This window comes from Balaenoptera acutorostrata, chromosome 9 (genome assembly GCF_949987535.1).
Source record: "Balaenoptera acutorostrata chromosome 9, mBalAcu1.1, whole genome shotgun sequence".
Classification (NCBI taxonomy): domain Eukaryota; kingdom Metazoa; phylum Chordata; class Mammalia; order Artiodactyla; family Balaenopteridae; genus Balaenoptera; species Balaenoptera acutorostrata.
In genome coordinates, this window is record NC_080072.1 from 54,291,970 (window position 1) to 54,356,310 (window position 64,341).

A 64,341-nucleotide genomic window follows, 5' to 3' on the forward strand; every position below is an offset into this window, starting at 1 on the left:
AAAACTATAAGACACTGATCAAAGAAATTAAAGATGATACCAACAGATGGAGAGATATACCATGTTCTTGGATTGGAAGAATCAACATTGTGAAAATGACTATACTACCCAAAGCAATCTACAGATTCAATGCAATCCCTATCAAATTACCAATGGCATTTTTTACAGAACTAGAACAAAAAATCTTAAAATTTGTGTGGAAACACAAAAGACCCCGAATAGCCAAAGCAGTCTTGAGGGAAAACAACAGAGCTGGAGGAATCAGACTCCCTGACTTCAGACTATACTACAAAGCTACAGTCATCAAGACAATATGGTACTGGCACAAAAACAGAAATATAGATCAATGGAACAGGATAGAAAGCCCAGAGATAAACCCACACACCTATGGTCAACTAATCTATGACAATGGAGGCAAGTATATACAATGGAGAAAAGACAGTCTCTTCAATAAGTGGTGCTGGGAAAACTGGACAGCAACATGTAAAAGAATGAAATTAGAGCACTCCCTAACACCATACACAAAAATAAACTCAAAATGGATTAGAGACCTAAATGTAAGACCAGACACTATAAAACTCTTAGAGGAAAACATAGGCAGAACACTCTTTGACATAAATCACAGCAAGATCTTTTCTGATCCACCTCCTAGAGTAATGGAAATAAAAACAAAAATAAACAAATGGGACCTAATGAAACTTAAAAGCTTTTGCAAAGCAAAGGAACTACAAACAAGATGAAAAGACAACCCTCAGAATGGGAGAAAATATTTGCAAACGAATCAACGGACAAGGATTAATCTCCAAAATCTATAAACAGCTCATGCAGCTCAATATTAAAAAAACAAACAACCCAATCTAAAAGTGGGCAGAAGACTTAAACAGACATTTCTCCAAAGAAGACATACAGATGGCCAAGAAGCACATGAAAAGCTGCTCAACATCACTAATTATTAGAGAAATGCAAATCAAAAGTACAATGAGGTATCACCTCACACCAGTTAGAATGGGCATCATCAGAAAATCTACAAACAACAAATGCTGGAGAGGGTGTGGAGAAAAGGGAACCCTCTTGCACTGTTGCTGGGAATGTAAATTGATACAGCCACTATGGAGAACAGTATGGAGGTTCCTTAAAAAACTAAAAATAGAATTACCATATGACCCAGCAATCCCACTACTGGGCATATACCCAGAGAAAACTATAATTCAAAAAGACACATGCACCCCAGTGTTCATTGCAGCACTATTTACAATAGCCAGGTCATGGAAGCAACCTAAATGCCCATCAACAGATGAACGGATAAAGATGTGTACATATATACAATGGAATATTACTCAGCCATAAAAAGGAACGAAGTTGGGTCCTTTGTAGAGACGTGGATGAATCTTGAGACTGTCATACAGAATGAAGTAAGTCAGAAAGAGAAAAACAGATATCATATATTAACGCATATATGTGGAACCTAGAAAAGTGGTACAGATGAACCGGTGTGCTGGGCAGAAATTGAGACACAGATGTAGAGGACAAACGTATGGACACCAAGGGGGGAAGCGGCGAGGGGGTGGTGGTGGTGATGTGATCAATTGGGAGATTGGGATTGACACATATACACTAATATGTATAAAATGGATAACTAATAAGAACCTGCTGTATAAAAAAATAAATAAAATTCAAAAAACAAAGAACTGACCAAATATGCAGAATGGAAGTGGGAAGGACATCTGGGCAGTGTGTGCTAGGTAACCCAAAGCTTAGAGATATCGCCATGGGTCTGATCCTGACAGGAGTCAATTAGCTTCACATGGGTTCACAGAGGCATGCCTCTCCTGCAAATGTGGATGCTTCAGAACAGCCCTGACATACAGCCTAATGGGCCTGGCTTGGGCTCCTACTCACCCACAAAGAGCCACATCTACAGGAATGACCAGAAAAGCTGAAGGCTCTTGCCCTCTGCAAGGAGGCTCCAGTGGGAATGGGCCTTGGGAACTACGCCAAGGACTCGTGCTGCCCAGAGAGACCCAGAATGGGCAAGGACCTGGCCTGAGGTCACACAGCATGACGGATGGCACCCAAGCTGGAATCTCATCCCCTGCTGGTCCCAGCTGCTTTCTCCTCCAGCCCCGGCACCTTGCCCAAACCTGCTGCCACCCACTCTGCTTTCCCACCCTCTCCTCCCCTCCTCTCTGGCTCTTGTTTAGGCCAGGAGCATGATTTCAGAATGATGAAACCCAGCTCCTGAGGTCACACCGGCTTCTTTGCAGTGGCTATAATTTTGCATGGCCCCATCCCCCTGGGGAAGCTGCCAGGCCTTTGGCACATGTCTGGGGGAAAGGCGAGGATGAGACAACCAGAAGGGATCACTTCAAGCCAGGTCAAGAGGAATTGTACATTACAAACCATCTCCTGACCCAGCACTGGTCTGGGGAACACACAGACCCATAATGCAACCTTATGCTCATGTCACGCCTTCGCCCATCATCCCACTTAATCCTTGTGGCATCCCGTTTACACTCAGGCTTTCCAAGTCACCACCACCAGGCTGTCTGTACCTCTGTCCCCCAGGCCGTGCTGATTCACATCGCTGGGGTCTTGCTTCTGCCGTTTTCTCTGTCTGGATTGTTCTTTTCCCCTTCTTCCCAATCTTCCTTGTCTCCTTTACTTGGCTAACTCCTACTCATCCTTTAAGGCCCAGCTCTGGTGTCACCTTTTCCAGGAAGCCTTCCCTGACCATCCTCCCGGCAGGTGGGTCTATATATGTCCTCTCTGCATGCTCATAACGATCTATCTTTGTGTTCATCGCATTGTATTTTAATTATCTGCTTACGTGTCTGTCTGTTCCTCCATCCAGAATGGGAGCTTCTCAAGAGCAGGGATGGGGTTGGGATTAGTGTGGTTCACCTAGGTGCCCTCCTCCCCAGCACAGAGCTGAGCCCCCAGCACAGAACTGAGCATAGCACGGATCACTGAATGTTCGACAACCCCACCTCCCCACCCCCCACAAAGAGAGATGAGGCAGGAGTGTTAACCCCCATTTTACAGAGAGAAAACGGAGGCCCAAGAGGAATTACCTGAGCTGTTCAAGGTCCCAGGGTGAGTTAGTATCAGAGCAGGGACTAGAATCCAGCTCTCCTGGAGCTTAGACTAGTTCTCTTACGGTCCAAGGACAGCACTGTTGGAACAGCCAGCCAAATGGACCCACTGAGCCATACTAGGCGTATTAGTTTCCTATTGCTGCTGTTACAAATCACCACAAACTTAGTGGCTTAAAACAATACATGTATTTTATCTTATAGTCCTGGAGGTCAGAAGTTCAAAATGGGTCTCACTGGGCTAAAATCAAGACATTGGCAGCTCTGAATTCCTTTCTAAAAGCTCTAGGGAGAATCCATGTTGTTACCTTTTCCAGCTTCTAGAGGCTTCCCATATTCCTTGGCTCACGGCCCTCTTCCTTCCTCAAGGCCAGCAATGGCTGGTCAAGCCTTTCTTGCACTGCGTCACTCTGTCACTTCCTCTTCTGCTTCCCTCTTCAATGTGTTAGAATCTCACGATTACACTAGGCTCACCCAGATAATTCAGGATAATCTCCCATCTCAAGCAGCTCATCTGCAACCTTAATTCTCTTTGCCATGTGATCTAACAAATCCTCAGGTTCCAGGGATTAGGAAGTGGCTGTTTGTGTGTGTATGTGGGGGGGGGGGCATTATTCTGCCTACCACACTGGTGGGCAAGGAGGTAATGGATCTGTCAAGGGTGGAGTGACTGGACTTGCCAATGTTCCCCGAACTGTCCTGGCTTAAACCTGTCATCCGAGGGTAATTACTGATAGCACCCCCTTTCACTCTCAGAAGTATCCTGGTTTGAAGGATAAACTGTATGGTTACCCCAGTCACAGACTATTAGAGCAGGAAGTCCAATCCTACCATTTTGTAGATGAGCAAACTAAGACACAGGGAAGAGAAGGAACTTGCCCTCCCTGTCACACAGTTAGTGACAGAGTTGAGACTAGAATCCAGATGTTTTGCCAGGAGGAGGAGGCCAGCTTGATGCCCAATTCAGACTGAAATCTCTCATCAAGTCAAGGTTTCCTAGAGGAAGCGGTAGACAGTCATCAATGATGATGGTAATGAAGATGATGACGATGACAATTTATTAAATACTTTCTATATTCCAGGCACTGCTAATTAGTGCTGAATATTTTATATGTATCATCTTTTTTTGCCACTCCGGCGGCTTGTAGGATCTTAGTTCCCCAACCAGGGATTGAACCTGGGCCCTCGGCAGTGAAAGCGTGGAGTCCCAACAACTGGACCACCAGGGAAGTCCCTATATCATCTCCTTTGATCCTCATGGAAATCTTCCATCATTTTACAAATAGGGAAATGAAATTTAGTTAAGTGACCAACCAGAAGCTACTGAAGCTAAGTTTCAAACGCATATCTTTCTTATTATAAACCTAATGTCTTCCCTCTCAACTTAGAGGGTTACTGGGCTTGGGGAACTAAGAGGACTGGAAGATTTACTTTGGAGAAACATCAGCTTTAGGGCAGAGATGGAGAGTGAAAGAGGACGCTTGTGACTTACTGAGCCTGGGAATCTGCGAGGGAAAGAACATGAGGATGAGGTGGCTCAAATAGCTGTGTTTAGTTTCCACTGAGGATTAAAATTATGGTCGTGGCAGGAGGAGTGTATCTATTTATTTTAAAAGGTTTAGCTATTTTTTCCATATCTGCTCAATGTAGAACATTTGGAAAATACCAAAAGCAAAAAGAAGATAATAACAATCATGATAATTCCATACTCCCAAAGAATCACTGTTAAAATTTTGGCAAATTTCCTTACAGGGAGCTTTTAAAAGTGAAATATTTTACATATGAAAAAGTATAAGAGTAATATTATTGACATCCATGTACCCACCCTCCAGCTTGAGAAATAAGCTGTCATGTATATAATCGAAGTCTGGTGCACCCATTTCCCATTGTATTCCTTCCTTCCCTGACAAGAGGTCCTTCCAGGCTTTTCTCTATGCATATTGCTTTTACTTAGTTGATGTCACTGTGATTTTACAATTCAGTTCCAGAAGAGTGCAGAATAAACATCAGAGGATCCCCAACCCTCCCTCAGTCAGCGGTTCTATTTTTTCTTTCTTATGGAAAATAGAAAGTGGCTTTGGACTGGCTCCGCCTCCACACGTCTGGCTCTTGGTGACCTAGCGATGTCACGCCACCCTTGGTGGTTCCTGCCCCAGGTGTGCAGTTGAGGACCTGGCTCAGTGCGACCCCTTCCCCACCCCCTCCCCACCTGTCTGACCTCTGTGCTCTCCATCCTCCTTCTCGGGCTCGACCTCTCTGTTTTCTCCCCTCTCAGCCTCACTGCCTTCTCCTGTCAGTCCCTTCCTTTGTCTTCCCACCTCCTGTCTCTGGCACCTCTCCTTATCTAGGCTGCTCCCCCTCCTCTACTGTGATGCTCAAGCAGACTATGCAGCTGCCCAGGTGCACAGAGCAGCTCTGCTTCCTGGTAAAAGCCCTGCTGCCCGAGGGTTATAAAGTCCCTCCTATCTTCCCCGCTGATGCCTGGAATTCCTCCACTTAAGCTAGCTCCTTGATTATCAGGGCTGGAAGTACACTTAGAGGCCATTTAGCATCCCCTCTTCCCCCCACTTTACAGCCAAGGAAATAGCCTGAGAGGGGAGAACTGATCGGCCCACATCGCTCTGCAGAGTGGACGACAGAGAAGAACCAGAACCGGGGGTTCCTGCCTCTTGTCCCAGTGCTCTTGAAAGCTTTCTTACTAAGTAGCACCCGCCAGGGCTGGACCACTCACTCCCCAAAGCCTGCTTGCAGGGAGCTGGTGTGTTGTGTGTTGGGGGTAGAGTGCTGGTGACTGCCACTGTTCCATCTGGAGTGACGGAGCACCTGCAGCAGGGGTGTGAGAGGGCTGGACCGAGACCTGGCACCTTCCCTTCTTCAGGGGAAGAGGGTCAGAGCTGGTGGGGTCTCAGATCATCCAGAGCCCACTCCTTCCAGACGGAAGGAAGCCGGAGCACAGAGGGACGCTGCTTTGCCCAGGGTAACGTGCAGTCTGTGGCGTTCCGTCGCCTGATTCCCGCTGACTGTCTGCCCAAACTGGCATGCAGTTAGAGAGAAAGAAACCCACAAGCCCCAAGGAGACATGGCCTCTCCTCCTGTGTTCACGTGTCCCCTCTGTCTTGTTTTCTGAGACATAGATGTGTGTTGGTGGGAATGAGCAGTTCTGCTTGAGTACAGTGAGGAGAGAGACCAGTCTGCTTGATGGTTTTGAGGTCATTCTGCAAAAAGTCTTGAACACCAGATGAATTTGATCTTTACCCAAAAGGATGCTGTGGGATGCAGGGAGTCAGGAGACAGAATGGAGGCCCAGCTCCATCGTTTACTAGTTGTGTGACCTTGGGCAAGTCACTAAATGTCCCTGAGCCTCCATGTCCTCATCTGTAAAATTGGATAACAATAACATTTAACGTGCAGGTTAAATAAGACAGTGCAGGGTGAGCACCCAGTGCAGAGCCTGGCCCACACACACTTGCCTACAGTAAGTGGCACCTGTGTGACTTCTGCAGATGGCCTGGGCTCCCACTGGCTGCTGCTGCCAAGACCCTGAGCTGCACCCGATTCCTTGGACCTTGCTAAGCGCTCCCCACCGAGGGCTTGACCCCATGGAGGGTCAAAGGTGAGGGGGATTCGTTCTCTCTAACCTGTCAAACACAGAGCTCAGTCTTTCTGAGGAGCTAGCTGCGTGCACACACAGGAGCTGCGATTCTTACCGGTGAGGGGTCAGATGTGCCAGAATGGGAGCAGATGTCCTGGGAGGGAACACCCGGAGATGCGGAGCTGAAAGGCAGTTCTGGCCACGCCACATGCTCTTCAGGGCTAATAGCTCAAGGTTCTGCTCTGGACACCAGTACCTGGCACAAGGCCCGGCCAGAGCAGACATCAGGGAGTGACAGGGGGCAGCCCCTCCTGCTGCATCCAGACCCCTCTCGATAACATCCACAGGCAGCCAGGGATGCTGCAAAGACCACACACTCAGAGGCAGCTCCTACTGGGCTCAGCCCAGTTTCTCTGCCACTAACAGTACGACATGGGACAAGCCTCCCAGCGGCCTCCCGGAATCTCAGTTTCTCATCTGTGGACTGAGGATAATACCAGCCACCTGAGGGGGTTGATTTATTCCATGAAATATCATGTATAGAGCCCACCGCACAGCGCCGGCATAGAGGAGGTGCTCCCCAAAACGGTGGTGATTATGTTCTGTGTGAATCCCATCTTCCCGGACAGACTATGAGCTCTTGGAGGGCTGTGCTGGGGTCTTTTTCTCTTGTGCCCCCTCAGACCCAAATGGTGCCAGGTACCCAAGGGTTTTTTTTTTTTTTTCTGTACCCACTGACCAAATGACGGAAGAATCTGCTAACCTGAGAGAGGGAAGAAGGCAAGGATTTGCCATTTGGTGTTTTCACGCGGGTGAGGTCATAAACGATGAATCACGTGTAATTGGATGCTGAGTCTCTGTGTGGTTTCCAATTTGTGATCTCATTTTATTCGCACAACCCCGCCCCCTGCCAACATCATGTTTTGCGGAAGGTTATGGAGAAACTGGGATTGGTCGCCCCAATTTCCAGATGGGAAAATTGAGCTTGGGAGAGGCTGAGTGACTTATCTGGGTCACCTGGCAGTTAATGCCATGGCTGGGGCTTGCTTCTCCCTTCCAGCCCGAGGGTTGGTGCAGGAGTCCAGGGCTAAGTTTGGGTTGCTCAGGTTGCAAGGAATAGAGAGCCACTGATTATTGTGGGTACACGTGGGGATGGTGAGGGAGCACAGGACTTCTCGGGAGGAATGGCCTTTTTGATATCGGCGTCTAAACTGCAGCTCTGCTGGCCGAGCAGCCCCTCCAGCTGATGTGCAGCCTCAGCTCCCATCTTAGCCTCTCCTGGTTCCATGACCCAGCCTCTCTCAGCCTCTGCTTCTCTTTCCTGCCTGCTCTCTGGGCCTCCCATTTAAACCCCCTAAATGACAGAATCTGTTAGCTAAACAAGCATTTTGGTTGCAAGGAGCACAGGCTCTCTCAAGCCATCTTAGGAATCCATTTCTGGGCGTGGGGTGGGCACACATGGTCTGGAAGTGGGAAGAGCTCAGACACCAAGGCAGCCCTCCGCCCTCTCCACTCTCACCTGCCACTGCTCTGACCAGCCCAGTCCAGACCCCTGGAGGGTGCATTCAGACAGGCTGAGCTATTCACCACTGGTGAGCTGATCACCTCACTGGTCAACCCTTCCCAGACACCACCTTGGGGCCCAGGGAACCCGTGAGCTGATGTTCTCCCCACCTCTGGATGGATCAGTGGCCTTCCCTGGGCAAACACCTGCCCAACCCCTGCTTCCTTGAAAGGACACAGGATAGCTGTTTCACCAGAAGAAAATGCTGGACAGGTAAGACTGTGAACATCCTTACTGCCTTCAGACTGGCTTTGCCTCTACTTATCCTGGAGTGCCCCTAGGGGGCAGGATTCCCAGGCCAGGGCACCTCAAAGAACACTAATCTCTCTGAGGTCCAGCTTAGGGATGGGTTTTTTTTAGCCTGAGATGTGGCTAGGGTAGAAGGGGCATATAACTCAAACCTGGCAATTTATGTGTCCACAGTAGCCATTTTCATCAGCAGGGGCTATGCAGGTAGCAGGCTCTCTGAGGCAGGAGCTGCCTCTCTATTGCAGATGAATCTGGAGCGTGAACGGGGTGAAACAGCCAGTGACTCCCAGGGTTCACAGTCAGAGCCCTGTCAGCCCACCAGGTGTGTGATAGCTGGGGACTCAAGGCAAGTGTTGCATCATGGTGTTCTGGAAAGTTCTAGGCAGCAAGTGGGGAGGTATAGATGTGGTGAGGCGCCCCTGTGGGTGTGGGGGAATGGCTGGAGTGATTGCACAGGCCCCAGATAAGCCCACCTGGAATGAGTCCTTTGCAGAGTAGAATTCACTGTGACGTCAAAAGAGGAAGTGGGAGGGGGAAGGGTAAGCTGGGACGGAGTGAGAGAGTGGCATGGACATATCTACACTACCAAATGTAAAATAGACAGCTACTGGGAAGCAGCCGTATAACACAAGGAGATCAGCTCTGTGCTTTGTGACCACCTAGAGGGGTGGGATAGGGAGGGTGGGAGGGAGATGCAAGAGGGAGGGGATATGGGGATATATGTATACGTATAGCTGATTCACTTTGTGATACAGCAGAAACTAACACACCATTGTAAAGCAATTATCCTCCAATAAAGATGTTAAAAAAAAAAAAGAGGAAGAAATGGTCCGCAGACCCCACCCCAGGTGAGCCTGGGGCTCTAGAGACCACAGGGGGCAACGCCCAGGGGCTGCTGTGAGGGAGCCAGCACAGTCAGGCCCCCTCGAGGGAGGTCACATGTCTTTGTGTTGCTGACCACTAGCCCTTCCTGCTCTAGACCCTGAATGGGGCCTGTGTGAGGGCCAGGAAGATAACAGCTCTGGCTTTACTTTCCCATTCCAGGAAATGGCATTTGCATCTGGTCTGATTGATTCATGGGAGGGTTAGAGAGATCAGGGAGAAGCCACCTAATAGGGAGAGGCCAGGCTTTGCCTTGAGTCTATAAGAGCCAGGATCTACCTATGTAATGTGTCCAGGGGATGCCACTGAATCCAACCAAAAGCAAGGTCACTGAGGGCAATCTGGTGTTTCTGGTCATGGGCCATCCCAGTGCACTCTTAGCTCTCATCCATGGGGACAGCCAGAACAGAAGGCTTCCAGAGGCAAGTAATGCCTCCTACAGGCTGTCCCCACTGATTTAGAAGGAACCCAAGGCCTCCTGAAGTAACATGGGGAGGCACCAGTCCCAACTTTACTGCATGACCTCAGACAAGTTATTAAGTGTCCTGAGCCTCTGTTTCCTCGTCACCTGGGAAATACAATATGTATTCTGTTTTGTGAGTTCACATGAAAGCACCTTGAACACAGCAGAGCTCTGTGCACACCTAAGCAGATCTTGCAGTTAGACTGTAATGGAACTTAACCAGAAAGCAGGGGCCTGCCTGTCCAGTTCACCTTTGTGAACCCAGTGGCTGGCATGCAACACGTGCTCAGTAACTCTTTTCTAAATAAGTCAGTGATGGAAAAGGAGCATGTTGAGACTCATTATTAACGATGGTCATTCCATCAGCCAGCAGAAAGGGAGGCCAGGGGCCTGTTGGAAAGGGCATCGGGCCAGCAGACCCAGTCTTGCCACTGGCTTGGTGAGGAACCCAGGGCCAGTCAGACTACCAATCTGGGCCTCAGTTTTCTCATTTGTTCAATGAAGGAGCTGGACGAGAGGAGCTCTCAGGCTGCTTCTCAGTTCTGAGGCCCCAAGGATTTGCTGGGAGGTGACCGCGTCCTCACCCCCATCTGGATCCATGAACCACTCCTCTGGCCCCGCGCTCCTCCCCTCCTGTTTTCTTCCTTCATCTTGGTATGTTTTACTCTGATTGGGCTGTTTTCTTTTGCAGGAGTTTAAACACCACTTTGGTCTCTTTGTACAGATGTGTACATCCCCCCCTCGCCCCCTCATCCCTGACCTCTACTCTGATTTGGGGAGCTCCTCCAACCACCTTATAGGCAAGACTGTCTTTCCCCTCAGCCCGTACATCCCGCTCCCCCATCAGATTGGGACAAGTCTCATCTCCTCCCTTGGGTTGGACCCAGGGCTGTGGCCGCCCTCACGACGGATGGGGGGAGGGCAGAGTGACACGCTCGCTGACAGACCAAGGCGATGCTCTGAGGGGAGTGGGCCAGCAGCCGCAAAGGTGCAGCCTGTGCCAGGTGGGCCTTGCCAGCTGGAGCTATTTTTAGAAGCCATGTTTGCAAATTCCATGTTAATAGTGTCTCTGTCCAAGCTCTGGCTCCCAGGGCTTAGGGAGGGAAAGAGTCTTTGAGAAACCCTCCCTCCCTCCTTGTTCTTCTCCTCCTCCTCATTAGTGTGCTTCTCCTCGCAGGTGCCTGGGATCAGTGGGGGACTCCCATCCAGGTCGGAGCCCTCCCCAGCCAGCCATCTGCAGACACAGGGCAAATGGGAGGTGGACGTGGGGGGAAGGGAGGTGGAGAGGCTTACAGCTCAGGTTGTTAGAGGCCCAGTCTCAGAGGGGGAGGTCCCCAGACACAGGACCCCCTCCGTCAGCGCTCATGTCACTGGATGGAAATTGTCAGTTGCCTGGCCTGTCACCACCCCACCCGGGGGGGGAACTCAGGCCCCCACCAGGCTCCGCATCTCTCTGATGGCACCCACCCTCACCCTAAGTCCCCTGCCAGGTCTTCACTGAGCCTGTTCTGGCCTAGGCTGAGCCCTGATCCTGAGGCACCAGAGGAAATACTACTCAATCAGGGTATCTTCCCAGGGTCAGTTCATGAAGGGAGGGGACTGGGGGCAGAGAGGTGAGCAAAGCCCATACAGTGCCATCCCCAGGGGTGCCAGTCTGGCAGGGGAGGCAGCGACCCTGTGCACATCATTACCACTGTGGCTGGAGGGGACAGCGCTCCCCACAGGGAGCTCCCCAAATTGGGGTCGGGGTCAGGGCGTGGGGTGGGACGTTACCAAAGGAGAAGCTGTGGGTGCTGAGAGTACAACCTGCTTAGCGCTGACAACTGAAGGATGAGTAGAAGGCAGGTGAAAAGTGGGTGGAAGGGACATCCACATGGTGGGAGCAAGTTCTCATCACAGGAGACCCTGGTGTAAAGGCCCACAGCGTGAGCCTACGGTTCAGTGATTCTGTGACCTGAGCGGCCAGGGGATCCTTCCAAACACAGGGGCTCCCAAGGAGGAGGCTCTGGTCTCCTCTCCCTGGTGCCCACCGACCCACACAGACCTGCACCCCTGCAGGCACACACACTACCCCATCCCACCCCACCACCCAGTACAGCCCAGGATGGGAGGTGCCTCCCCAGCAGGGCAGTTCCACTAGTGCATACGCAGGGGATCCTAGAGACCCGGCCAGGAAGGGACCTCAGAGAGCCACACTGCTCCTGTTTAGGGCTCTACTTGAATACCCCAGCTCTGGGGAGCTCACTCTGACAGGCAGCTTGACAGGCAGTGAGCAGGTTCTGACCAGGGAAATTCTTCCTGCTGAAACCCACCTTCCTGTGACACTCCCAACTGGCCCTAGCCCTGGTCTCCCTCTGCTGGGAGACAGCCTCCTCTAGCTTCTGGAGTCCCAGTGTTGGATTCCAGGCCTGGCTCTTTCATTTAGAATTTTGTGACCTTGGGCAAGGCACTCAAACTCTCTGGGCTCCATCTGTAAAATGGGGCTATTAACAGAGTTAGGAGAAATAATGAAGTGGGAAAAGCTTTAGCCCAGGGCCTGGAATACAGTAAGCGCTCAATAAATATTAATTCTTAGTGATACTACTCGGTTACCATCATTACCACGTAATAAATACATGGGGACACTGAGGCTCCGAGAGGGAAGGGACTGGTCCAAAGGGACCCCCAGAGTGGGGTGCGTGTCAAGGGCCGTCGATCTCGAAGCAGGCCGGGCGGGGGCGGTCGGTCGTGGCCTCAGGGGCCCTCTCCCGGCTCCGGGCGCCCCCCTTGCCGCCGGGGCACCACTCGGCTGCCGCGTTTTACGAGCAAAAACAAACACGTCCCACAAGCGGCCCCTGTGCGGCGCGGACCCGCGCCCGCCAGCACCGCCGCCGCCCGGTCAAAGCCGGCTTTGTGCCCGCCCCGCCGCCCCCGTGGCCCAGGCGATTTTAATTAGTGTCTGGGTCTGCGCCGGCAGATGGGAATCAAAGCCCCCGTTCTTCCAGCGTCCCCGCCTCCCGCCTCCCGGATCCCCCGGGCTCCGCGTACCCCTGCTGGCAGCCGCAGGAAGTGGAGCTTTCCCAGGACGCCGCCTCGAGTTCGAATCTCGCCTTTTACAGCCGAGGGACCCGGGGTACGTTCTTGGCGCTCTGAGCCTCAGTTTCCCCATTAATAATAGCACTCACCTGGTCAGCCAGCCCTTAACGTGTGGCTGGGAGGGTTTACATCAGAAAATAGCCGGGCGAGCCTTGGGACAAGGCATCAAAAACCCTTCTTAGGGGAGAGAAGGCTGCGTCTTTAAGCAAGTCGAGGTGTTCACCAGGGGAACGGAAACACCAGGGCAGCCCAGGCAGGGGGAACAGGGTCGCAAAAAGCTGGTGTGTCGCATCCTCCAGGGGTGGGCCGGGGAGATAAGGACTTTCATTTGTGTGGAAGGGGTTTGAGGAGTGAGAGGGTCAGATTGGCTCTTCGGAAAGTTCACTTGGACTGCCCTGTAAAGGAGGGGTTGAAGGGTTGGTACTTGAGGCAGTGGCTTGTGATGAGGACGGATATGACGGGCTGAGGCAGAGGAATGGGAGGAGGGGGCCTAGAGGGGGAAGGCCCCATCATGGGCAGCGTTCTTCTATCTGAGGTTTTGACTCTTATACTCTTTTTTAAAAAATATTTATTTATTTATTTGGTCGGGCTGGGGCTTAGTTGCAGCAGGCCGGCTCCTTAGTTGCGGCATGTGAACTCTTAGTTGCGGCATGCATGTGGGACCTAGTTCCCTGACCAGGAATCGAACCCAGGCCCCCTGTATTGGGAGTGCGGAGTCTTATCCACTGCACCACCAGGGAAGTCCTAGACTCTTATACCCTTGAGGGTTTCATAAAGGGTAGCCAGGACCTTCGGGTCCACCTGGGATGCTTGTTTAAAATACCAAAACCTGGCCCTACTCCACACCTGCTGAATCACAACCTATGGCCGTAGGTCCCAGAATCCACATTTCAAACGATCCCCATGTTGATTCTCGTGGGTGAATCTGGGATGTGCAGAGGATGAATGAGTCATAGTCTGTAGGGAAAAAAATATAATCCTTGGGCCCCATTTCCCCGGCGCCGTGCCTGAAGTGGGACATTGGGCCCCACTACTGAGTCTCATTCCCCTCATAGAGCAGCATGTCCTTCAATAGACCTCAGTGTCCTTGCCCATAAAATGGCACAGCCTCGCTCATCCACCCTCCCTTTTTGGGCTTTGGGAGGACTAAAGGTGCCCTTTTGTGGAAAAGGCTATTAGGGGCAAGAAAACTCTAAACAGTCCCCTCTCCCACACACTGCCATTAAGCAACCTCTCTAAAGGCATTTTTGTGCACGGCTGCTGCTGCTCAACACCCTTCTGTAAATCCTAATTGCCTTCAAAATAAAACTCTGACTCCTCAGCCTAATGTTCCAAATTGGGTCCTGGCCCCATCTCCAGCCTCCTTTCTCACAGTCCCCCATCTTGGTCCGAAACAACCCTCCATCCCCACCCTGTCCCAAATAGCTGTGCTTTCCTGCTTCCTTGCCTTCGTCCCAGCTGGACATACACTTCCTCCCTCTCCCACCTCCCCCATTTTCAAATAGATAAATTCTGTCATTTCTTTATTACCCTGTTGAAGGGCTACCTCCTCCATTCCTGCCCTGCCCCACCCCACCCCTGCCTCAGTCTCCTATGAACTATTCCAGCACTCTTAAGTCCTCTGTTAAAGCACTACCTATCATTTACACTGGTTAAGATCTTGGATTTGGGAGTTTGATAAACCAGGTTTGTTGCCATGACTCTACCACCTTGTGACCTTGGGCAAGTTCCTTAACCTCTCTGAGACTCTATTTCCTCCTTGTGATTATTGAGGGGATTCAGGGACGTAGGGAAAGGGAAAGTGCTTGGGGCAGTCACTGCAGCATCATGGTTAAGACTGTGGGTTCTGAACTAGAGTGCATGGGTTTGAAACCACATTCCACCTCCACTCATTGGCAGTATGACTTTGGGTAAGATTCCTAAAACCCTCTTTGCCTCAGTTTCCACAACTATACAATTTGGATAATATTTGTGTAGTGGATAGATCATAGGGTGGCCCCCATGATTTCACACCATGTATAATCCCTCTCTTTGAGTGTGAGTGGAACCTGTGATTTGCTTGTGGCCTGTGGAGTATGGCAGAGGTGAAGGGATTTTGCAGATGTGATTAAAGTCCCAAATCAGTTGATTTTGAGTTACTTAAAAGGAAGACTATTCTGCCTGGGCCTGATTTAATCAAGTAAAAGTTCCTAAAAGAGGAACCAGACCCTCCCTGGAGTCAGAGACTCTCTGTTCCTGGCTTTTGAGAAGTAAGTTGTTATGTTGTGAGAGGGCCCATGAAAAGGGCATGTGGTGGTCTCTAGGAACTGAGAGTGACTCCTGGCTGACAGCCAGCAAGAAAACAGGGACCTCAGTCCTACAACCACAAGGAGCTGAATTTTGCCAATAACCTGAGAATGCTTTGTAGTGGATCTTTCCCCCAGTCGAGTCTTTGATGAGACCACAGTCCCTACTGACATGCTATTGTGGACTGGTGACACCATAAAGCAGAGAACCCAGCTAAACTGTGTCCAGACTTCTGACCTATATAAACTGTGAGATAATAAATGTATTTTTTAAAGTATAGTTCATGTACAGTATTATGTTAGTTTCAGGTGTACAACATAGTGATCTGACAATCAAATACATCATAAAGTGATCACCATGACAAGTCGAGTAACCATCTTCCACCATACAAAATTATTACAGTATTATTGACTATATTCCTTATGCTGTAGATTATGTCCCTGCAACTTATTTATAACTGGAAGTTTGTATCTCTTAATCCCTCTCACCTATTTTGCCCAATGCCCCGCACATAATAAATGTGTTTTAAGCTGCTAAATTTGTGGTAGTTTGTTACTCAGCCTAGAAAACTGATAGTATCCACTTTATAGTGTTCTGGTAAAGATTAAGTGAGGTCACCAAGGTAAAGCCTTAGCCTGTTCCCAGGCTCATGGGAGATGCTCAGTAAATGGTTGTGATTAGTTGCCTTTGTTATTATGCTTAGAGTATAGCACTTTACAAAATTAAGTTTTTAATCATCAGCTTATTAATTAGTGCATTAAAAAAGTAGAATTTGCAAGCAGGAAACCTAGACTTGAGCAAACTTGCTAGGAGACCTTCACCTTGCTGGGTTATGTCTGTTAGGATGCTTTAGGCTGCAAGTACAGAAACCTGACCAGTGGTCACTCTCTTAGGTTGGAATTCCTAGAAGCAGAACTTGAAACAAGGAGTCACATGAAAGCGATGTATTAGGAACTATTTCCAAGACAAACCAGTAGTAGGGAAGTATAGAAGTGGGGCCAGGAGGGCAAGTATTATATCAAGCCAAGTCCCCCAAGGGGGAATTTTGGCTCCATCTTGCAAAGGAGCTCTGGGGATAGTACAGATCACTCCTCAGAGCTGTACAGATCAGTGCAAGGCAGCTGGAGGACTGACACCTCCATACTATTCCATCATTGGTTAAGGGGCACCTTTGAGTGGGTGGGGGTGTAAATTCCCACACTCAGAGGCAAAGTGGGCTCCAGCAGCCTGCGGGCGGTCTTCGGACAAGGAGAAGCCGATGCTGGCTGTTGGGAGTGAAAGCACATTGGAAGCCAGCATCTATGAAAATATTAAAGGGTCATTGGCAGTACTGCTACAGCGGCCTAAGCTATGAGGATATATGTTGTTTTCTTAACAACAAAAAAAAATGTAGGTGATCCCCAGATTGTCTCAGTGTGGGTCATCGATGTCATTGAGGATTCTGTTCTCTACAGCCTTCTTTAGCATTGCTGGCTTCCATAATCCTTGGCCTCATGGTCACAAGATGGCTGCTGCAGCTCCATGTCTCATGTCCTTAAATGATAGCATTTGAAGCAGGAAGCAAAGGGAGGGCATCAGCAAAAAGGCTTTCTCCTCATGTGACTCTCTACTATGCAGAGGAAAATCTCCCCCCGCCCCCCCACCCCACCAGAAATGGGGTCATGGGCTCAATGGGCTCAGCCCTAGACCAGTAACCGGCAGAGGGGTGTTGGGTTGCCAAAGCTGACTTAAGTCAGTCATGGTTCACTCCAGATGCTGAGCACCTATCCAGATGGGGTTCTGTTAGCAAAGAGGAGGTTGGGGAATGGCTACTAGGTGGGCAACCAACAGTATCTGCCATAGAACATCACTTTTCCTCATTTGCAAAAGAGTAATTTTGGTACTTGCCTCTGATATTTATAGTGAAGATGAAATGAGCTGATTTTTTTCCTTTTTTGCTGCACTGCATGGCATGCGAGATTTTAGTTCCCCCACCAGGGATCGAATCCGTGCCCCCTGCAGTGGAAGCACGGAGTCTTAACCACTGGACCACCAGGGAAATCCCCAGAAATGAGCTGATTTTAATTGCTGTGTATGTTCACACCATTTCTTCTCTGCTGCACTGTGAGCTCACTGAAGGTAGAGGCCATGTCTCACTCACCTTTGCTTCCCTTGATTCTACCCTCTAAATGGTGCTTAACCCCGTCGACTTCTCTCCATCTCTACTGTCACACCCTAGTCCCTACTGCCATCATCTCTCTCATGATAGTTGAGACAAATTACTCATGGATGGCTTTGCTTCCATTCTTGGCTCCCTCCAAGGCTTTTTCTCCCACAGAAGCCTGAGAGATCTTTGTAAAACACAAATCTGATTGAGTCACCTCCTTGCTGAAAACACTTCCAGGCAAAAAAAAAAAAAAGAAAGAAAAAAGGGGTGATATTCAGAATTATTACTGATTTGGAATAGGCTCTGGGCAATCAGAATAGGTGCCAGCATTGGCAGCCATGTGAGGGCATCCTCCCTGAGCACCATTCCTGCTCTGAGGGCCCTGGAAGAGCTGGCCTCTGCCTACCTCTCCTGGCTTTTCTCTAGAGGCTGTTGCCGCCACTCTCTGCTGCCTGTACCACCTGCCTCCACTGCCCAGCCCAACCGTCTTGCCAGGCTGGTCTGCTTGCACTCCCTGAATGTACCACTTTTACTTGTCTCCAAGCCTCTGAACATGCTGTTTCCTGGGACTGGAATGTGATTTCCCCACTTTCTCTGGCTGCTTCCTTAAAGTCTCTACTTAGGTATCCCCTCTTCCAGGATGCTTTCTCTGAAGCCCCTCTCCTCATCACCATGGTCTCTCACAGCACCCGCCCCCGCCCCCGTGCTTTCTTCTATCAGAGTGCTTGTCACTCTCAATTGTCATGTTTATGTCTTTCTCCCTCACCAGACTGGGATCTTTTTGAGGGTACATTGGGACACAGAGGACCATTGCATCACCAGTGCTGGTAGTAATGGGTGGTGATAGTGGTGGTGGTGATGGTGGAGGGCAGGACAACCCTTAGGCCCAGGCAAGGGGGACCCCATCCTGGGCCACACCCTCTAGAGGGCCCCAGTCTGACCCTCTTTCAGCTGCACCCCTACCCATATAGCACAAGGAATCTGTGGGATCAAAAGGATGTGTGCCCCCCCCACCCCCGACTTTAGACCAGGGAACACAGGGCCCTGGTATTCTCTGCCCAAACAGCCTGAGTCTGCTTCCAAGACTGTGCAGTCCTCTTCCCTAGGTCTGTTCTCTAAGCCTAAGGGGTAGTTTGCCTGGGGAGCGGGGGAGGGTTTGGATGAAACTTGGACATTTTTCTAGTTATTATTGCTACATAACAGATCACTCCAAAACTTAGCTTAAAACAACTATTTTGGGAGGGAATTTTAAATATCTTTTATTGAAATATAGTTGATGTATAATATTATGTTAGTTTCAGGTATACTACGTAATGATTTGACATTTGCATACATTATGAAATGTTTACCACGATAAGTCTAGTAACCGTCTGTCCTCATATAAAATTATTACAATATTTGGACTGCATTCCTTATGCTGTATATTACATAATAAATAAATATCATTTATTGTATAACTAGAGGTTTGTACCTCTTAATCCTCTAAACCTGTTTTGCCCACCACCCACTTCCCTCCCATCTGGCAACCACCCATTTGGTCCCTGTATCTATGAGTCTGTTTTTGTTTTGTTTGTTTTTTTAGAATCCGCATATAAATGAGATCATGTGGTATTTATCTTTCTCTGACTTATTTCACTTAGCATAATACCTTCTAAGTCCATTCATGTTGTCAGAAATGGCAAGATTTCATTCTTTTTCATGGCTGAGAAATATTCCTATCTATCTATCTATCTATATATATCACATCTTTATCCATTCATATGTTGATGGACACTTAGGCTGCTTCTATATCTTGGCTATTATAAATAATGCTGCATTGGTGTACATATATCTTTTTAAATTAGTATTTTTGTTTCTTTGGATAAATATAATACCTAGAAGTGGAATTGGTGGTTCATATGGTAGGTCTAGTTTTAATTTTTTGAGGAAACGCCATAATGTTTTGCATAGTGACTGCACCAATTTACAATCCCACCAACAGTGCACAAGGGTTCATTTTCTCCACATCCTTGCCAACACTTATTGTTTGTTGTCTTTTTGATAATAGCCATTCTGACAGTTGTGAGGTGATATCTTATTCTGGTCTTGATTTGCATTTCCCTCATGATTAGTGATGCTGAGCATCTTTTCATGTGTCTGCTGGCCATATGTATATCTTCTTTGGAAAAGATGACTATTCAGATCCTCTGCCCATTTTTTAATTGGGTTGTTTCTTTTTTTGATGTTGAGTTGTATGAGTTCTTTGTATATTTTGGATATTAACCCCTTATCAGATGTATCATTTGCAAATATCTTCTTCCATTCACTTATGCTGCCATTTCATTTTGTTGATAAATTCCTTTGCTGTGCCAAAGCTTTTTAGTTTGACGTAGTCCCATATGTTTATTTTTGCTTTTGTTTTCCTTGCCTGAGGAGACATATCCAAAAAATACTGCTAAGACCAATGTCATAGAGCGTACTGCCTATGTTTTCTAGGAGTTTTATGATTTTAGGTCTTACACTTAAGTCTTTAATCCATTTTTAGTTTATTTTTGCATATGGTGTGAAAAAGTAGTCCTGTTTGATTCTTTTGCATGTAGCTGTCCAGCTTTCCCAGCTGATGTCTTTTCCCCATTGTATATTCTTGCCTCCTTTGTTGTAGGTTAATTGCCCATATAAGTGTGGGTTCATTTTGGGGCTATTCTGTTCCGTTGATCTATGTGTCTGTTTTTGTGCCAGTACCATACTGTTTTGATTACTGTAGCTTTATAGTGTAGTCTGAAATTAGGAAGCATGATACCTCTAACTTTGTTCTTCTTTCTCAAACTTGTTTTGGCTATTTGGGGTATTTCGTGTTTCAATACAAAAGAATTATTTGTAAAATAACTATTTTTTAATGCTTATGAATTCTGTGAGTCAGGAACTTAGACAGGGCACAATGGGAATGGTGTGTCTCTGCTCCATAATGTCTGGGGCATCAGCTGGGGAGACTCAGTAACTGGGGGCTAGAATCATCTGGAGGGATCTTTATCTGTATATCTGATGGTTGATGCTGGTAGTTGGCTGGGAGGCCAGTTGTGGCTGTTGACTGGAGCATCCATGTATAGGCTCCCCATGTGCTCTGGGCTTCCTCACAGTATGGCGGCCTCAGAGCACTTGGATTTCTTATTTGGAGCAAGTATCTTAGTAAACAGAGACGCAGCTACGTTGCCTTTTCTGGCCTAGCCTTGGAAGTCACCCAGCATAATCTATTGGGTTACAAATGAGTCACAGCCCACCCAGACTTAAGGGGAGGGCACATGGGCCACACCTCTCAATGAGAGGAGTATAAAAACATTTCTAGACATGTTTTAAAACCACCAAAGACATGTAGACTAGGGTATCTCCACCTAGTCTATGTGTGTATGAGGCTCCTCATAGTTCAGGACAGAGCTGGAATGAGAAGAGAGTTGGGCCAGGAGCTAGAAGCCAGGGGGTTGGTCTTCCTGTGCTTCCATGCTCTGGCAAAGAATTCAGAGAAGTCAGAAATTTTAAAATTTGAACTTGGCCTTCCAGGTCATTAAGAGAATATGTTTGTCAAGGTAGGAAGATAGAACATATTTATTTAATGGTTTGTTAGTTTGATTTATAGCTTTTAAATATTTAGGATATGATAAATAGGCTCTATTTGTATTCCTGGCTGGGCCCTGCAAATGAGAGGGGTAGTCCTGGTGGTAGAGGTGGCAGTAATGGTGGTGGCACTGGTGGTGATGGTGGTGAAAATGGTAGTGGCGATTATTCGAGGGCTCAGCATTTATTGAGCACCTACTATAGGTCAGCAGTCAACCACGTTGTACCACCATTGTCTTCATCGTCATTATTTCCCTTCCTTCTCTCCTTTCCTTCTTCAATAAGTACGTATTAGTAAGGCCATGCTAGGGGCTGGGAATACAAAGATAACCACCATATGGTCTCTGGCTCAAGAAGCTTACTGACCAGTGGGAGAAAGGCTCAGGAACAGATCACTGCAGTACAAAAGGATGAATTCAATTACAGAAGAGTGTGCAATACTGGGGCAGCAGAGGGAACCAGGGAGGGCTATTCTGAGGAGGGCTTAAAGTCTAAGCTGGACCACTATAGGCAGAAAATAGGGAAAAGCATTCTAGAAAGTGGGAACAGCATGTTTAAGGTGTGGAAGAGAGGACACTGGCTTAAGAAATGGTCTGAAGGTGTAGCAGTGGCAGCCTGGGAACAGGGATTCCTTTTGTGACCGTGTGTGCTGTCCACCCCCTTATTTGGGGGACTGCTCCCCCAGTCCAATCATATGATTCTAATACCTCCTTCCTGATCACCCAAGATGGACCAATCCAAGTTCTCCCCGAGAATCTCTCTGTTGGAATTGGAAGGGAAGAACCTTTGTATCTTATCTAATTGAGAGCTATCAGGATGCTGAGCAGTGCACGGTATATCTGCTTCTTGAAAGAGCTGGTTGGAAAGAAATTGCTGATAGGCAGGGAGCAACAGAGAGAGAACATCCTGATGGTGTCGGATCCTGTGATCCAGGTGTTCCTAGAGCCCACACCCATCCCAACTTGATCAGGTGGGGCAGCAAACCGGACCCTGGAATGCAGCTGGGAGAAAAAGTGGGGGAATTAGGGCTGAAGAGGCAGCAGGAGTCAGATCCTGAAGGGCCAGGAGAGGAAGTTGCAGTGCTATTCTGAGGGCAGAGGGAAGCCATTGAAGGAGGGGCTTAATGGAGGGGAGACAGGGTAAGATTTGTATTTTTAAAAGATCATTCTGGTTTGATAGGCAAGACTTGCTAGGAAGGGGAAAGCGTGGAGAGGAGAGGCTGGTGGCAGGGGACCTGGCGAGAAGACAGATCTCATCCTCATCCCGGACATCATGGGGCAGAGGGAGAGGGCAGACTTTGGGGCCAGACCCTGCAGGTTCCAGTCACAGCTCCAACTCTTCATTGCTGTTTGACTTTGGGCAAGTTATGTGGGCTCTGTTTTGTGCCAGGGATGGATGAAGGTGGGGAGAGACATTAGGAGTCATGTGGTCATTCAAACAGCCTTGAGCTGGGGACCAGAGATCCAGGTCCTAACTCCCATTATAGAAGGTCTGAGATAACCCCTGTGCACAGAAACCCACACCCCCCCAGCCCCTCCCAACTTCAGCCAACCTCCTAAGGCGCTTCCTGTTCATCTTCCACGAACTGACCCTGTGGGTGAAGAAGGCAGGCAGTGGGTGTCTTCCAGGGACCAGGGTGAAGGGAAGGAGGGTGGCCGGGCCTGCCCTGGAGAGAGATGCCATTGTGCCTGGTGGGGCCCCAGGCCTTCCTTCACCCCCAGGCCAGTCCCAAACCACAGGCCATGTCCTGTTTCTCAGAAATACTGCCATTTCCCAGAGCCCAGGGTTTGTTGGGGGACAGGGGGAGGTGGCTTCACAGCTGCTGGAGGAGGAGGAGGAGGAGGAGGAGGGAGCCTCTCCAGGAAACCTGGAGGCCGGGCTTGGCCTCATAATAGGATGATCAAGTTTAGAGGCCAGGAAGCTACCTGGGAAGGTTGAGTGGAGCAGAGCCTGCACCTGCTCCAGCCCAGGACCTGGCCCCTCCAGTGCTCTGGGATCCATCAGGGTGCAGAATCCCAGACCTCAGCTGGAATCCAAGCCTTCCATTTACTAATGTGTGATCTTAATTAGGTCACTTCCTCTCCCTGAGCCTTAGTTTCCTCATCTCCATAATGTGGTTAACACGCCCCACCTCATTGGGTTGTTCCGGGGATTAGACGAGACAACGGACTTGACCGTGCATGTGGGAGGGTATGTCCCTACTTCATCCAGAGCCCAGCCTGGCCACCAAGATAGTGGATCCCACAGGACTCCCTGCTGCAGTCTCAGACAGCGCCATCAGGGATAGAGCTGGACAGCCCCAGGAGACCACCAGCCCCAGGTCACCACAGCCCCAGGAGACCATCCCTCTCCCCCGTCACACTCATGGGGAGACCAGCCAGGGTTATGCAACGAGTTAGTGGCTGAGGAAGAATGGATTTTAACTTGTCCCTAAATCTTCCCTTCCTCCATCCTCACTCCTATTTCTTCTACTTTTCCCTCTCCTGTGAGGTCTCCTCATCAGCAAGACTTGCTTAAATCTCTCCCGCCTGAAAAACCCCCTTCTTCCATCTCATGTTCACTGCCAGCCACTGCCCTGCCTCTCTCCTCTCCTTTACCACCCAAGTTCTTCAAAGGCTCGTCTGTTTCCTCACCTCCCAGACACCGCCTCAGCCCTCCACAACCTGCTCCTGCTTCCCAGCTCCCCTCACATTGCCCACAGCCACGGTCACCAGAAGCCCCCTTTCCCCGCTGAGGACCCTTTCCAGGTTTCACCTATTGGACTCTCAGCCGTGCACTCTCCTCTCTCTCGCCTCCATGCAGTTACTTTGCTGATGCCCCGGGGCTCTGTCCTAATGACCCTTCTCTTTTCACTCTGCAGGCCAATGTCTCCCATCTCCTGGCGTTAGTTACCACCTGCAGGCCAACAGCTCCCAAATCCTTGTCTCTGGCCCAGCCTCCTCTCCAGACCATAATATACCCAAAGGGCTGGCGTTCTCTCCTGAGACTCAGCTCAGCTGAAACTCCTGGGTGCTCCCCTCAGTCACCACGTGAGGCACCAGCTGCACCCGGACTCCCCCCTCTTCCTCAGCTCTGCCTTCTCTCCCATCCCCTTCGCCTCTCTCCTGCCCAGGCGTTGTCATCCCTTCCACGGATCCCACAGCAGCCCTCTACCTGGTCTCCGCCTCTCTCCTCCACACCGTGCTTCACCCAGCAGGCAAGGCCAGCTTTCTAAACCACAAATCTGACCAAAGCACTGAAACCCTTCCAGGGCTCTCTGCTGCCCTCAGGATGATGCCAAAGCTTCTCGGCTGGGCATTCAGCCTCACCTCCCTCTGCTCTTTGCCTCACATTTTATTATCCAGCAACAGTGAGCTGTTTGTGGTTCTCCTTGTAAGATGCTGTTTTTCGTCTTCCATGAAGCTGTCTCTTTCTGTACCACTGTCCCACCCGCCTCTCCCTGCCTCCATCTTTTCTTCTAACTCCTGCTCATCCCTCAGAGCTAGCTGAAGTGTCCTCCATCTGGGCAGGGGCTGTGGTCCCCACAGCCCTGCTGTCACAGCCCTTGTACTCATGGTGTTGTGAGGCCTCATCTCCTGCTCAAGATTCTGGCTCCCTAGGGACAGGCAGGGCCATATTGGTTCCTTACACTGTGTCAGTCATCTAGCACAAGGCCTAGGCCAGTGTAGATCAGAAAGTGTTTTATGAATGAATACAGGGAAGGAGAAGACAACGCAGGGTGATGTAAAGCCCTGGGAGAGCTGCTTAGAGATTCCCAAGGCAAGCCTTATGTTGACACACTCAGAAACGTCTGGACCAAAGTCCGGAGGTGCTGACGGGCTGAACATGCTCCCATGGTGGGAAAGATCTGGGGTGAACATCACAGGCTTCAGATAAGTCCATCAGAGAAACCAGGAAGGCAGTTGGCCTGCAACACCAGGAAAAGTATACAGGGAAGTCATTCCTGTCCTGAGGCCCCGGAGATGCGTCTGATTACAGAGCCTTGCCTTCAACCCCATTCTCCAGCCGAGGGGAGGGGACCCTGTGCAGGAGCAGGGGTGGGGGTGGCGTGGCAGGAAAAGCCCCACTGAGCAGGAGACATCTGAGCTAGGTTGAAGGATGACCAGTTCATGGTGTGAATGGCTGGCTCCTATGCTTTAAACTCAGGAGGCTCAGAAGCCATGCCTGGACTTCCAAGTTAACCCCACGTGGTGCGCAAACAAGGCCAGAATGACGAGTCTTCTCCAGGAGGGACAGGCAGAGGCTGGGAGGAGCTGGATGTCTTTTGACTCAGAGGATGAGGGGGAGATTCCAACCATGTTCCTCAAACCCCAGCCTCTCAAACCAGGCCCCCTGGGAGCTGGCAGAGGGAGTTTGGGGAGGGTGATACCCATCCCTGCTCAGTAAGGGCAGCATTGGGAGGCTGCTTAGACGACTTCCCAGACCTCAGACGCCCAGGTACAAGACCAGGGCTCGGAGCAGAGCCCTCTAAGTGGCTGCCGGTGGCAGAATCCAACCAAAAGGCCACTTGACACTGTCTCTCCACGGCTTCCAATCAGGCTTGGGGTGGGAGTGGGCATGGCCGTGGGATGAGAGCACAGGTCTAGGAGTCAGTCGGTCTGAATTCTGGTTCTGGCTTCACCACTCATCACAGTGAGGCTTTGGGGAAGACAGTGGCCGATCCTGAACCTCTGTTTTCTCCTCTCTAAAATGGGGGTAATTCCTATACTAGTTCACCTTAAGTAGAATCATGGGCATTAAAACATCTTTGAAATGGCAAGGAATTGTACACGCGGGCAGGATAAATTACTGATGTTGTCTTTAATTGTAACTGTTAGGCTTTCTTCCCAGACCGTGGTGCCAGGGTTGGCAATCTGACTGCCAAGTCTTGGAAATCCTCTGAGGTGAGAATATTTGGGTTTATAACATTGGTCACGGTGGAACAGGGACGAGTGCTAGCTTGGAGCAAGAGACCGGGCATCCAATTCCAAATCTGCTACCACCCTGCCCTGTGGCTTCAGGCAGATTACTGCTCCTCCCTAAACTCAGCGTCCTCATTGTAAAGTGTAGCTGACAATTGTAAGGATCCCTGGAATATCTGCTGGGAAAGCACTTTGAGGCTCCATGCACCCACCTCCGCTGGCTAACTCCAGTCAGTCCCCCTTCCTAGGCTCACTGCCAAAGAGCTATGGGAGGGGGACGGCCCACAAAAGCAGGAGGCGCCGTAGTTGGGGGCTGGGCACAGAAGCAGCACAGAGCAGGGGAGAGGCCACGATGGCAGACAAGGGTCTGCATCAGAAGGCTGGGGGAACTAGCCCTGGCTCTCATAACAACTCACCGTGAGGACACGGGCCAGTCTCTGCCCCTTCTGCCTCAGTTTCCAGCCATGTGAAATGGGGATAACCACAGTTCTCACAGTGACTGGCTGCCTGCAGTCACTGTGAGAACACGTGGAGACTGGATATGGACTCAGCAGGCAGGGTTGAGGGGTAATGCAACTTCTTATTTATTAATATATAACAACAAAAATAATAAAGCTCACATCTGCAACTGTTCAGGTCTTTGCTATAAGGTCCTGGTCACTTTGTCTGGACTGGCCGTGACCTTCAGCTCCGGGGTCTGGGCTAGGAAGACGTTCCAGTGACCTGCATGGAGAAAAGAGGAAGAGTCGCGTGTGTGTTTAGGGGTGTGTGCTGTATGTGTATGTGCAGGGGTGTGTGTGTTGTGTGTGTGTGTTGTGTGTGTGTGCATGCATGTGCACAACAGAGACAGGGTGACTGGGGTGGGGCAAACTTAGGACAACGAGGACTGTGTAGCCTGGGTTTGGAGCCCACAGGGAGGAGGGAGGTGGGGACCCCATCACACCCCAAATCCCAAAGGGTTCTGACACATGACCCCGCCTTCAAACAACCAACATGTGTGGGCCGGGCTGGTACCCTGACTCCTGTTGGTGACCCTCCCATCTGTGACTTCCTCTCCCCCACCTGAAGACCCACCTGGGTCCATCTTCCTCAGGGGAGTGTAGAGCAACTTAAGGGCATCAGAAGGAACGTGGTTAGAAGGTTTCAGTGGGAAAGGCTCCAGTGGAGAGACGCTAAGCAGCACCAGGATTTAGGGGCTCAGAGCCCCACCTCTGACAGCCCTGTCTCCCTCACCCCCAAGACCAAATCCAGCTGGCTCTGCTTTACCTTCCCGCTCCCAAGCTCCCGAGAGCGTCTGAGTTGGGAAATCTCTGGCCCAGACGCCCACTGGATTCCTGTGCCGGGAACTGACGTCTGTGGCTGACAGCCGCCCTCCTCCCGGCACCAGCAGCCTGGAACTCCCCAGGAGGCCCCAGCTTCTAGCCCGGCTCTCTTCCCAGGCCCCAGTCCTCAGCCCAGGGTCCCACCTTTGTGGGTGCCAGTGAGCAACCGGAAGTTCTGTGCCTCTTTCTGGAAGTCTTGCTTCCTGACTTTCTTGATCTGAATCAAGTGGAAGATTCCTGAGGGCAGAGACAAGGGCGTGAGCAGGAAAGGCAGGGTGTGTGGTCAGTGAAACAGGGTGACTTAGACCTGGGACAGACCCCGTCACCTCCCTCCCCTCCCCCTTTCTGACCAGACACCAAATCCTGTGGACTAAATTCCCTAAATATTTTGAATCTGTTCTCCCATCCCCACTGTCACCCTTCCCATTCAGGCCCCATCATGCCTTGCCTGGGTCACTGCACTAGACTTCTGACCCCTTTAACCCTGCCTCTAATCTATGATCCTGGCTGTGGTCATTGGAAAATATGCATGTTACCCCGTCATTCCCCTTCTGTGACCCTGCTCCTGTCACCGTCACCTTCCTGCTCTCACACCACTCACCTGTCCACAATGCAGAGAGGGGGAAGGCAGGAGGGAGGGAGGAAAGAAGGAAGAAAAGCTGCCAGGCCTGTAGGGCCTGGTCAAGCTTTTTTCTGGACATAGAACGTATGATAAAAATCAATAGGTGATTTGCTTCAGACACCCAAGCACTACCCAAGGTGTCAGGGTTGTAGTCTCCCTTTCAGCTCAAGGCTCAGTTTACCCCATCCCTCTGAGTGGCCTTGCCTGTGCTCCAGTCCTAATCAGCTACTTGAGGTCCCTGAGGGGGCCAAGCCTTTACATATGCTTCCCCCTCTGCTGAAACACCTTCTCCAATTGCCACAGGTGAACTCCTACTCATCCTCCCAGCCTCACCTGGGAAGTCTTCCTCGATTCTCCCTCTTCCCCCAAATAGTTATAATTTCCTCCTTGGGTTACCCACAGCTCTTGGCTTCTGTTTGTGATCGTTCCTATTTCTAATGTGCTATCGTTGTGTCTGCTCTTGCCTCCCTTACCAGACTGGGAACTCGGGGAGGGTGTTCCTCTTGGGTTCCCCGCACCTGGCCCACATTAGGCATGCTGAATGAATGAATGAATGAATCCATGGATGGATGGAGAAGCAAATATATGTGTACCCTGTGTAGGCCAGGCCCTGAGGGGGAATGAGGTATTAGCTGGATCTCCTGATGTTTGCATCCCCTGGGGAGCACAGGCACCACACATGGCCCTGAGGCCCTGAGCACACGGGCTCTGATGTCGTGCCGGCTGTTACCACCGGGGTCTGTGGCCAGAAAGAACAGATGTGACAGCAAGACCTCTGCTAGGCCAGCACCGCCCTCAAGAAAACCAAGAACTGGCCTTGCTTATGGGAATCCAAGTGGGATCCCACCGAGGGGAAGAGACAGCACTGGTCCTGGGACTGAGGCCCAGGAAGCTGGGAATGCCCAGCACTGTCTTCAGGGCCCCCAGTCCAGATGCCAAGGACCAGAATACGGGAGAGACTTGCTCCAAAGGCCCAGGCCACATCACAAGCATGAGATGGGGACAGGTCCTGGTGCTCCAGTCCTGCCACTGCACAAACCCCCAAACACAAATTGGAGAGGTAATGGGGATGAGGGCAGGTCCCCACGCTGTTGCCTATAAAGCATGATTGAAAGGTCTGAGACCTTGGGTCTGGAATCAAGAGCTTGCCTGAGGGTCATGGTTGTGCCTCTTGCTCTTTGAAGGGCGTGCCAGGCCTGAGAGTGGCTGGGCTCTGTGTGTCCTGGGCAGAGGTGGCAGTGGTGGGCGAGTTCCAAGAGATAGGACAGGCTTAGCTTAGTGTGAAGAACCCTCTCTGGGTAGAGCCATGCCCAGAATGGCAAGTGAACGACCTGTCTGGAGGTGGGGAGGGGGTGTGTGCAGTCAGGGGCTAGAGACCATCAGGGAGGCTGCAGGGGGACTTCCTTCCTGGGGTGGGGCGAGGAATTGAGACCCCTGAGGTCCCTTCTACTCTGAAATTCTAGACTCTAAAAAGCCCTTTAACCCTGCGCCAACTCTCTGCTCAGACTCTGGGCCTGGGGCTGGTCCCACTGTGGTGTGGCCTCAGCCCAGCTTTCAGCATTCACCTGCTCACTTTGTGTCCAGGCCAATTGCCCTCTTCCTCTCCTGGCCCCCAAGGGCTGCTGTTTCCACTTGTCTGGGTGAGGAAACAGGAAAGATTTCCTACTGACGATCAGACCTTGGGAGAGTTTGTTTTGACTTTCACAGTCTGGGACAGGGAGGTAACAGACAGGGAGGCTGATGGGGCATTTCAGGCACCCAGAGGCTCAGGAGATAGCGGGGCGGGGGTGGGGGAAGGTTTGCTAGTGACAGGATGGCAGGGCCTGGCATTGTGAAGTTGAAGAGTCCTCCCCACCTTGTTCCTTTTTGCTGGGCTGCCTGGTAATGAGATTTTGCCTTGAGCTATCATGCCTCCTTCTCAGCCATCCTGGGCCTTCCTTAGGCCCTTCCCTAAAAGCATAAGGTCACCTTTGTGGAGGCGGCACTGGGGACAGTAAGACCTGGGTTTGAATCTTTGCTTTACTGTTTAAACTGTGTGGTTTTGAGCAAGTCATTTTACCTCTCAGACTCAGTTTTCTTATCTGCAAAATGGGGCATTAATACATACCCTTCAGCTTTCTTATATGTGGGTGAATTGAAGCACATTATATATAGTACCTGCTAAATACCAATCACAGAGCACCAGGCATGTAAACATGGGCTCTGGCACCAGAGTTTGAGGCTGTCACTGTCGGCCTGCCTGTAGTGTGCCCCTCTTGCCTTTCTAAATCCTGTCCAGCTCAGGCCCATCCTCCACAAAGCCTTCCCTGACCAGCTTAGCTCCCAGGGAGCTCTTCCTGCACCCAGGGCACAGAGCCATGAGGTCCTGAGGACAGAGCCTGGGCCTGTTACTCTCTTTGGTCACAGAGGGGTGGGAGGAGGCCCAGCATAAACATGCAGCCCCACCTGTCCAGGGAAAGATGGAATCTCAAGGCTCAAAACAATCATGAAGGTTATTGAACTTACTCCTCAGCCAGTGGCCAAATCCTCACCCAGCCCTTGCTTGCACACTTGCGTGAATGGAACTTGCTTCCTCCCTTCCACTGCAGGAAGGCTTTATGGTTGAGAAGGTGCTTCCTCTCATTAACTGAAACCTGCCTCTCTGCAATTCTAACCAACTGATGAGGCAGGATAAGAAGGAGGCTGACATTTTTAGCACTTACTATAGGTCAGGGGTGGTACCTATATTCTTTCATTTAATCCTCCAAAACCCCTTCTCCCCCATTAACAGAAGAGAAATCTGAGGCCCAGAGAGGTCAAGTGATTGCCCAAGGCCACACAGCTAAGAAATGGCAGAGCCGGGATTCAAACCCAGGTCTGTCTGATTCCAAAGCCCCTGCTTGTTGTTCTGACCCTTGTGGTCACTGAGAACACAACTGCTCCCTCTGCCTGGGGCAGTCCTTCAGAGCCATGAAGCCAGCGGTCCTGTCCCCCTGAGTCTTCTCTTCTCCAGGCTGAACAGCTCCGCTTTCTTCGTCCATTCCTCCTACGACAGGGGGCAGAGTAGAGCAGGGAAAGAGCCGCATCTGACGTCACAAGACCTGGGCTCTAGCTCCCGTCCTCCACTTACTGGCTGTGTGGCCTTGGGCCAGGTACTTCACCTCTCTGAGCCTCAGTTTCCTCATCTGTAAAATGGGGATAATAATACCTAACTCTCAGGATCGTTGAGGATCAAATGAGATAATGAACGTGAAAGCACTTTGTAAACTCCAAAGTGCTTCACACATTGGTTGTTATTATCATTGTCATCATTCTTATTATCATCCCCTCTTTCACCCCCCCCATCTCCCCCACCTCCCCACTGCCAGCCAAACACATCAGTAAATTGACCTTAGAGCTAATTCCCATTTAAAGGGTTTAATTTGTTTTACTCTATCCAGGGGATTTATGTTTTACAAGAAGAGCCCCAAAACTGAACTCCCAGCAATTCCCTTATCAATGAAAACTCTTGACCTTCAGTTGGTGATAGGAGCAGCCTGATGAACAGGGTGAGTTTCTCACAGAATGAGAAACATATTCTGATGTCGACTTACCTTGGAGGGATAGAATCCACCTTATAGTAAAGGCTGAATGAGACTGGCCTTGAGGATTTGAGGATGCTGTGAGGGCCTTCCTGCCTGAAAAGATCTCTCCTCCCAGTCTGCTGAAAGTCTACCAATAGACAGCTCTTTGTTTTATCAGGGTAGACATTACTCTGTCCTGGCTCCTCACAAAGTGTAAAAACCCCTTTCCCCCAGGAGAGGGAGCACTTCAAGGCCCTGGCATTTCAGAGTGGGTGAGCTTATCAGAATTGTCAGATAGAATCAGTCTCCCTCTATCTCGGAATCTGGGACTCAAAGCTGGAAGGTGGCCCAAGGCAGGTCTTCCTGGGCCAGAGGCACTTGATCAACAAAACTCCCTTAACACCCTTAGCAGGTCTGGAGCAAAGGAAGGGGGACAGGCCAGAGGGGGAGTGGGCCACTGCTCACCTTTTACCAGCTTCCAGAGGTAGATCTCCACCTGATCAGAAGCCTCACGCTCGAGGGCAAAGCGACGCAGGTTGTCCGGGCTTGGGGATACTGACGTGTGGACGAGGACCCGGCCCGGCGCCTTCGGACACTTGGTGGCACTGATCTCACTGTGGTCAGGGTCTGCCTTGTCCTCTGGGAGAGACAAGGAGCTTGTGAACACTCTGTTTCCCCACCCCTGGTAGCCCAGGAAGAGGGGCCACTGGTCTGACATCCCCCTCAGGGTCAATAGGATCCTTGGGAAAGTTCTGGTGCCCCTGGGAAGAGAAGGAGGTCTCTGGGGAAGAGAGAGGGGGCCTCTCCCCCATTCACCTCCCATTGATTAGCATGTCAGGAAACTTCTCACCCTTCAGGGCCCAGCTCACCTTCCACCTCTTCCAGGCAGCCCACCTGGAACAGCTCAGCGCACCATTTCCTCCCACCCGTAGCTTGTAAAACCCTTCTTGCTTATGCCTCTCCCTCAGGCCCTTAATCCCACACTGCCTTGCATTGCCTTGTAATTGTTTCACTTGGGTATGTTTTCTCTCTAAAATAAACCCACAGGGTGAAGGGCAGGAATCATGTTCTCCAAGTCTTCTGAGTCACTCATACCACCCAGCACAGGCTCACTCTGAACACACATAGAATGAAAGGTTTGGGAGGGATTGAGGTGACGATGGCAGTAATGATGACGATGAGTGTGATACGGGACAGGTTCTAGAAGGAGTTCCAGTTCCAGCTCCACTGCTCTTTTGCTGTGTGACTTAGGAAGTTCCCTTCCCTTCTCTGGGTCTCAGTTTTCCCATATGTTGATGAGGATTGAAGGAAGACAGCAGTGGTCAAGAGCATTGTCTTTGTGGGAATTCCCTGGCGGTCCAGTGGTTAGGACTCGGCGCTTTCACTGCTGTGGGCCCGGGATCCGATCCCTGGTCAGGGAACTAAGATCCTGCAAGCCGTGCTGCGCGGCCAAAATAAATAAATAAGTAAATTGAAAGAGGGAATTGTCTTTGGAATAAGACAGACAGGGTTCATATCCCAGCTCTGTCACTTACAGCTTTGGGACCTGGGACAAGGTATTTATCTTCTCATTCTGTAAACTGGAGATAAAGATGCCTGCCTTGTCCATTTTGGTGAGGATTACATGAATTCAGCCAAAATACCTACCCGGCACATGGTAAGTGCTCAATAAATGTTGGCCATTCCTCTTAAAAGTCCTAATAGCCTAATATTTTATGACTTCACAGAATCCAGGACATTATTTGATTCTATGTATGTCTGAAAGTCTCTGAATCTGTAACAGTAGATGGTTCCATAAGTCTAATATTTTGAGTTGGGCATTTTTCACTGCTGTGCTTCTAACATTCTGTGCATGTAATAACCCCTACATCCCCTGGCTCTGAGTCCATGCCCCATCCATGTCAGAGATGTTCCAAGTGTCTGTGCTCTGGGGAGAGAGACCCATGGCTCACTCTGGCCAGTGCCCTCCCTGCCCCCAGGCTCTCTTTGTACCTGGACAAATCTTGCAGCACTTCCCAGCCACTTTCTTGGGCTGAAGGCAGGGGTATTCAGTGGGGCAGGTCACCCGCTGGCAGTCCTGGCGGCCGTCCTGACAGGTGCACAGGATGCAGGGCAGGGGTCCGAAGGAGCGGAAGGCTGGGTGCCACACCTCCCCATGGGAGTACGTCTTCCCGCCATGCACACAGGCTGGGAGGGCAGGAAGGGAGGAGGGTCAGTGCCTCGGACTCGGGTCAGAGTCCAATAACGGCTGGGAGTAGGTCCTTGGGGCGCCCCTGCTCCACCAGTCTGGCCCAGCCACACTGCCTGCAAAGTGGAGGCCAGGGAGTAAACCAGTCCTCTGTCCCTGACATCCCCCGTCTCAGCACTCAGGGCCGAGATGGGCCAGTAAGTTCTTGCCGAAGATGGAGAGTCCTGCTGTTCACAGGCACCTCCAGTGGGGCACGGGGAGGGATGGCCTGACAGTAGGAGGCCTGTGATCAAGTGCTGTCACTGCCTGGCCATGTGAGCTCTGTCAGGTCCCTTCTCCCTTCTCAGCCTCAGTGTCCCATCTGTACAGAGAGGGGCTGGACGGATGCTTCTGCAGCCCCTCCCGCTCCACCAGTCAGGGTGCCCTGCAGTGAGGCCTCTTTCCTCCCCCTCTGCTGCCACAGTTGTCCCCTTAGCCTCCTTCCCTGATCCATCCCAACCATCCTCCTGCAGCCCAGCTCTGCTTCCTCCTTCCTTCATCAGAAACTTGCCCTCACCACTTCCTTATCTTATAATAATTAATGTACATGTCTGTCTCCCCTACTAGTCTATGTGCTCCTGGAGGACAGGGACCATTTTCATCTCTCTGTTCTGTGTCCCTCAATTCCCAGCAAAGACATGGCAGATGCTAAAAAAAATATTGTTGTATGGCCCGTAGTCCTGGTTCCAGGACTGGTTCTGTCTCTGACTCAATACTCTGAACCTGTGTCCTCATCTGTCAAATGGGGGTTTAGACCCGACGTTCTAGGGGTCTACAAGCTCATGGCCAAGTTGAGATTGGGGAACTACTCGGTGGAGGTGCAGGGATGGGAAGTGGGAACAGTCAGGGCCCCCCTTTCCCACCTCAGGAGTTGGCAGAGGCTCCAGTTCCCACCTTTCTTATGTTTCTCCTTCAGAACAATCTTGACTGTCGTGCTGCCTGCCTCCTTCGGTCGGAAGTGGCGAGGGAGGAAGCCCAGGGGGGCGCTGGGGCCAGTGGGGCTTGGGGTGCTCGGGTCTCTCTTTCTCCCACCGTCCCCTGAACACGGATCCTGGGAATGTCTCTGCAAAGGGCAGGAAGGATGCAGCTCACCGACAGGCCACTGCCAGTGCAGGAGCAGCCAGACAGAGGCTGTGGTGAGAGGCCTGAGGATGGCTCGAGTGACTGAGCCTGACGGCCCAGGGAAGACAGGGCATAGGCTCCGGGTAGAAAGAAGATCTGGCTGGGGTCGAAGATGTTCCCAGGCAATGGGCCTTTGAAAACTCTCAGAGGATAGTGGTTTAGAAATCCAGCCTCCACTGAGCCCTTCTCAGGCTGGCAGAGCCAGAGCCTTGGGGCTGAGATGGGCAAGGGTGCTGAAGTCTTGATCTGGGAGACATAAGTGATCAGGGACCTGGAGAACTTAATATGTAAGAAATGGAAGGTGAGAATGTAGTGAGGATGAGAGTCAGGAAATTCTTCTTTGTCCAAGAAGATTTAGGTGATGGGACAGGGGATGGGCCTCTGAAGATCCCACCAGGCCCCGGAATCCCACAGGCAGGAGGACTGAGAGCAGGCCCTGTCCGGAGGTGATGGGTCTTGGGAGCCTCCTTTCCTGAGTCCCTGGAATCCAACATCCCGAGACCCCACCCCTCCAGATCAGGTCTTGGGAGGGCTGGCAGTGAGAACAAAGGGTGTGTGTGTGAAGGCAGCCTAACAGGACAGGGGCTCCCCAGTCCAGAGATTGGGGATTGGGAGCTCCAGGCCGTGGGAGAGGAGCAAGTGGGCTGGGGGCAAGGGGCAGAGCTTACCACCCCGTCACTGACCCTGAGTCACTCACATGCCTTCTTCTGCAGCCCCTTTCTGACTGTACAGTCTCTGAGTCAGTCCTCTGATGGCTGGACTGAGCCCACAAGAGCTCCTAGAGTAGAAACTGTGTCCCAGGCCCCAGCACAGGCCCAGGCACACAGGAGGCACCCAGGAAATGCTTGTCAAGTAGAATAGAGGCAGAAGGGAAATGAAGAGCCCAGCCCCCTAACTGGTGACTTGCCCACGGCATCCAGCAAGTCAGTAAGTAGCTGCTCGGGGCCTGGAACTAAGTCTGGTGGGTTTCACTTAGCTGCCTCCTGGGGAGAGAATGGGGAGAGAATGGGGAGGAAGGGGGATGACATGGTCCAGTCCCATGGCCCAGGACCCGCTAGACAAAGCCCAGCCTGGGAAGTGGGGGTGAGCTGGCAGGGGAGAAGGGAGAGCTCATTCATTCAGACCCCCGGGGAGTCTCTGGGAAGGGGAACCCCCCCTCTTCGAGTCCCCCAGGGTCCAGGTGACCCAGGATGAAAGAGCAGGTGGAGCTATTCACATCATAGACATAGCACAGGTGGCAGACAGGGGTGTGAGTCAGTGTGTGCGCCCATTCTCCCACCTCTTTCCTCTCTGACCAGAGAGCACTGAGCAGGTTAGCTCAACTTAACTCTAGACCAAGATCGAGAGGGGTCAAAATGGAGCCAGCAACAGTGAGGTAGCCCCAGACAAAGAACTGGTACCTCAGGAGCTAGATGGGGAAGGTTGGCCCAAGTCAGAGGCCACTCCCCTGGGGGACATGCTGCCCAGAGGCGGCCTGAATAAGGACGGACACAGGCTCTGGACGGAACAGCGTCAGAATTTTCCAGGAGGGAAACCGGGAAGCTTGGGGCCTGCTCCTGCCCTGTGTGGTGTTTTTTCCCAGACCCCTCCTGACTCATCGGCCCACGGTGGGAGCCGGGATGGAAGTCTAAGGAGAGGGCCTGGAACCTGGTGGCGGCTAATGGAGCTGACCCAGGGCACAGATGAGAAATGAGGACCACAACTGGTATTGCCTGCTCCAGAGCAAGGAGATCTAGGCCCTGGATACCAGCCCCCTCCCCTCCTCTCCCCACCCTGTCCCTAAAGCTGTGCACTCACCACCCCACGGGGTGACTGCGTGGCGTCCTCTTCAGCTGATTTCTCACTTGACCCATCTGGAAACCCAAAGGGAGTCGGGTCAGCCTCCGCTTCCTCAGCCTTGGGGCCAGAGCCCTGCAGGCCACCACCTCTAGGCTCTGCCCCTCCAAGGCCTGTTGCCACTTCTGCAGCCCCCCACACCAGTAGGTCCCTTTGTCCCAGTGGGGACTTATTCCTACTTCTCATTACAGCATCGCCTCACCCTTGGGTTGATGAAGTCCCTACAACTGGGCCACTGCCTCAGTTTCCCCACACTGGCCTCTTGGTCACTTAAGACTGAACCACTTGGCTGGGCCAGAGCATCTTGTTCAGTGTCGTCACGGATGGCCCAAGGGCTCTGAATCCCAGCCTGCTTAGCTGCAGTCCCCTGGGCAGCCCCTCTGCCCAGCCACGCATGAAGTCACCAGACTTGGTCTACACTATATGCTCCCGTGGTTGCCCTCTAGCCCCTCTGCCCCTCCAACTGGAACAGCCTAGGACTCCTCCATCCCCTACACCCTGGGGCACCAGCACACAAAACCCCCTGGAGTCCTGCAGCTTCCTAGATCCCTGAGTGGGATTCTCTCCCCTTCACCCCTGCCTCACATACAGAGTGTCTACTACCACTGAGCATTCTGGGTTCAAAGATCCAGAACGTTGGAATCAGCCTGTGCATTAGAAATCACCAAGGCCAATTTCTCAGTGCACACACAGCACAGCTGAGGCCCAGAGAGGGGAAGGACTCTGCAGGAATTAGCTGGAAGAACCAGGACTAAACTGGGATCACCTGGCTCCTGGTCCAGTGCCCTTCCACAGTGCCAGCATCTGGGGAAACGTTCTATAGCGGAGCACTCCCCTCCAGTCCTGCCCACAGGGGACAGTCCGGCCACCTGTGCACTTCATTCTGCCCAAGCTGCTTGCCCCGCACTCGTCAGTGTGTTGCCTCTCTCTGTGCTATACAGAGATGCTACCTGGATTCTGCTTGACACGGGTGCCCTGAGCTCCAGTGAGCGCAGGCCTGTGCCCAGCTCTGCCATGAGGAAGACAGGAAGAGACACGGTCACTCTGCCTGTACAGACCCTCTCTTGTGCCTCTTCTGATCCTCTTGGCCTCATTTGATTGCAGGGGTTTTGTCCCCTCACTGCAGGCACTGCAGCAACACCCCCTTCACATGGGCTCCAGCCAACTTCCCTCCGACTCAACCTGCCAGCGGGTGCCCTTGTGCCACACCTCCTCCATGTCTCTGCCCCCACTTCTTACCCTGCCCCACTCCCACCTCCCGCTCCCAGGACAGCCTAGCACAACCGGGGAGTGTGAGGGAATCACCCTGCCTTGGGGTGAATCTTTGACCGGTGAGAGTTGGTGGCTGGCGGGCAAATTCCTCCTCCTCCGCTATCACCTCCAGACTTTTCTGAGGAGCAGAAGGCCACTTAGAGCAAGAGGTCACACTTGATCTCAAGCAAAGGCCAGCTCCCCAACACATTCCTGTGTTGTTTTTCCCTCCCTCCCTGCTTCACTCTCCCTTCCCCTCCTTCCTGCTCCCTGAGATTGCAATAAAAAATAATGCACATCAGCCTCTGACACAGGCTTAGCTTTCTAGAGGCTGCAGCTAAGCCACCGCCCTGAGGAAAGAATGGTTTGCTACATGCTTGGTGTCCCCTGAGGTTCCCCCCTAACAGTCCATGGCTAGGTCCCTGCGGTGGGATGGGCGGGCACTGCCGGATCTAGGGACAGACTCACCTTTGCAGGCCTGGCAGCAGGAGGCGGGCAGCAGGAGGGGCGCAGGGCAGCCCGGGTCTGGGCAGGTCATGAGGCCGCAGTAGATCTGGCCCTCCTGACAGACAGAGCAAACAGGAGCTGGGAGACGAGCTCTGATGAGGACCAGCCCAGGGGCTAGGAGAGCCCCTGCCCTGGGGGCAAATGGCCTTGAGGTCCCCTCTGAGGTGGGGAGGGAGGGAGCAGCAGAGTGTCCTGGGCAAGGCCCAGCCATCTCAGAGGAGGGGTCCCTGTACCCCTCCCACTCTTACTCCAGGCCCTGAGGTAACAGTTACCCTTCAGCTTCTAAAGTGTTTTTGTACCCAGTCTCTCCCTAGGCTTTCACAGCAACCCAATGAGGTGAGATTCTCCCATCCTACAGATGGGGAGGGACTGCGGAGGGGCCTGGACCCTCTGAAGTCAGAGACACAACTGGGCAGAATGGGCTAGAACCCCGTCTTCAGGCTTTTCCTACTGCTATCAGTGTCCTTCTCCCCTGGCCTAGAACAGGGAGCCCAGCATAGAGGAGGGGACGAGTGCATGACTACTTGGGCTCATCTTGCTCTTACTGAAACTCGAGGTCCCCAAACTTCAGGACCCAGCCTGCAAAGGCAAGACTGCAGGAGAAAGGGCCTTCTGGGAGTCAGAGGCCAGATGACCTTAGGTGAGTCACTTCTCTTCTCTGGGCCTCAGTTTCCTCCTCTGTGAAATGGGGGCACTCCCATCTGGGTTGTGAAATCAAATGAGGGAATGGTTACGAAAACCCTTGTTAAACTGCAAGGCACAATGTGTACCTGGGAGGAAGTGATATTACCTTGAGTCCTTTCCCTATTCCTTTTCCAGTGAGTCTCAGAAGTAAGGATTCTGATCCTTCAAACCAGTCCCATATAAACAGGGATCAGAAGAAAGAAGGGGAGACCCAAGTATCCAGGGAGTGGAGACAAGGGGTCACAAGAATGCTCTCACCACCCCAGCACCATCAGTTCTGTCTCTTCTCACAGCCCCTCCTAATCTAGGTGCTCATCCCTTCACAGGAAGCCACACAATGCAGGTAAAGGAATGTGGGTTTGGAATTATGTGGCTCTGGGTCTGAATTCTGAGTCTGCCACTTAACTAGCTGTGTGACCTTAGGCAAATTGCTTAACTGCTCTGAGCCTCAGTTTTCTTATCTAAAAAATATGAATAGTGATATCCCCCTCATAGGGCCACTGGGATGCTGTATATAAACATAAGGCATTTCCTAGTAGGTACAGTGTACTAGTTCACTGCAAGAGGCCCAGGCCCTGCAAAAATAACCATTCTCTCAGTTGATTTCTAAGTGGTCACTCTTGTTATTATAAGTTGTTTGCTCTGCAGCACAGATACCTTAAAATTCAGATTCTTGGAGGGATGAGATCCTCTCACTGAAAAGATGGGAGGCAGGCCAGAGAGAGGTGACTCTCTCAAGGTCACACAGGGAACCATGGCAGAGCTGGAGCTGAAACATGGGTCTCGGTCTCTTATCCTCTCATCACCACTGAATCAGATTATTATCTTAAATGGAGAGGACCTTGGAGATCACCTGGTCAGACTCCCTTACACACTCAGAGGAACTGAGGCCCAGAGAAGTTCGATGATCAGGTAGTAGGGAAATCAGGAGGGCAGGAGTTTCTCCCACCAAAGCACAGATGCGCTAAGCCCAAGGATGAGGGTGACATGCCGAAGGGCACCTGCAAACATGCAGCAGGGCCAGGCCTAGAACCCCCCCTGAGGAGGAGGGGAAGACTTTCCAGCTCAGGCCCTGCTTGGCTTCAGTTTCTGTCCCCTGATAACACTGCTGGTTCAGCCCTGCCTGTCCCTAGGCCCAACTCCGACCACAGCAGGGGAGTTTAAGCAGCTTCAGATTAAATTACATTTGCTGCAAACAGTCTGGCCCTGTCTCTGTGCCCCAGGATTGATAACTGATCATTTACTCATTCACTCATTCACTCACTCATTCATTCAACAATCATTACAGACATCTGTGGGCCGGGCCCTGAGCTGGGCGTAGTGGAGGATATAGAAATGAGTTGAATATATCCCCTCCCCTCAAGGAGTGCAGAGTCTACTGGGGGACACAGTAATGGCAAATGTCAGTGCAAGGTGACCAGGCAGCTTAGGAGGGTACGGAGCCCAGAGAAAGGCAGGACATACCAAGTCCCAGATGTTCCCTTCCCCCTGAGCCCATTCACTTTCACTGTCCTTTGACCAGGAGGAACAATTCCCCCTACCCCCCCCCCCCCCCCCGGTCCACACCACTGTGCTCTGCAGGCCCAGACCACTGGCCTGTGCTCAAGGGAAGTAGCAGGTCTTACAGTACAGCTGCAGAGGACACACTGGTTGGGCAGGCGGGAAGGGAGCAGCTCGTGGGCACTGAAGGTCTCTCCATGTTGGTACGTGGTCCCGTTGTGCTGGCAGGACCTTGGCGGGGCCCGGAGCCCAGAGGGGGTGTGAGGTTCTGCAGGTGGGGAGGGGAAGGAGGAAGGAGAAAATGGTCTAAGAGCTTCGCCAGAACTAACTGGGTCACTTTTCTGAAATTTTTGTATCCTATCCCTTGCTATCATTTAAACCAAGCTCTGGCCTCAGCCTTCCCAGCCAGACCTCCTATCAGTGAACAAAGAGGTCCCCGGGACACCTATGTCTGACTATGTCACTCCCTCCCATGGCCTTTGAGCCCCTCAGTTTCAGAGCTGGCGCTGATCGAAGCAAGAAGGCAAGGCCAGATGCTTCAGGTACACTGAGCCCCACTCAGTGGGGACTTGTGTGAGTTCATTCAACGTTCAATAAGCATCCATGGAGCACCTCCTAGTGCCAGGCACTGTTCTAGGTGCTGGGGATACAGCAGTGAACAAGACAAGGTCCCACATGGAGTTTCATCCTAGTGGAGTCAGCTGGTATGATATGGACTGTGCTTGTGTAAGCTTGGTGTCAGCTCCTGCCATTCCCTGGCCACCAGAGCCCCCTCCCCATCACCTGCCAATTAGCCGGCCCTCACCCTGCTGGGTAGAGGGGTAAGCCTCCTGTCCAGCGGGAACCTGCTCATTCTTTTTTTTTTAACATCTTTATTGGAGTATAATTGCTTTACAATGGTGTGTTAGCGTCTGCTTTATAACAAAGTGAATCAGCTGTACATATACATATATCCCCATATCTCCTCCCTCTTGTGTCTCCCTCCCACCCTCCCTATCCCACCCCTCTAGGTGGTCACAACCTGCTCATTCTTTCAAGACATATTTACTAAGCACTTTCTCTGCACCAGGCGCCATGCTACTCATTGGGAGTGGAGTGCGAATAAGACCCGGCCCCTCCCATCAGGAAACTGACAGTCTCACTGGGTAGAGACAGGCCCCAAGCAGTGACACTGGTGTGGTATGGGCTAGGGCGATGGAAGCACAGAAGTTGTGGCAGCACAGAGGAGGCGCCCCTAACTCAGCCGGGGAGGGTGGGCGGGGAAGGCTTCCTGAAGGGGCTGATGGCTGAGCTGAGTCTTGAGGAGCTCGCAGACCAGGCAGGCAAAGGGGCAAGGCTGGGAAAGAGAGAGGGAGGGAGGCTGTGAGGAAGAAGGGGTCTGGGCCAAGGCACAGTCCGCAAGGCGTGGTCAGGACTCCCGGGGTCAGCCTCAGCCGGAGAGGAGGCGTGATGCCCCCTCACTGGGCAGGATGAAGCACAAAGCCTCTGCTCCCCTAGGGAACCCAGAATCAGGAAACTATGACCCAAGCTGGAGTCATGGTCAGATCCCTACTGGGGTCGCACTTGGAAAAGGAGCCCCTCTACATACATACTCCATACAGGCCCCCAGCTCCCCAGGAGAGCCATGATTCCAGGGTCTGGAGCTGAGGCTACAATCTGGAGCCTCCCTCCCTTCATCACCTTCTTTTTATTTTCTCACCCAACTTAACCTTTTTTTTTTTAACATCTTTATTGGAATATAATTGCTTTACAATGTTGTGTTAGTTCCTGCTGTACAACAAAGTGCATCAGCTATACGCGTCACCTTCCCGATGCTACTAAACGTGGGTGCTCCTCTCAACGTGTCCCTGCCTTCTGAGTTGCTCTCCCCACTGGCTGCTCCTCATTTGCCACTTGGTTATGCCAGTCTCTTCCCAGACCACCTCTCCTCTCCTCTCTCTTACCTCTGCTTCCTAGAATCCGAGTCTCAGAGGCTCCTAGCAGATTCTTAAAGTCATGGACATTTAGCGTCATGGCGCACAGCATCCCTAAACCCCAGCCCTGGGAGGAATCTCAGAGTACATGTACTCCAACTCCTTCGGCCAGTCCCAGCCCCTGGTGGTAATCCTGGGGTGACCCTGCAGGGCCTCCCAGCCCCAGCTCACTCACTTGCACTTACACAAGGCATGTCCACTCGCTCAGGCTCTGGCCAGCCCAAGAGCGATAGGAGACCATGTGTGCCGTCAACAGGCCAAGCATGCCCATTTCCCTTCAGCTATTTTCCACATTCTCTCTGTCTTCCTGCCAAACACAGCTGCTTAAGTACGAGAAGCTTGTGGCTACCCCAGGCCTCCCTGGGGATCCATGGAGGATGTCTTCCCCTGAGCACCTTGGTGTCTCAACAGTTCTGGTGTCTGCAGACTGCCCCTCTCATTCCAGGGGTCTCCTTCAGCTGGAGGCCTGTGCCAGGAGTGGGTCAAGGGTCAGGGGGCCAGCGGGAGGCTGGCACAAGGGCAGGAGCGCGGCTACTTACCCACACACCGGGGGCAGCACTGCTGTGGCTCGGTCACAGGCTGGGGGCAGTGGACAGGCGGGCAGTGGAGGCGGTAGCAGCTCACATGGGCACTCTGAAGGCGACACAGGGGTCAGTCCTAGTTCCAAGGAGCCACTGTCTCCCACCGTCCTCTCCCCAATCCCCCTCCCAACTGCAGGGCACTGTACTCGTTTTAAGCCTGCGGTGGGATAAAAGTGATAAACTCCGTGTGCCCAGTCTCTCCCCTTCTCCCGCTCATTTGTCTGGCTCGCCCATCCGTGTCCCTCCCCACCACGGAGGAGGGCACCGTGTGCCTGGATTTGCACAGATCTTGTGTATTTGCACAGATCTTGTATCTTATGGTATTTGAGAAATACAAGTAAAAGACTGGGTTATTCTAACATTGATCTTGACTGTGCTTTTTTAACTCCAGGGCTTTGTTCTTTTACCTCTGGACCTGAGCCTCAGGGCTAAGACAGGAGTGTGACACACAAAGGGAGGTGACAGGGATGGGGACACAGCTAGAAACAGGATGTGGAGAAGACTCAGGGCTTTGTGATCTGCTCTCTAAGTCTCTGGGAGGTGTGGTTGATCCCACACAAAGCCTTGGGATTGGTACCAGAGGAAGGGCCTGAAATCTTGGACTTTTTCAAATACAGCAAACGAGAGGGAAGGGGCAGAGAAGCATTCAGAGAGATGAGCAGAAACAGAACTGGAGGGAGAGGCCACCACTGGAGGTTTTCCCAGGCAGTGTGTCAGCCTGTCACAGACGTCCCACACTTTCCTCTCCCTCTGCTGTAAGGGCGTTGCCCTGTGTTGTAACAAACCATTACATCTGTCTCTTCTATTCAACCGCGAATTCCCAAGAACAAGGGCCAAGCCTCACTCTATTCATCTCTGAATTGTGGGCACAGGGCCTCGCTCCAAACGAGTGCCTGCTGAAGTTCGAATGAACGAATGAGAGAATGAATGAGAGCCAGGAGGGGAAGGAGAGATGGTCTCTCCCTTAGTCAAATGGAGCCAGCTTTGTTTAAACTTTGGAGTTGGCAAGTGTGTTTCCAGCCCCAGCTGAGTGCCCCCGAAACACTTCTCCCAAGGCAGCCTCCTGCCTCATGGAGAACCCTGGAGCAGGCCTTAGTCTCTCTGGGGTCACTGCTTCCCCAGATGGCCAGAGGTGATCACAAGGATTAATCAGTGCTAAGGGACATCCTAGAGTCCACAGGATTGGTCTGAGCTCCAAAAGGGGCCTTCTAGAGGCCTGGCACACAGGGGTGTTTGATAAATGTCCAGAGGGTGAACGGAGCCCCTCAGGTGAGAAACTAGGGTAAAGTATGAGGAACTGTGTTGTCTGAAGAGTTAGAATCTCTCTCTTGATTCTGGCCTTGAAGGAACCAAGGGGTGGAGATGATGAGCGACATGCAGCAGGAAGTAAGGCAGAGACAGGCTAGGGGGGCGAAAGGGCAGGGGCAAGGCAGGAGGCCTTGCAGCCAAAGGGTGCCTCTCAGGAAAGTCATAACTACCATTTATTGAGTGGCTACTAGGTATGGGCATTATGTTATATAGAAATGCATTCTCTCACTTCATCCTCTCAACAACCCTAGAGGTAGATACCATTTATTATCCACTATTTCAAAACGAGAAAAGAGCCTCTGAGAGGTCAAGCTGCCTAAGACACACAGCAGGTGAGCACTGTGTAGGGTCTGTGCACTTTCCATGAAAGTGCCTCTGGTGGAGGGGGCGGAGACTAATTCATTCACTCAATGTTTACTGCATGACAGCTGGCGCTACATCCTCTTCTGAGCACTAGGGGCATAGCAGTGAGCGAGAGGCAAGAGTTCTGCTCTCACGGAGCTCCCCCCCTAGCAGGGGGAGACAGACTATAAAAAATAAATAAGTAGGAACAAGATCATGTCAGATGTTAAATTTATAACAGGAATAAAACAAGGTAATGTGATTGCGTTAACAAGGTTAGACTATTTTAGAAACAGCCATAGAGAAAGCCTCATAAGGAGGCAACTTTATGTTATAAACTGCAAGATGAGAAGGAACCGTTCCTGAGAAGATCTGGGGGAAGAACATTCCGGGTGGAGGAACAAGTCGGAATGAGTTGAAGTGTTGGTGCAGGTAGGAAATGAGGTTGGAGAATAAGGCAGAGTCATATCACATAGCACCCACAGCAGGCAATTTGAATTTTACTTTAGGTGCAACGAGAAGCTATTGGAGGGTTTTAAGAGCTTTTGAATGACATGATTAGTTTTTTGTTCAGAAAAGATCCTTCTAGCTGCCGTGCGGAGGACAGATTAGAAAGGGGTACAGGGAGACCTCATGGGATGCTCACATAGCAGCCTCAGTGAGAGAGGAAGGTGGCTTAGATTGGGGGGAGCAGTGATGATGGAGAGAAGGAAGGGATTCAGGATGTATTGGGGGGATGCCAGCTACAGCCCCTTGGGGTGAGGAAACTGTGTATGTGTGAACTCTGGGGAGGGAGAAATGAATTAGCTCCACTGGATCACAAAACTTGGACTTTGTCAACTGGACCGCATGATATGTCTGGAATTTTCTGTTATGGTTTCCTTCCTGTTTTTTGGCTATATTTCACAAAGTTCTTTTTGAAAAAGCTGATTGGCCTCAGATGTGCTAAGGAAAACCAAGGGGAAGCAGGGATGGGGGGTTGTGCTCCCACTGGCGTCAGGTTCGACCAGGGGCCAGCATGGTAGAAGCAGTGGGGAATCAGAGGGAAAGACCCCAGGAGGAGTGAGACCCCAGTGGTCAGAGTCAGGAGAGGGGCTGGCCCACGCCCCCTCCATGTCCCAGTGTTTCCTCAGAAGCTCTTCTCTGCTCCCACCCTGAGGATTGTTTTAACAACGGAGGCTCTCACAGCCTTGGCTGTGCAGGGAAAGAGAGGAGCTAAGGGGCTGGCTGCAGCAGGGAGCTAGGTACTCCCTCCCCCCAGCACCCTCGCCTGGACAGAGAGAGCTGCAGACTTCACACCAATGAGACTGGGCCACCGGCAGCTGAGCCAGGGCCGAGGGGGTTCAAGCCTCCTAAATCAGCAGTCCCCAACCTTTCTGGTGCCAGGCACCGGTTTCGTGGAAGACAATTTTTCTACGGACGGGGCAGGGTGAGGGCCGGGAATATTACTTCAGGTGGTAATGCGAGCAATGGGGGGGATGGTTCAGGCGGTAACGTGAGCGATGGGGAGCATCGCGGCAGATGAGGCTTCAGTCGCCCACCGCTCACCTCCTGCTGTGTGGCCCAGTTCCTAACAGGCCGCAGACCGGTACCGTGGGTTGGGGACCCCTGTTCTCAATCACTCCCTCCTTCGCCATCCTCTAACCCCATACCTGGTCTGGGAATTCTGGACCACGTGGGGCTCTCGTTTATTCCACCCAGTTGACTGTACAAGGGCCTGTGGAGGGTACTGGGTTGGGGTGGGCTGGGGGGAGACAGAGGTTAACAGAAAATCTGGTCTCTGCCCCAGTTGGTATAGCCTTCTGCAAGACCCCGAAATGGGCATGAGTGAATGCCTAGGAAGACCTACGCCCAGGGCTCCATCTAGGCGAGGCAGTAACTAACAGACACAGACAACCATTTTACTTGGCCAACAGTGATCAGGAGAAAGGGACAGAGAAACTTAGGTGGCCTCCCAGAAGAAAATACTTCCAGGTGAGGGATCAAGTAAGGCTCCTGGTGGAGGTGGCGTTTGGGTGAAGCTGCAAAGAATAAATACTTGGACCAGTGGTGTTGGGAGAACGCATCCTAAGGCAGGGCGGCAAGAGAGGTGGTTGGAGGAGATAGCCCGAGGAAAGGAAGGATTAGGAGATCAGCTCAGGAAGGCTGTCTTCTGCTGCATGGGCACAGGGAGGCTGGTACCAGCAGGAAAGAAGGCTGGATGAGAGATGGGAGGCCTGGGTCCTCATCCCAGCCCAGCCACCGACCCACTGTGTGATTTATCTCTGGGAGGCGTGCACAGTAGGCATCTATGCCTATGTATTAGATACCCAGTAGTGAAGTGGTGTGGCCCCAAGTCCCTCAGTTGCTGCTGACAGAGCACGATTCTAGGGGGCCCAGTTCCAGAGTGCCCCTGACCCTCAGAGTCAGGCTGTCCTCCCTCCCTCCGGGGTGCCTTCATTGGAGGTCTCCCAGACATACCTGTCACAGGTGGCCAGAGGAACCTACCTCGGAGCAAGTACAGCGCAGGCAGTACATCAGGCCCTGGGGCTCCAGGTAGGGGTGCCAGCTCTCGCCGGGGGAATACCTCTTCCCGTGGAAAAGGCAGAACATGTCTGGGCCTGGCAAACCAACCAGTGCTTTATCAGTCCCAGGAGGCTCCAGCCTGAAGTCCCTGCCTCATCCCTCCTTCTTTCTGGCTCTAGGAAGGATGTCATCTGGACCACTCAAGTGAAAGAGAATCCACGGGATGTGCTCTCCTAGTCAGAGGGCCAGAATGTCTGAGTTTGAATATCAGCTTGACCACACACTTGCTGTGTGACTTTGGGCATGTCACTGTCCCTCTCTGAACCTTAACACTTCTCTCACAGCGTGGTTAGGGGATTAAGCAGTGAACATGCTTTACAGATTTAAATTGTGGTGTTAATGTTAGTTATTATAATTAGATGAATAATCTGAGGCCCAGAGAGGCCAAACTACACCGCGAAAAACACACAGTAAGTCAGTCATCAAGCAGGGATGACAGCCAAAGTCTCCTGACTCACAATGCAGTGCTCCTTCTGCCCTCATAATCACACTTGCTTCCTTTTCCTTTGTCCCGTTTTGCTTATTTATTTACTACGTCTCTGCACCCTCCCCTCCCTTGCCCTCTGCTGCTCCCCTGCCTACACACGCGCGCGCGCGCACACACACACACACAAACACACACACACACCCCTTCTCTGGGCCATGTGACCTATCTTTCGAATAAAGCCACTGACAGCAGCTTTCTTGCTTTCATAATCTACTGTGTCCCTATATCTCATTGAGCTCTGATGGAAAGTGCTTGAATTGGGAAAACAAAGTGCTGCCTAGTGATAGGTTGTTAGAAAACTGACTTTTAAATATCCTTAAAAATAGTCATTGGTACTGTGCACATCACTTGATTACTTTTGTAATCTGCGTATCAGTTGTCAATATGTAGATGAATGCTTCTAAGAATGACTAAAATAGTTTATTTCCTTATGTGGGTTAGATATCTCTCCTGCAATCCTGCTTTCCTGAGACCTCCACCCCTTCTCTCCTCCCACAGCCCGTCAATTGCCCAGTCTTTCGAGCTCTGTCTAGAACAATCATGTCCTCACCTCTCACCAGCTCAGCACCTAGCCCCAGGTCAGGGCTCCAGGTCAGGCGTTGAGGCCCCCCTTGCTGTGTTCCTCTGCCTCTGGCCCTATCCCTGCCAACCCTCCTCCATACAGGTACCTGATGATTTTTACAACCCAGAAGGGATGCTATCATTCCTACAAAAACCTCTCCATTATCCAAAGAATAATCTAAGCTCTTTCAGGGGGAAACTGGGAGGCCCAGCACAAGCTAAGTATCCATAAAGACGTGTTGAATTAAATGAGATTGAAATTTGGAGAAAGGAACCAACATTTGTTGATGATATTCTATTTATGTAAATTACTTAATTATCTTATTAACATCAATGTTTTGAGAATTAAATTGAATAATGCTTGGAAAGTGCTTACTTAGCCCCGTTCCTGACACTTAGCTGAATGCTATTATTATGATAATTATGGTAACAATGACCCTGCAAGATGGACATTGTCATCTGTTCAAGATTCAAGAGGATAAGGTCAGTTTTGCAGGGTCATTGGGATCATTACCATGATTATAAGAAAACTAGATGAGAAAACGGAGGATCACAAAGACTGAGTGACTTGCCTGAGGCCACCCACCTGTTGATTTGAACCCAGGACCCCAGGTTCCCAAGCGGAGATCCCTTTAGTTCACCTCACCTGCCATGGCTTTGTGCTCAAACTCAGGGCCTAGAGGTTTATTCTCTCGGTCCCCCGGGCCACCATCCCCCATTCACTGTTTTTTTCTCTTGGTCCCCTATTGGTCTAGAATCTAGAGGGGATTGCCTTTCATGCCTCCTCCTGCACACTTTCTAGAGTCTCACACTTTCTGAATCATTCTCTTAGATGTTTAAACTCACAGAATCACAGAGCATGGAAAGCAGTACAGTAGCGAGGGCAGCTCCCCCGCGAGGCCAGAATCCCCTCTCCGTGCTGGGGATGGCCTGGAGCGGAGGACAGGAGCTAAGGGCCGTTGCAGAGCTTTAGAAAGTCTCCTTTGTGAGAAGCTGAGAGCAGCCTCGCCGGCTCCCTGCACTGCTTCTGCTCTGCCTCTTGGGCCTCCCCAAAACAAGGATTTGAGGCCGCGGTCGTGATGCCCTCAGAGTCTGCGCTTCAGTGGCCACTGGGGCGGCCAAGGCTTGGTTTGCTCCCCACCCACTCTCCAGCCCCGCATAGTAGAGGGGGGATCAGACAGCAGATCCCGTTCCCAGCAAGGCCCCGGCTGGCCCGTATCAAATGAGCTGTGTTTATCTCTCAGCCGCTGCTGGCAGAGAGGGCAGAACACAGACCCAGCTGGGGTGCTCGGCAGAGCCAGCCCAATGCTCCGAGGATTGAATAATGTCTTTCTTCCTCAGTCCCTCCCCCACCAGAGAAGGGAGCGATTGCAACACCGCTGCGGGCCTTACGTCTTAGCCTTGCTGCTGAAGAAAACCTGTCCCACCTTCTCTGGGGCGGCCCTGTAGCCCGGCCCCTGTGCCAGTTGGCAAACCCTCCCCCTCTCCGCCGGCTCAGAGCATGAAGACAGAGAGAATGTCTCAGCCCATGCCCAGGCCAGGAGGTCCCTCCCCGCCACAGACGGACCTGGCAGCAGCTAAGAATGTGGAGGCCTGGCAAGCCGTCCCCCAACCCCAGGAGCCCCAGGCCCACCACGCCCTCCAAGGTGAGAAGCACTGCCCAGAGTTCCCTCTTCTTCTAGGGAGGTGAGTGCCCAAGGCCACGCCAAAACCAGGCAGGAGGAAGAACTGCCAAGACCTCAGGCTGCCTCCATCCCCGCAGTCCTGGCACTCGCCCCATCCTTGCATGTGGCTGGTAGAAGGGGCTCTAGCCTCCTTATGCCACGAAATCACTGTGTGATGTTGAGGAAGACTCTTCCTTTCCTTCTCTGAGCCTCAGTTTCCCATCTGCAAAATAAGGAGTGGGGGTGAACTTGGATCTTCACGGGTTTACTGTACAGATAGTTTCTGAATCCATGATTTCAAAATTCTAAGATTCCAAGGTTCTAGGTTTCTAAGATTCTACATTTCATTAGAACACAAAGCTTCTAGAGTTGTAGGATGTTGTGCTTCTAAGATTCGATCATTTCAGGCTTCCATGATTTCGGATGTGTTGATGGTCCCATACACCTAGGCTCTCAGGGGCTCCTAGGGGGGCTAGGATGAGGCTCAGGTAGCCAGTGCAGCCGATCCTGATGACATGGAGAAGGAGGCAAAGTCTGTTTCTCATATCCCCTCCCTTCCCATCCACTCTATGTTGGTCCTCTGTGGCCTTCCCACTCCAGCCCTGGCCTGAGGCCTGCCCTGCTTCTTCTCTCCACCCCGCCACCATATCTCATCCCACCCATCATCTCTTTCTCCAACTCAGGGGCCAGCTGCGCCTTCTCTCAGGGGACTTTCAGAGTTAACGTGCCCCGCCAGTGATGTCTAACCCAGGAAAAAGACATTAGTGGAGGAAGTTTCTGTTTGAGGAGGACGACTGGCCCTGTTCCAGGCTTTAGAGAGACAAAGAAGAATTAAAGTGGGACAGGTCTCGTACCCCTCAAAACCCCTCACCCAGTGTGTATGTAGTTCCCAAACTCTGGCTTCAGAATCCAATAGGCTGGGGTTCAAATTGGATCTGGCTTTTATCTGCAGCCTGCATTTAGACAAGCTATTTAAACATTCCAGGCCTCAGTTTCCATATCTGTTCAATGAGATTAGTAATAATCTTTGGGGGTTATTGCAGAATTAAATCAAATAATATGTGTAATATGCCTAATGCCTGCCACGTATTAGATGCTCAATTAAATGGTAGGTTAAAAACAAACAGACAGAAAGCAGACCTGGGTGCTGACCCCAAACTTCCCTAACAGTCCGTTCCTCATGGTATTCCTTCTACTCCCAGAATTCTATTAGGGCATGAACATCATGGTGCCTGCCATTAAGGTCAAATCTCCCAGGTCTCAACCTCACCAACCTTGCTTCCTGTGGTTTCCTGCACTCTCCTAGCCCCACTCACAAGCCAGACTCCCTCAACACCACCTCTGCCTACACAGATCTGGGCTGGGATACGGCCACGAAAGTGGTCAGAAAGGTTGGAGGAGAAAATGGGAGGGCAGGGATGAGAGGCCAGAGATCAGGCTGGAGAAAGAGGCAGAGGCTCACGAAGGGCCTTGAGACCCCCAAGGGCAAAGGAAAGCCACAGAAAGGCTTTAAACTGGGGTGTGCCCATGGTCAGGTTTGCATTTTAGAATCATCACTGCGTCTGCAGGAATGGAGAATGGTTTGGAGAGCAAGACTGGAGGCAGAGAGACCAGGGAGAGGCTGTTACAGTCATCTGTTTTGAGATAATGCTGGCCTGGACCAAGGCAGGAGCAGTGCTGATTGGCAAAAGTACAGATTTGAGGAACACTAAGTAGGTACAGTAGGTAGGCTTTCAGACAGACTGGATGTGGGTGGAGAGGGTGAAAGAGCAGTCAAGGCTGGGATTGAGGTTTCAGGCCTGAATAAACAGGTGAATGTGGGGTTCTTAGCACAACAGGCAGTAAATGTTATTGTCATTAGTTTTGATGTATTATTATCATTAGTAATAGTAACATTAGTTCCTGCTATTCATTCACTGATTGAGCATTTTGTATATCAAGTCATACATGTCCATGGGCCTGGTACATAACTAAATAAGACACCCACCCCACCCTCAAGGAGCTTACAGCCTAATGAAGAAGACAGATAGGATACATACAGCTGACAAGTTCTAAAATAGTGGAAGCATGGGGGCTTGAGGGAAGGCTTCCCTGAGAAGGTGCCTGAGCTGGACCTTGAAGGAGTTAACAAGGTAGAGACGGGTTGACCTAATCTGAATTCAGGGTAGCAACGTTTATCAGACTCTGGGATCTGTCACAATGTTATCACGTCACCCTAGCCTGTCACGAGCAGGCTCCCACCTGCTTTTCCAGCAGAACTCTCTGTGGTGGCCCTTTTTTAAGCCTCACCTTCTCTTGCTAAATTTCTCACTCCCCCCATCCAGCCCCCACCCACGCTCCTTCAGGCTTCTGTGCCTTTACACACACTGTTTCTTCCACCTGGAATGTGATCCCCCATCTCCAACGTTTGACCAACTCCTCATTCTTCCAAAGCCTGTTTAGATGCCACCCCGTGAAGCCACCCAAACCTTCCGGGCCACTGGCCAGTCCTTCCTGTGGGGTCCCACAGAACTGAGTTCAGCCCTCTGTCACAATTTTCATCATACTAGATTAGAAATACTTATTGAATGGGTTCCTCTTCCTTACTAAACTGTGAGTTTCTTGAGAGCAAGGACCAGATCTCATTCATTTTTGTATCTCCAGTGTTCCGTGCAGAGGCTATATAGAGTTGGCACTTGATAAATGAATGCATGATGTTGTGCTTTAAACATCAGAGAGACCAGGGAGAGGCTGAATGGAGTTGAGGGAGGTTCTGGAAGAGGAGGGGATTGCTGGCCCTTAATCCTGGAAACCTCTTGCTTTAACAAAAAGGGAAATTCAGGATGTGACAGGAGGGCCAAATCCCTTTAGGCACTTTGATCTTGCCACCTAACAGGAATTAGCCTTTGACCTCCCCTTTCCATCTCCTATCATCTGAACTCCCAAATTACCCACCAAACCAAACACCATGTACAAAAAGGCCAGGAGCCTGGGGAGGTATGCGGCTGAGCGATTCCATGATCTTCACGTGTACGTCAAAATTCCCAAGCTGCCCCATCCAAGGTCAATGCACATTCTGCCTTGAAACCCTCATGCTGCGATAAAGCTCTCTTATGGAGTAGTCAGGAGTGGGTAGTGTGGCTGGGAATTCTTCCAAAAAGAGACAGAAAAGACAAGAAGGAAACTTCTGGGCTGCAGGAGAGGCTGGATAAGACCACGAAAATGGCACTAGGTGGAGCTGGGGCTGGAACTGTGGCTGGCCTGTCCCCAGCCTGAGAGAACTCAGGAAACCTTAGAGAGAGCCAGCCTGCGAGGGAATGTGAGAACGTTCACATCTTTTCCCTCACGCCCAATCAGCCATACTTTATTTATGTATAGTTCCCTTTTCACACAAACAAACTTGCTCCCCTCTGAGACATAAGCTCTGCTCTGGGCACTGGCACTCGATGGGGGAGGCCTCCGAAGGGAATCAGAAGTACAAACCTCGGCTCCTCAGTGGCTGAGCTGTGCAACCTAGGCAAAGGGCCCTCACTTCCCTGAAGCTGAATTCTTATCTGGCACATGGCAGATGTTCAGGAGCATAGAAGGACCTCAAAGGAGAGAGTCCTCAAACCAGGAAAGGCAGCTCTGTTGCCTGGCAAAGGTCAGGGGGCATAGAAGACCCTATTTACATTCCATTCTGCCTTGGACATGTACATTTATAGACTTACAGAATCTTAGAAAGTTAGGGATTGAGAGATGATGTCCAATCCCCTGTTTTACAGATGTGGACACTGAGTCCCAGAAAGGGATTGGGACTTGTCTAAGATCATTGATTTTTGCTAGCAAGAACTCCAATGACAGTCTTCAGATCTGGGTAGGTGGGGGCTGATTATAGGAAAACCCATACCCTAAGGGACAGGATCAGAAGAAATGGCTTTAAATTGCAAACGAAAGGATTTAGCTGAGACACAAGGAAGAATCCTGACTGCAACAGAAGAGTGTGGAATAGGCTTCTCTGGGATGGGATCCTGCCCAGAGGCAGGGGGATGCCTGCAATGATCTCTGCATTGCACCTCCCAGCAGCACTGCTTCCATGCCAGTCCTCTTCTTTGGGAGTCCAAGGGATTCAAGGTCCCTCTCCCAGAGCCTGGCACCGTGGCCAGCGGCTGGGGGAACTTGAGAGGCCAGTCCTGGAACAGGTGCAACAGCTGGAGCAACTGCACAGCTGCTGCCCTGCTCGGCTCGGCAGCCGGCAAGCCAGTGAGTGAGACAGAGACCTCTACTGGTGGGAGAGAGGAGGTGCAGAACCTCCTAGACAGACCCAGAGAGGGGCCTGACTGGAGCCAGATGTCAGCCCTCTGAACTCACTGTGCCCGGCCCTCTAGGCACTTTCTCTTGGTGTCTGAGAATCAGTCTGTCTATCCAGTCCTCCCTGGCAGGGCAGGAGTACCAGGCTGCCGACCCACACTCTCCCACCTCCCTTTTCCAAAGGTCAGAGCAGACTCAGAACCAAGGCAACAGCATCTTTGGTTCTTAGAGTCTTAGATTCATGGGATGTTAAAGCTGGAATGGTCCTCAATGATTATCTATTTGACTCCAACCATCTCACTTTACAGCTGGGGAAATCTCAGGGGCAGAGAAAGGCAATTTGCCCTGGGTCACAGTTGGAATTGGTGGCAGAGCCAGGGCTGGAGCCCTGACCTCCTGATTCCAAGTTTGCCCTCTGTACCATATCATACCATGGGAGCTCCCTTCCCGCCCCGTCTCTGCCTATGGGGTCTGGGGTTTTGTCACCTGGGAACAAAAACTTTGATTCCCATAGTATATATAGCCCTTGGAGATAGAATAGAGGAGCCGATGCTTTTACCTGATAACTGACTCTCTCCTGAAGTCAGGATTGGCTGGAGGGAGAGATGAGAAAGCAGAAGTGTGCTGGACACCTTAAAGGGGGGTGTGGAGGGCACAATTAGTAAGGAAAGAGCACAAAGAAGAGGAGCTGACATAGGAGAGCACTGGAGAGGGAGTCAAGGTACTAGGCAGGTTCTTGTTCCACAGACAGAAGGGAGGGATGGGTGCCCAAAGCGACTGACATCATGTACGCATGCGGCTCAGCCTGGGACTGGCAACAGTACTGGTCAGTGACCAGGTCAGGGACCTCACCCTGGCTAAGGGCTCTAGCTGGGAATGGAATAGGGGTTTGATCTATGGTAGTGTTTGAGGATTAGGCCTCAGCCTGTGGCTGGAGTTGAGATTCAGTTTGGGCTAGGATCAAGGCTCAATCTGTGGCTGGAAATAGAGCCAAGGATAGAATAACCTTTGTTTGAATACCCTTGTGCTTTAAATAAGGAGCAAGCTGCCACGCATGTTCACAGGACCTAGGCATTCTGCAGGACTGGGCCACCTCAGGAGTCAGACACCACACGGGCTTGAGAATTTCCATCTGTTGGTACCACTTCTGAAAGCACCTAAGATGTCACCAGGAGATTTCTTACCTATAACAGGCCCGAGACCTTACTAACTAAACTTACTAAACTAAGATGAGGGTCTTCATAGGAGATCTTCACATAAGATCTGGGCAAATGACTATAGGATTGTTTCTAGATTCATAGGTTGTTAGTACTACACAGAATGAGGCTCAGAGAAGGAAAGTGATTTGTCCTAATTCACACAACCAGTAAGTGACAAATTGGGGACTAGGATCCAGGCCTCTGTTCTTTGCTTTAATAAATTTGCTTTGTGACTTTGGGCAAGTCACTCCCCCTTTCTGGGCTTCAGTTTAACTATAAGGATTGGTACATCGAGGGGTAGAAGATTTTCAAAGGTTCTTCTGGCTTTGACATCCCAGAATCTTACACCCCTCTGACTACCAGTCCACCTCACATTAACTCAACAGTTCTGCTCTGAGGTTCTTCTTGCATGTCGGGAACCAGGCTCCAGACTAGGGGAGATGGAATACTGGCAGCACCTAGTGAGAAACATGGCCCGAAGGCCAGTGGAGGCACAGAGGAGGGGAGATCAGAGTGCATCAGGTGGCAGGGAGAGTTTGCTGGAAGAGGTGTGACCTAAGCAAGGCTGTAGAGGGCTGACAAACTGTGGGAGGCAAGGAGGAGAGGTGTGGGTAGGACATGAGCAATCTGCAGAAAGATCTGATTCTAGGACATCTTTCTAAGACACATCCAGGGCAACGAAATTTGGAGAAAAGCCTTGGGGGTTAAGAGCCATGTGCCAAGTGGAAGGGAGGCAGGCATGGAGGGCTTCCTGTGCTAAGTCTCTTTTAAGAAACAACAGGAAGGTACTAGGAGGAAACCTCCAGGGCTCCAGGAGGGGGAGGAGACATTGATTGAGTAGTAGGCATTGTGCTGGGCACTTAACACAGTCACCTCCTTTAATCCTCCCATGAAGTGTTCGGGTTCCAGGTGAGTATGGGTCTTAGACAGATGCAGAAATTGAGGCTCAGAGAAGTTGTCACTTATGAAAAGTCACACAGCTACTAAGAGGAAGAGCCAGGACTTGAACCAACCCTGGGCTCTTTTCAGGACTTGTTACTAAGGACTTCTATGAGTCTCATGCTGCTGGCAGCCCAGAGACGACCAGACATGTAGCCTGCCCTCATGATCAGAGACAAGAATGAAACAAAATCCAGCACTGCCGGCTCCAGAAAGTCACGTGCAAAAGAAGGCAGAGATGGGGGAGCTGAGCTGTGGAGAGGAAAGAGCTCTAGGCTGGGAAACTGGGGTTTCATCCTAGGCTCCGCCCTGTGTAACCTGGAGCAGACCACTGCCCTGGGCCTCGGTTTCTTTATTGGGTATGTCAGGGTTTGAACTAAGCTCCTTCCTTCTTTTTAAGAGAATCTTTGGTTTTGTTTTCCATCCTCACAGCATTCCGAGAGATTGGCAGAAGATGGGGAGGCGGTCCACCAGCCTATTGTGGAAACAGTGAGGAAACTGAGGTTCAGAGAGATTATATAAACTGTTTGCGGTTGCGCTGTGTCTAAGTGGAAAAGCATGAATTAGGGAACATGTTTTTCAAGAACCTACCATGGACCAGCGAGTTGCTGGTGCTGGTTGCTTTCCATGTTTTCTTGAATTTAATCCTCAGAACAGTCCTAGGATTTTTCACTCCCATTTTATAGATTAGCAAACTGAGGCTCCGAGACATGCCCTCCATGCCTGCCTCCTACCAGCTGGTATTCAACAGATCTGGGATAGTGAAGACCCTGGTCTATCTCACTGTGCCCTGCTATCTTCCAGTGTCTCACAACTCCAAATCAGGGTTCCTTCCACATGCTGTGGGACACGGGGGAAGAAGGCATAGGATTTGGAACTGGAGAGTCCTGGCTTTGGATAGCTCACTACCTCTGTAAACTTGAGCGCGTTTCTTCTCTCAGCTTAAGTTTTCTCATCTGTAAAATGCAAATGATAATACCCACCTCATGGGAGTGTTGTGAGCATCAAAAGAGAAAAGTAATGGGAAAGTTATCCTAGTTAGCTCTTCTTTCTTTCCACTGGCTCTCTTTAAGTGCAATAGCCTCTTCGCCTTCATCAGACCCTTACAGCCAAACATACCAGACTCTCTACTAGGAATAAGCATACCACCTCCCCCACAAAAAGCACAGTGCCCGGCCCTCTCTCCCACTGCTCTCAGTTCCCTCCTCCTTGGGTCCATGGCTGCAGCCCCCTTGGCTCTGAGTCTTGCCAAGTTCCCCCCAGTCTCCCAGACTCATGAGCCCATACTGGTCCGCAGAGAAGTCTCCACCCTCCCGGTACAGGTGCTCCCTGGATGGCTGTCAGAACAGTCTGGGGTCCCACGTCCTGGCACTTTCCCGCGCATCCCGGGTCTCCCATCCCTCTTCTGCCATCCAGCACACCCACCCCGCTACTTACGGGCTCGTGCGTGGGAGTCCAAGGGGAACCAGAGCAGCGCGAGTCCCAGCAAGGAGGAGAGGACCCTTACCTCGGGAACCATCCTTCCTTCCCCAGGGCCAGGCCCCCAGGCACTGAGCCGGGAGGGGGAGTCGGGAGAAAACGAGATGAGGGGGTCACTGAGGCACAGGGCCACAAAGCAATGCACAGACCCAGGGAGGGCGGCTGCTACAGAGGAGATTCAGAGAAGCGTCGAGAAGAAGGTGGTGAGGACAAAAAGGGAGGTCCAAGGTGGGAATAAGGGGAAGGTGGAAAGAGAACGGAGAGAAAGAGATGGAGGGATAGAGGAAGGTATGCAAGGGGGGAAAGCGATTAAAGCAAAGGAGAAGGTGAGAGGGAGGGGTGGAGAAGAAAGACAGAGGACAGGGGTCCACCGAGCGCGCAGCGTTGGGCGAGGCGCGCGGGACCGGCGGGCTGTTCCGGGCGTGCGGGCTAGAAGCGGCCGGCGCCCTCTGCTCGCTGGGCTCGGGGTCGGGCCGCGGGGTCCTGGGGCCCGGCGGGGCGGCGGTACCGGCGGCGGCGACGGCGCGGCGGCCGCTGGGGGAGGCTGCGCGCGGGCCGGCTGTGCACGCCAAGGGCGCCAGGCGCCGCGCTCGGGCGCATTTGTACTTTGCCGCGGGAAGCAGGCAGCCCCGGCCTGGCGCTGGCCTAGCGCTGGCGCCTCCTCTGGGGCACCGCGGGCTCGGTGGATTGGCCACCCGAGAAACAGGCCCACTTTTCCCCCTCCTCTCTAGTGCCGGTCTCTGGGACAGACGCTCCAGGCGCGGCGCCGAGTGGAGGCGAGGGGGCTGGGGAGGGGGAAGGAGCCACCCGGGCCACGGGTTTTAACCCCTGACTCCCCGCGGCGCCCAGAGTGCAGGAGGACCGAACCCAGTTAGGCTTCAGGTGGGACGTGGGGGTGGGGAAGGATGAGATGTCGAGTCGGGGAGGGGAAGCGGGCTGAGGAACCGAGAGGCGCTCAGGTTAGGGAACTCGGCGGTGCGTGCACGGAACTCCGCCTCTGGATGAAATCGGGACACTTGCTCTTCTTAATTCTGTTTGTGGACTTGGCCACTCCACCTGAGTCTGTTTCCCAGATCCCGATACTAAAATTGGGATCTTAGTATCTTCAGTATCTTTTGATATTTTAATGTCTTCCCACAATTATTTCGAACATGAAATGAGATAATGAACGTCAAAGCACTCAGATCTCGAAAGGAAGGGGCCCTAATTCCAGGAGCCTGGAATGCTTTTAGCAGTTACCCACCCCCCACCCCCAACGCCCCGAACCCACAGACACCATGCCCAAGCTGAAATCCAGCCCAGAGGGATCCTTGGTTCTTCTTCTGGGAGTCTTCCTCTGCTTCCCCCTCCCAGTCCTGAAGCAGGACACAATCTCTCCTTTGCCTCTGCAGGTGAGGCCTGCACCTCTCTGAGAATGTTTGTCATACTCAGTCCTCTTGAGTAAGAGCTTTTTGTCAAAGTGTTGTCTTTCTTACCAGAAGGTGAGTTCTGGGAGGGCAAAGCCTAGAGCTCCCCATCCCAGCCCATGGTTGGTGCTCCATACCTCGTGTTGAATGAGTGTATGAATTAATAGGACCTAAGAAGAGAACCACCAGCTCAGTCCAGATAAGAAACACTCAAACTCTGAACTCAAAAGGGCAGGGCCCTTGTCCTGGCTCTCTCCCTAGCCTGGACATCTTGTGTAAGTTCATCCATCCCCAATTTGGACCTCAGCTTCCTGCCCAGCTTCTCTTGCAGAGCTGCTGGGAACTCCAGTGAATGTTGGAGGGGAGAAGACTGGGAGGAGTAAGAGATAAGATGGGATGTTGAATCACATCCCACTCTGGTAGGGAATCACATTTCCAGGTTGAAACACTTCTGACTGTGTCTGTAAAGATGACTTCCCGGGCTATGGCTGTGCTCCCCATCTACTGTGTGGCCAGTCCATGCTCTCCAAGAACAGAGAGCACTGGAGGAACGAGTGATCCCAGAAACAGAGTTTCCCCAGGGCTCTCCGAAATAGAGACAAACATGATCTGCCCCTGGGTGCCCTTCAGGCTTAATTTCTCCTTCTCCAACATGGCCAGCCACTTCCTCTCCCTTGAGTTTCCCTTTTTGCTTAGGCTTTCAGGGCACTCAGAGTTAAATTTAGTGTTTAATTGCGTCCTCCCTCCCCCCTGCCCCCCTTTTTTGGGCCACTCTGCGCGAGGCTTGTGGGATCTTAGTTCCCTGACCAGAGATCGAACCCTCGCCCTTGGCAGTGAAAGTGCCGAGTTCTACCACTGGACCTCCAGGGAATTCCCATTTTAGTGTTTAATTGCAGAAATAACCTCATCCCAAGGACTTGGGACAGAGCTCTTTTCCTTTCTCCATCTTTGTTTTAAGTCTGCTCTACACATATATTCATGTCTTAGGTAAAAGAGGTGGATTGAGATTGGCCTCCACTACATCCTGTCCATTCTACTTCAGGAAAGGTCTCTACCACGAGACAAAAAAGGTCTCAACACTCCTCTCCATCCTTATTGTCCTCCGAGGTCAGGCCATCTTCATCCCCTACTGGACTTTCTTAACAGCCTCTTAGCAAGTCTTCTGCCCCTAGTGTGGCCCCTCCAATCTATTTTCTTCACACCTGCCATAAGGATTATGTTGATCATTTCTACTGATAAATCTGATCACATCATTTTCCCACTTAAAACCCATTATTGGAAATAAAAAATATATAACATTAAGTGCAATGTGATATCCTGGATTGGATTCTGGGGCAGTAAAAGGACATTAGTGGGAAAACTGGTGAATAAAGTCCATACTTTAGTTTATAGTAATGTACCAACATTGGTTTCTTAGTCTTGACAAATGTGCCATGCCTATGTAAGATGATAACATTGGGGGAAACAGGGTGAAAGATCTGTGGTTCTTAGATAAAAACTCTGTACTATCTTTGCAACTTTTCTGTCAATCTAAAACCCTTCCAAAATAAAAAGTTTATTAAATATATAACAGGATAAAACATTATTGACTTCCTATCATTTATGGATTATAATCCAAAATCATTAGCATTGGATTCAAGACCACACATATTTTGGCTCCTACTCACCATTGCCACCTACCCTATACTTTCACCAGCCACTCACCTCCCAAACTGGCCGTGCATTTTCACACCTCCATAGCTTTGTATATGTTTTCCTTCTGCCTGGACTATCTTTCTCCTCCTTCATCTAGTGAATTTTGTTTTACTTTTCAAAAGTCAGCTCTGAGGCATTTCTCTCTCAGGCCTTCTCTGAGTCCCCCAGGCAAAGTGAATTTTTGGTAGCAATTTGTATTTTAACTGTTGAAGTGTAAATATTTGCATTTCTACCCTGCACTCTGAGGGCAGGGTTTGTTTGTTTGTTTTCATTTATATCTATATTTCCAACATTTAGCAAAGTCCCTGATACACAAAGATACTGGGTAAATAATTGCTTCATGAAGGAATGAAGACCTCAGTGATATTATTCTCTCATGGGAGAGCCTTCAGCACCCCTATTGCCCTCAGCTTTAATCAGTGATTGACATAAGAAACAAACTCTTGAGGAAAGTTTCTGTGTCATCTGTAGAAATGCTGTTGAGGATGGTTGTCCATATATTATCTAATATCCTTTTAAAAAGGAGATTTGATAAATTTTTCCAAAATCTAGTCAGGAAAAAAAATTACCCATAGCAAGTTTGTCTGGCACCTGCTTGCTTCTGCCTTAGGAAACTTGCTCACAGCCTTCCTAGGTGGCCCATTGCACTGTTGGACAGCTCTGTTAGAAAGCTCTTTAACTGAAATCTGATTCTCTGAGATTCCCCTCATTGCTCTTAGCTCTGCCCTCAGGGCTGCACAGAACAAGCCAAGTCCTTTGGTCTTTTGAGATCTCTACAGAGATGTGAGACAGAGAACTCTTCCATACTCTCATCTTTACCAGTTCTGGCCCCTGGACCCCTCATGCCACATTAAATTTTCTCTCTCTTCAGATGGGCTGAGCTCTTTTCTCCCTACGCCTCTGCACAGTATGTTTTTTTCTAACACCTCCCTCTACCCACTCTTATCTGTCTGGCTTATTTTTCCAGGATCAAGGTAACCTCCTTCATTCATCCAATAGTTATTGAGAGCCAACCCTGTGCTGGGCACAGTGCTAGGTGCTAGGGACACAGTGGAGAACAAGACAGACACTGATCCTAATAGTCTAGGTTCTCGCTGAAGTCCCTCTAATGGCCTTCTTTCCTCCATGCTTCTGTATCTCCATTATAGCCCTTGTCGCACTGTATCACCAAAGGTTTTATGTCACCTCCTCTAAAGTGAGAACATTCACTGTTATTTGTCTAATATCCTCCCTAGCTTTCAGCACACAGTTTTGTACATAGTAGCTGCTAAATAAAGGTTTGTTGAACAGAATTCTTGTTCTTTCAAACAGTCCTTTTGTGACTTGTTATTTGTGGCCAACAGGCCTCCTCCTGGACTGCAGGCTGCTTGATTATGTAAAATTAATATAGCAGTAAGGACCATCGAGTTCAGAGTCAAGGAAAGTTTTCTTAACTCAGTCAACTTAGTTTTGTAAGTAAGATCCTAAAAGCAGATTTACCATATAAGAATCAATATAAGAGGACTACATAATACATACTACAACAGTGGTATGCTGATAAACGTTTAACAACCAGTTCTCCAAGGGAAAAAAGCCCTGGTTTATAGCATTTGCCAATTTCCATGGTGTAAATATTCCCATCAGGGCCAATTTCAGGCTACTGATGGACATCATTGGATGCGGAGTTGAGATGCACAGTAGGACACCATTATGCAGTGCTTCCATCATACAGATACAATAAATGTAAATAGCATCAAGAACATTGATAGCAAAATGTAGTAAAATAATTAGGAGGCAATAATTTGAATGTTTTAAATATAAATTATTTAACTGTAAATTTATATAAGTTACTGTTTAGTAACGATCGAGTTTAACCATCAGCTTGCAAAATTCCTGAAAATTTACCACTGGGCTCTCCCAAGCCCTTATAAGCCAACTCTAGTACATTGCCTTTATGTGATGCCCTGAAAAGGGTGAACAAATTGACTCTTGAAAGTTGTGTCCAATTTAGATACATTAAGAGGAGAGTCTTATTTATAGGAGCTGTTAAAGTTGATGTTATTTGTAAAGTGAACAGTCCCCACTCCACTTCTACTCTTCAGCCAGGTCAGAGTTATTCATCCATGTAAAAAATATTTATTTAAGACCTACCGTTGTTTTAGGACATGTTCATTTGGATCTCCAGATACTGTGCATGTAGTTGGCCTAAATAAATGTTTGTAGAATGAACGTGAGGCTCACCCATATTTATTTGTATGGGTACTTATGTGGCTATGTGAATATTCCTAAGTCCTTTTTTTTCCTCTGTCAGTGGGCCATCTCTTCCCAGGACAGCCTGCACACAGAGATTCTGATGGAGGAGGTATCAGGAAAGCAGGATGGGGGAACACATAGCCCTTAATTTCACAGAGCCTTCATGAGGGAGACTGAGTGGGGACAAAGTGTCTTCAATGGAAGGCATGGAGTGGGAGCATCATTCATCCAGGTCCTAAGCTTTGCAACCGACCAGAGGCCTCCTCCACTGCTGGCGTCATCACTAACCGAGCACCAAGGAGAATGGATCTTCTGTTCCTACCTCCTCCAAGCTCAGGGAGACTTTTGAAAAGCAGTTTGTCCTCAGAGACTTCTTTCCGTAGGTCTGTGAAGATGTAGCTAGAGCACCAGTAAACAGTGCCACACGACTTGGGTTCTATAGCCAGACAGTGGCAGGCACTGTATCCACCCAAAGGTAGAGTGAGGAACCACCAGAGTTATCTTTTAAAAATGTAAATCATTCAGTGTCACCTTCTTGCTTAAAACCTCTCCAGTGCACTTAGAATAAAATCTAAACCCTTTGTCATATTTTGAAAACCCCTCCATGACCTGGCCTCTGCCTGCCCTCTAACTGTAGACCATCCTGCTGGCGCCTGCAAGGTTCTAGTACATTGGCTTTCTTTCTGTGCCTGGGTACACCAAGCTGCCTGGACCCTTGGCAGGGTCTTTGGCCTGGAAGTTTCTCCTGCTTGGAATGCTCTTCCCTCAGCTTTTTTTCCCCAGCTGACGCTATATTCAGCTCAGATGTCACTTCCTCAGCGAGGTTTCCTTTGTGCAACCTGTCTAATGATGTCCCCTTCCCATCATTGTCTATCATATTGCCTTATTTTATTTCTGTTGTGTCACATCATTATCTGCAATGTATTTCTTCATTATTATATTATCTGCCTCTGCCATGAGCAATGAAAGCTCTATAACAGCCTGGACCGTAATTCTTTTTTCTTTTTTTTAAAATTAATTAATTAATTTTTTGGGCTGCGTTGGGTCTTTGTTGCTGTGCGGGCTTTCTCCATTTGCAGTGAGCAGGGGCTACTCTTCATTGTGGTACATGGGCTTCTCATTGTGGTGGCTTCTCTTGTTGCGGAGCATGGGCTCTAGGCACGCGGGCTTCAGTAGTTGTGGTACACGGG

The 64,341-nt window shown here is 50.9% G+C and overlaps 1 protein-coding gene across 4 annotated transcripts; it reads right to left on the reverse strand.

Moving 5' to 3' along the window:
- Positions 1-24,684: 24,684 nt before the first annotated feature.
- Positions 24,685-58,290, reverse strand: CHRDL2 (chordin like 2). 4 transcript variants are annotated; one of them, XM_007173733.2, is made up of 13 exons: positions 57,777-58,290; positions 47,143-47,255; positions 42,964-43,057; positions 40,577-40,719; positions 38,229-38,322; positions 36,471-36,526; positions 34,446-34,614; positions 33,317-33,511; positions 31,790-31,963; positions 30,892-30,946; positions 27,305-27,397; positions 26,459-26,561; positions 24,685-24,844 (listed from the first exon to the last, which is right to left on the reverse strand). In XM_007173733.2, the coding sequence occupies exons 1-12, from the start codon at positions 57,856-57,858 to the stop codon at positions 26,471-26,473; spliced, it is 1,359 nt and encodes a 452-aa protein (XP_007173795.2). In that variant the 5' UTR covers positions 57,859-58,290; the 3' UTR covers positions 24,685-24,844; positions 26,459-26,470. The 4 variants fall into 4 exon arrangements, with proteins under 4 accessions (XP_007173795.2, XP_007173798.2, XP_057409121.1 ...); XM_007173736.2 differs by lacking the exon at positions 30,892-30,946; XM_057553138.1 differs by lacking the exon at positions 24,685-24,844 and having other exon boundaries at positions 26,399-26,561.
- Between the last annotated feature and the right edge of the window lie 6,051 nt (positions 58,291-64,341).

Bases quoted from the DNA above. Each gene is read 5' to 3' on its own strand.
- CHRDL2 (XM_007173733.2), bottom strand. From the start codon at position 57,858: ATGGTTCCCGAGGTAAGGGTCCTCTCCTCCTTGCTGGGACTCGCGCTG. The intron at 34,615-36,470 runs GTGAGTGCACAG...TGCCCTTTGCAG, and splicing joins CGCAGTCACCCCGTGGGGTG to AGACATTCCCAGGATCCGTG. The intron at 26,562-27,304 runs GTGGGACCCTGG...TTCTCCATGCAG, and splicing joins GCTCACTGGCACCCACAAAG to GTCACTGGAACGTCTTCCTA.